The sequence below is a fragment of the Pinus tabuliformis genome, chromosome Q (assembly GCF_031772625.1).
Source record: "Pinus tabuliformis cultivar Carrire ecotype Pingquan chromosome Q, CPIR1, whole genome shotgun sequence".
Taxonomy (NCBI): Eukaryota; Viridiplantae; Streptophyta; class Pinopsida; order Pinales; family Pinaceae; genus Pinus; species Pinus tabuliformis.
The window spans coordinates 959,778,101-959,850,189 of NC_142296.1; positions in this window are offsets into that span (position 1 = coordinate 959,778,101).

Genomic DNA, 72,089 nt, shown 5'->3' on the forward strand with positions numbered 1-72,089 from the left:
CTGTAGGGGTAAATTTTGATGATGAAGTTAGGGCTTTGTTATTTATGTGCTCATTGCCAGAAAGTTGGAATGGTTTAGTTATGGCCATTAGTAACTCTATCTATAAATCTAGTACTTTAAAGTTTGATGATGTTGTCGATGCAATCCTTAGCGAGGAAATGCAATGGAAAATATTTGGTGAGACATCAGGTAATGCTTTGACTTCAGAGACTAGGAGAAGAAAAATGGAAAGAGGAAAGAGCTCAGGATATCGGAGTAAGTCAAGGAAAGGGAGATCCAAGTCAAGATCTGGGATAGTGTGCTAGAAATGTGGGAAGAAAGGAGACCTGAAGAAAGACTGTAAGTCTCTGAAGGGAAAGAAGAAGACGTACAACAAGAAAACAATCATGAAGAGAATGTGACAGGTGATGTGTTGCAATATTCTTTGATTATTTCATTAGAAAATATCATTTATGCCTGGGTGGTAGATTCAAGGGCCTCATTCCATGCCACACCTGATAAGAAACATTTTCATGATTATGTTCAAGGAGATTTTGGACAGGTTCGTTTGGGTGATGATAAACCATGTAAAACCATTGGAATGGGTAAGGTTTTCATAAAACAGCATAATGGAAATCAATGGCTATTGAGGGAGGTAAGGCATGTTCAAGATATGAATAAAAATATAATTTCAACAAGGAAGATGAGAGGTGAAGGTTGTGTAGCTAATTTTACAGATAAAACCTAGAAGGCCACTATAGGAGCCTTGGTAATAGAAAAGGGAGAAAATGTTGGTATATTGTATTTATGCAATGGTATTTCTAATTTCGCTAATGCTTTAACCTCTATAGGACCATATATATCATTGTGGCATCATAGGCTTGGGCACATGGGTGGGAAGGGGATGAAGATTCTTCACTCGATAAATTTGTTGTAAGGTTTGAAGCACGTTGATTTGGAATTTTGTGAGAATTGTGTTTATGGAAAACAAAAGAGATTCAGATTCCTCAAAGTTGGGAAAGAAAACAAGAGAGAAAAATTAGAGCTTGTGCATATAGATGTATGGGGACCTGATCAAGTATCATCTCTCGGTGGCTCTCGTTATTATGTTACTTTTATTGATGATGCACCAAGAAAAACCTAGATTTATTGTATTTGAAATAAATATGATGAATTTGATACTTTCAAGAAATGGAAAGCTTTGGTTGAGAATGAAATTGGAAAAGGGTTGAAGTGTCTCATATCAAACAATGGGGGTGAATATTGCAGCAAAGAGTTCGATAAGTACTATTTAGAACATGGAATTTGCAGAGAGAAGACAGTTCTAGGAACACCACAAGAAAATGGTGTGTCAAAAAGGATGAACAGGACAATCATGGAGCGTGCAAGGTGCATGAGATTGCATTCAAGGCTGCCTTTACAATTTTCGGCAAATGTTGTAGATATTGTTGTTTATCTAATAAACAGAGTGCCTTCAAGTTCCTTGAATGGAGGTATTCAAGAGGAGTCATGGACAGGTAAAAAGGAAAACTAATCATTTTTAAATACTTTTGGTTGTGATGCCTTTGTCCACATTAATAAATAAAACAGAACAAAGCTTGAGGCAAAATCAAAGAAATGTACCTTATTGGATATGGTGTTAATGATTTTGGTTTTTGCTTATATGATTATGAAAATCACAAAATCATTAAGAACATAGATGTCATATTCAATGAAAAGGTTTTGTATAAGGATCAAATGCAGGAAAAGAAACAGGGAAAAGAAAATAAAGATTACACAATGCTTGATGAGATCACAGAAAAAGTAAAGGTGCATAAAAATCATAATCATCAACAGCCATAACAAAAACAACAACAGGCACCTCAAAAAACTGAAAGTGGTATTAGAATATATACCAAGATAAGTAAACCCCCTGAATGATACTCTGGGTCATTATATTATGTATTTGTTGACTGATTCTGTTGAACTAGAATGTTATGAAGAAGCAGTGTAGGTAGAAGCCATGAAGAAGTGGGAGCTAGCCATGAAAGAAGAGATGGACTCCTTGGTACATAACCAGACTTAGGACTTAATCAGGTTGCCTGTAGGTAAAACAAAATTGTAGAACAAATGGGTTTATAGGTTGAAGCAAGAAGATGGAGGTAGAAAAATGAATAAATCTAGACTTGTGGTGAAAGGGTTTTCACAGAAGAAAGGTATAGACTTTGATGAAATATTTTCTCCTATTGTTAAATGACTTTAGTTAGAACTATTTTAAGTCTAGTAGTAGCAGAAGATTTGCATCTTGAGTAGTTAGATGTAAAGATGGACTTTCTCCATGGGGATTTGGAGGAAGAGGTCTATATGCAGTGGCCACAAGGATATGAGATCAAAGGGAAGAAGAAATTAGTGTGCATGTTGAAGAAGAGCTTGTATGGCTTAAAATACGCTCCAAGGCAGTGGTATCTAAAATTGACAGTTTTATGTCTGAACAAGGTTATACTAGATGTCACTTTGATCATTGTGTTTATCTCAAAAGGAAAAATGATGGGAGATATATTACATTGTTATTGTATGTACATGACATGCTTGTTGTAGGGTCTAATATGTAGGAAATAAATGTGCTCAAAGGAAAATTGGCAAATTCGTTTGCAATGAAGGATTTGGGCGCTGCAAAACAAATCCTTGGTATGAGAATAACTAGAGATAAGTAAAATCGCAAATTAACATTGTCTTAGAGTGGGTACATACAAAAGGTGTTGGAAAGATTTAATATGCAGAATGCAAAACCAATTACTATACCTCTAGCTATTCATTTAAAACTAAGTAAGGAGATGTGTCCCAAGACTTAGGAGGAGATGGATTATACGTATAAAGATCCACATGAATTAGCAATTGGAAGCTTAATGTATGCAATGGTCTGCACAAGGCCTCATATTGCATATGTAGTGGGAGTTGTGAGTAGGTACATGAACAATCCAGGAAAATAACATTGGATGGCAATGACGTGGATTCTCAGGTATTTTAGCGGTACCACATATCAAGCATTATGATTTAGTGGTTCAAACATTGCTCTACAGGGATATTTTGATGCAAATATGGCAGGTGATAGAGATAACAGGAGGAGCACCACAAGATTTGTGTTTACTGTAGGTGGAACAATTGTCAGTTGGGTTTCAAAATTGCAAAGTGTTGTAGCACTCTCAACAACGGAAGCATAGTATGTTGCTACTATAGAGGCTAGTAAAGAAATTATTTGGTTACAAAGGTTTCTAGATGAATTGAGTAAGAAGAAAGAGTTGGGCAGGTTATACAATGACAACCAAAGTGCCATTAATCTTGCAAATAAATCTTCATTTCATTCCAAGGCTAATCATATACAACGCAAGTAACATTTCATACGGTCAGTGTTGGAAGATGATCAATTAAAGCTGGAAAACTTACACACTAGCTAGAATCATGTCGATATGTAAACAAAAGTTGTAACCAGGGAGAAACTAAGATTATATTCAGTTTCAATTGGTCTTCAAGTATGATGATGAATATTAGAAATATACAGGTCCAAAGTGGAGTCATTGTCCAGGAAATGAAGTAGTGGTGGAGTTTTTATAATCAGTCTCCAAGTGGGAGATTGTTGGGTGTGGAGCCTGATTATCTTCTTTATTCAGAGGTATCGCTGCATTGAACCCCTTTTTGTAATGGGACAACAACCTTGCCCATTTTATCGGTGCCAGGAGGTGCGACAATAATTTTTATGAGCCCCCCCGGCAGGGGTTCGGGGGCAGCTCCCCTCAAGCTAAAAATAGATGTAAAATTTCCTTGTAAAATATTGTAATTTCGTGGCCAATCTAAGTCATTTATTAGGCAGATGATATGACGGTAGAAGTTATGTTTAATTTAGGGTTTTTTTCCCTAGATGGAAACCCCTCATTATAGATGAGGGAATTGTATTACTGTTACGTATATGTGTGTATTCTGAGCAAGAAAGAGAGAGGAGATTGTGTGAGAGCAAAGAGGAAATTTATGTTATCCATGATAACCAATAGAAATAGTTTTTAGTTTTATTAGTCAAGGTTTTCCATCATTGATCTTTGCATCTATCTATTGTTTTTCTAAAAGAGGTTGTTGTGCTTACATTTGGAGATTAAAGAAGGAATGACAAGTCTATTCTCATTTTTTGGAGAAATTCCCATATTCTCTAAAACCCATTTCTCCCATTGATCCCATTTCATTCGCAGATCCATTTCCAACTCTAATCGTAATCCCTTTGTATTTCTAACTCTAGCTACATTTCCACATTTTCGTTTCTAATACTTCAAAACCTTCATAAAACATTCTGCAGTCCTTTTACAAGGCTTAGAACCTTTAAACATATCATTGTCGACCCTTTTCCCTTTTGCAATATGTTAGGGTCCTATAATAATAGGATTCATAATTTTGAATTGACTATGGTCAGTGTTGTAATATTATACATACCTTTGCTTTCTACAAATGTTTTCTATATTAGAATTAAAAAATGTAAAGAGGGTATGTCCTAAAAGAATAATCAAGGTTGTAGGAGAATTAATTGATGTTTTAATGTTTTGGGGTAGAATTTGTTGTCTGTAAGGTGGTAAAACATTTCAAGCCTTACGAGTTGAAATCCAAAATTAAATTTATTATTCCTTACCCAGTAGTTAGAAATAAGCTAGCATAGAAAAAGCTAGGTGAGAAAAGGGCACATTGGATGATATCCCTTATGAGTGTCATCTTCAAATAAAACCTACAGATATTGTTAAAGGTAAAGATCTATCTAAACTTGTCATTGAATCTGTTAATTCACCTTATCAAGATCCTTGTTCTAATGATGAAGTATCTTTATTGCAAAATGAAGTTTTATGTCTACTTGATAGCCCAAAGTCATGGTATGCTGACATCAATTTTTTTTTGTAGAATGATATAGCTCCTCCTCATCTTGAGGAAAGAAAAGAAGAGAATTTAGGCTTAAAATTTAGTTGTAAAATTTATGATGTGGTAATACTTCGTTGCTTGGAACAAGAAGATTCTCAAAAAATCCTGTAAGAACACCATTTTGATCCCATTATTGGCTATTTTGGTGGGGATACCACCTATCATAAGCTACTAAGAATTGGGTACTATTGGATCACTTTATTCAAGGATGCCCGCAATGTAACAACTTGGTCTAAATTCCATGTAATAAAGTTAATAAAGGAAAAATAATAACCAAGGTCATGGGACACATATTCCAAGTTGAATGTTGGGCAAAACATCCTAGTGTGGGTGTTCATTTGGTTTATTATGGCTAAAGGAAATTGGAAAAGGCTTTGGAAAAGCATGAGCCATTAATTGGCATTTTATTTATGAAAATAATGGAAATTAGGAGAAAAGGAAGGTGAAGGGTCACAGATTGCATGTTAGGAGGAAAATGAAGGAAAATAAAGGAAAATTGAAGAAAATAGAGGCCTCGTTAATAAAAAGGCTTCTGAGAATCAGTTGGTATCTTTTTGTCGGTTAATTTTTGGATCTCTCTCTTTATACTCTTTCTCTTTCTCACTCTTGGACACTTAGAGCATTCTGTGAGCATTCTAGTAAGCCAAGGAAGGACAAATAAGGAAAACAGAAGCAAAAGATCAAGCAAGGAAGAGCATGATCAAGCAGCTATATTGAGATTACTTGCACGTATGGATTTGCATGTGTGTTGCTAGATGTGGCATGAATGGTACATGCATGGTGTGTTATTGGTTGTCCTTCTGTCATTAGCATGGGTTTTTCCAAGTGTGATAGTGTTCTTCAGCGTTTCCTTTCCATTTCCAGATAGCCATGGTGTGGTGGGTTCTCTTATATTTGGTTGCGCTAGACTGCCAGATGGATTTGAAGTTGAGTGGGGTGGTCTCAGGATTATTCACAAGGCCTAGGAATTTTGGGATGGGATACATAGTAAAGCCTAAATGTGAATAGTTCTATTTGTTGGGTGTGGAGCCTGATTATCTTCCTTATTCAGAGGTATCATCGCATTGGACCTCAGTTCGTAATGGGGTGGCAACACTGCCCGTTTGATCGCCGCCACGAGGGTCCAAGGGGCTGACCCCGAAGCTAGAAATAGATGTAAAATTTCCATGTAAAATATTCTAATTTCGTAGTCAATTTGAGCCATTCATTAGGCGGATGATCTAATGGTAGAATTTATGTTTAATTTAGGGTTTTTTTTCCTAGAAGGCAACCCTCGCTATATATGAGGGAATTGTATTGTGGCTATGTATATGTGCGTATTCTGAGTGAGAAATAGAAAGGAGATTGTGTGAGAGCGAAGAGGAATTAAAACAGATTTCTTGTAGGCTGTATCTCTTCATTTTCATGGATAATATAAGGGAAGAACCGGTTGTTTCTCCGTGGACCTAGCCCAAATTGGGTGAACCATGTATATCTGTGTCTCTCTTATTTTATGTGTTTTATATTTTTATGTTTCTGCAATATTTTATGTGTTCCATTACTCTGTAATATATAATTTCTAACAAATGGTATTAGAGCTGAAGATCTATTTGCCTGATAAACTCGCAGGAGAAAAGGGTTCCTAGTTTGAGTGGGAGCAATGGCAGAAGATGGTAGGTTTAGGGTTGAGAAATTTAACGACCAAAACTACCAATTGTAGAAGATGTAGATGAAAGATTATTTGTATCAGAAATATCTGTACCTGCCATTAAGTAGAAAGACAAAGAAGACGATGAATATGTCAGACACAGAATGGGATATTCTTGACAGAAAGGCACTTGGAACAATATGGTTGTGCCTAGCAGCATTGGTAGCCTTTAATATTTCAAAGGAAACGATGACAGAGGTTTTAATGTCGGTATTGGCCAAACTATATTAAAAACCCTTGGCCTCAAATAAGGTATTTCTTATGAAGCATTTAATTAATATGAAGATGTCAGAAGATGGATTTGTTGCTGATCATTTAAATGAATTTAATACGGTTACTAGTCAGGTAAGTTCTGTAGGGGTAAATTTTGATGATGAAGTTAGGGCTTTGTTATTTATGTGCTCATTGCCAGAAAGTTGGAATGGTTTAGTTATGGCCATTAGTAACTCTATCTATAAATCTAGTACTTTAAAGTTTGATGATGTTGTCGATGCAATCCTTAGCGAGGAAATGCAATGGAAAATATTTGGTGAGACATTAGGTAATGCTTTGACTTCAGAGACTAGGAGAAGAAAAATGGAAAGAGGAAAGAGCTCAGGATATCGGAGTAAGTCAAGGAAAGGGAGATCCAAGTCAAGATCTGGGATAGTGTGCTAGAAATGTGGGAAGAAAGGAGACCTGAAGAAAGACTGTAAGTCTCTGAAGGGAAAGAAGAAGACGTACAACAAGAAAACAATCATGAAGAGAATGTGACAGGTGATGTGTTGCAATATTCTTTGATTATTTCATTAGAAAATATCATTTATGCCTGGGTGGTAGATTCAAGGGCCTCATTCCATGCCACACCTGATAAGAAACATTTTCATGATTATGTTCAAGGAGATTTTGGACAGGTTCGTTTGGGTGATGATAAACCATGTAAAACCATTGGAATGGGTAAGGTTTTCATAAAACAGCATAATGGAAATCAATGGCTATTGAGGGAGGTAAGGCATGTTCAAGATATGAATAAAAATATAATTTCAACAAGGAAGATGAGAGGTGAAGGTTGTGTAGCTAATTTTACAGATAAAACCTAGAAGGCCACTATAGGAGCCTTGGTAATAGAAAAGGGAGAAAATGTTGGTATATTGTATTTATGCAATGGTATTTCTAATTTCGCTAATGCTTTAACCTCTATAGGACCATATATATCATTGTGGCATCATAGGCTTGGGCACATGGGTGGGAAGGGGATGAAGATTCTTCACTCGATAAATTTGTTGTAAGGTTTGAAGCACGTTGATTTGGAATTTTGTGAGAATTGTGTTTATGGAAAACAAAAGAGATTCAGATTCCTCAAAGTTGGGAAAGAAAACAAGAGAGAAAAATTAGAGCTTGTGCATATAGATGTATGGGGACCTGATCAAGTATCATCTCTCGGTGGCTCTCGTTATTATGTTACTTTTATTGATGATGCACCAAGAAAAACCTAGATTTATTGTATTTGAAATAAATATGATGAATTTGATACTTTCAAGAAATGGAAAGCTTTGGTTGAGAATGAAATTGGAAAAGGGTTGAAGTGTCTCATATCAAACAATGGGGGTGAATATTGCAGCAAAGAGTTCGATAAGTACTATTTAGAACATGGAATTTGCAGAGAGAAGACAGTTCTAGGAACACCACAAGAAAATGGTGTGTCAAAAAGGATGAACAGGACAATCATGGAGCGTGCAAGGTGCATGAGATTGCATTCAAGGCTGCCTTTACAATTTTCGGCAAATGTTGTAGATATTGTTGTTTATCTAATAAACAGAGTGCCTTCAAGTTCCTTGAATGGAGGTATTCAAGAGGAGTCATGGACAGGTAAAAAGGAAAACTAATCATTTTTAAATACTTTTGGTTGTGATGCCTTTGTCCACATTAATAAATAAAACAGAACAAAGCTTGAGGCAAAATCAAAGAAATGTACCTTATTGGATATGGTGTTAATGATTTTGGTTTTTGCTTATATGATTATGAAAATCACAAAATCATTAAGAACATAGATGTCATATTCAATGAAAAGGTTTTGTATAAGGATCAAATGCAGGAAAAGAAACAGGGAAAAGAAAATAAAGATTACACAATGCTTGATGAGATCACAGAAAAAGTAAAGGTGCATAAAAATCATAATCATCAACAGCCATAACAAAAACAACAACAGGCACCTCAAAAAACTGAAAGTGGTATTAGAATATATACCAAGATAAGTAAACCCCCTGAATGATACTCTCCTTCATTATATTATGTATTTGTTGACTGATTCTGTTGAACTAGAATGTTATGAAGAAGCAGTGTAGGTAGAAGCCATGAAGAAGTGGGAGCTAGCCATGAAAGAAGAGATGGACTCCTTGGTACATAACCAGACTTGGGACTTAATCAGGTTGCCTGTAGGTAAAACAAAATTGTAGAACAAATGGGTTTATAGGTTGAAGCAAGAAGATGGAGGTAGAAAAATGAATAAATATAGACTTGTGGTGAAAGGGTTTTCACAGAAGAAAGGTATAGACTTTGATGAAATATTTTCTCCTATTGTTAAATGACTTTAGTTAGAACTATTTTAAGTCTAGTAGTAGCAGAAGATTTGCATCTTGAGTAGTTAGATGTAAAGATGGACTTTCTCCATGGGGATTTGGAGGAAGAGGTCTATATGCAGTGGCCACAAGGATATGAGATCAAAGGGAAGAAGAAATTAGTGTGCATGTTGAAGAAGAGCTTGTATGGCTTAAAATACGCTCCAAGGCAGTGGTATCTAAAATTGACAGTTTTATGTCTGAACAAGGTTATACTAGATGTCACTTTGATCATTGTGTTTATCTCAAAAGGAAAAATGATGGGAGCTATATTACATTGTTATTGTATGTACATGACATGCTTGTTGTAGGGTCTAATATGTAGGAAATAAATGTGCTCAAAGGAAAATTGGCAAATTCGTTTGCAATGAAGGATTTGGGCGCTGCAAAACAAATCCTTGGTATGAGAATAACTAGAGATAAGTAAAATCGCAAATTAACATTGTCTTAGAGTGGGTACATACAAAAGGTGTTGGAAAGATTTAATATGCAGAATGCAAAACCAATTACTACACCTTTAGCTATTCATTTAAAACTAAGTAAGGAGATGTGTCCCAAGACTTAGGAGGAGATGGATTATATGTATAAAGATCCACATGAATTAGCAATTGGAAGCTTAATGTATGCAATGGTCTGCACAAGGCCTCATATTGCATATGTAGTGGGAGTTGTGAGTAGGTACATGAACAATCCAGGAAAATAACATTGGATGGCAATGACGTGGATTCTCAGGTATTTTAGCGGTACCACATATCAAGCATTATGATTTAGTGGTTCAAACATTGCTCTACAGGGATATTTTGATGCAAATATGGCAGGTGATAGAGATAACAGGAGGAGCACCACAAGATTTGTGTTTACTGTAGGTGTAACAATTGTCAGTTGGGTTTCAAAATTGCAAAGTGTTGTGGCACTCTCAACAACGGAAGCATAGTATGTTGCTACTATAGAGGCTAGTAAAGAAATTATTTGGTTACAAAGGTTTCTAGATGAATTGAGTAAGAAGAAAGAGTTGGGCAGGTTATACAATGACAACCAAAGTGCCATTAATCTTGCAAATAAATCTTCATTTCATTCCAAGGCTAATCATATACAACGGAAGTAACATTTCATACGGCCAGTGTTGGAAGATGATCAATTAAAGCTGGAAAACTTACACACTAGCTAGAATCATGTCGATATGTAAACAAAAGTTGTAACCAGGGAGAAACTAAGATTATATTCAGTTTCAATTGGTCTTCAAGTATGATGATGAATATTAGAAATATACAGGTCCAAAGTGGAGTCATTGTCCAGGAAATGAAGTAGTGGTGGAGTTTTTATAATCAGTCTCCAAGTGGGAGATTGTTGGGTGTGGAGCCTGATTATCTTCTTTATTCAGAGGTATCGCTGCATTGAACCCCTTTTTGTAATGGGACAACAACCTTGCCCATTTTATCGGTGCCAGGAGGTGCGACAATAATTTTTATGAGCCCCCCCGGCAGGGTTTCGGGGCAGCTCCCCTCAAGCTAAAAATAGATGTAAAATTTCCTTGTAAAATATTGTAATTTCGTGGCCAATCTAAGTCGTTTATTAGGCAGATGATATGACGGTAGAAGTTATGTTTAATTTAGGGTTTTTTTCCCTAGATGGAAACCCCTCATTATAGATGAGGGAATTGTATTACTGTTACGTATATGTGTGTATTCTGAGCAAGAAAGAGAGAGGAGATTGTGTGAGAGCAAAGAGGAAATTTATGTTATCCATGATAACCAATAGAAATAGTTTTTAGTTTTATTAGTCAAGGTTTTCCATCATTGATCTTTGCATCTATCTATTGTTTTTCTAAAAGAGGTTGTTGTGCTTACATTTGGAGATTAAAGAAGGAATGACAAGTCTATTCTCATTTTTTGGAGAAATTCCCATATTCTCTAAAACCCATTTCTCCCATTGATCCCATTTCATTCGCAGATCCATTTCCAACTCTAATCGTAATCCCTTTGTATTTCTAACTCTAGCTACATTTCCACATTTTCGTTTCTAATACTTCAAAACCTTCATAAAACATTTTGCAGTCCTTTTACAAGGCTTAGAACCTTTAAACATATCATTGTCGACCCTTTTCCCTTTTGCAATATGTTAGGGTCCTATAATAATAGGATTCATAATTCTGAATTGACTATGGTCAGTGTTGTAATATTATACATACCTTTGCTTTCTACAAATGTTTTCTATATTAGAATAAAAAAAAGAAAAGAGGGTATGTCCTAAAAGAATAATCAAGGTTGTAGGAGAATTAATTGATGTTTTAATGTTTTGGGGTAGAATTTGTTGTCTGTAAGGTGGTAAAACATTTCAAGCCTTACGAGTTGAAATCCAAAATTAAATTTATTATTCCTTACCCAGTAGTTAGAAATAAGCTAGCATAGAAAAAGCTAGGTGAGAAAAGGGCACATTGGATGATATCCCTTATGAGTGTCATCTTCAAATAAAACCTACATATATTGTTAAAGGTAAAGATCTATCTAAACTTGTCATTGAATCTGTTAATTCACCTTATCAAGATCCTTGTTCTAATGATGAAGTATCTTTATTGCAAAATGAAGCTTTATGTCTACTTGATAGCCCAAAGTCATGGTATGCTGACATCAATTTTTTTTTGTAGAATGATATAGCTCCTCCTCATCTTGAGGAAAGAAAAGAAGAGAATTTAGGCTTAAAATTTAGTTGTAAAATTTATGATGTGGTAATACTTCGTTGCTTGGAACAAGAAGATTCTCAAAAAATCCTGTAAGAACACCATTTTGATCCCATTATTGGCTATTTTGGTGGGGATACCACCTATCATAAGCTACTAAGAATTGGGTACTATTGGATCACTTTATTCAAGGATGCCCGCAATGTAACAACCTGGTCTAAATTCCATGTAATAAAGTTAATAAAGGAAAAATAATAACCAAGGTCATGGGACACATATTCCAAGTTGAATGTTGGGCAAAACATCCTAGTGTGGGTGTTCATTTGGTTTATTATGGCTAAAGGAAATTGGAAAAGGCTTTGGAAAAGCATGAGCCATTAATTGGCATTTTATTTATGAAAATAATGGAAATTAGGAGAAAAGGAAGGTGAAGGGTCACAGATTGCATGTTAGGAGGAAAATGAAGGAAAATAAAGGAAAATTGAAGAAAATAGAGGCCTCGTTAATAAAAAGGCTTCTGAGAATCAGTTGGTATCTTTTTGTCGGTTAATTTTTGGATCTCTCTCTTTATACTCTTTCTCTTTCTCACTCTTGGACACTTAGAGCATTCTGTGAGCATTCTAGTAAGCCAAGGAAGGACAAATAAGGAAAACAGAAGCAAAAGATCAAGCAAGGAAGAGCATGATCAAGCAGCTATATTGAGATTACTTGCACGTATGGATTTGCATGTGTGATTTCCTTGCTAGATGTGGCATGAATGGTACATGCATGGTGTGTTATTGGTTGTCCTTCTGTCATTAGCATGGGTTTTTCCAAGTGTGATAGTGTTCTTCAGCGTTTCCTTTCCATTTCCAGATAGCCATGGTGTGGTGGGTTCTCTTATATTTGGTTGCGCTAGACTGCCAGATGGATTTGAAGTTGAGTGGGGTGGTCTCAGGATTATTCACAAGGCCTAGGAATTTTGGGATGGGATACATAGTAAAGCCTGAATGTGAATAGTTCTATTTGTTGGGTGTGGAGCCTGATTATCTTCCTTATTCAGAGGTATCATCGCATTGGACCTCAGCTCGTAATGGGGTGGCAACACTGCCCGTTTGATCGCCGCCACGAGGGTCCAAGGGGCTGACCCCGAAGCTAGAAATAGATGTAAAATTTCCATGTAAAATATTCTAATTTCGTAGTCAATTTGAGCCATTCATTAGGCGGATGATCTAATGGTAGAATTTATGTTTAATTTAGGGTTTTTTTTCCTAGAAGGCAACCCCTCGCTATATATGAGGGAATTGCATTGTGGCTATGTATATGTGCGTATTCTGAGTGAGAAATAGAAAGGAGATTGTGTGAGAGCGAAGAGGAATTAAAACAGATTTCTTGTAGGCTGTATCTCTTCATTTTCATGGATAATATAAGGGAAGAACCGGTTGTTTCTCCGTGGACCTAGCCCAAATTGGGTGAACCATGTATATCTGTGTCTCTCTTATTTTATGTGTTTTATATTTTTATGTTTCTGCAATATTTTATGTGTTCCATTACTCTGTAATATATAATTTCTAACAAATGGTATTAGATCTGAAGATCTATTTGCCTGATAAACTCGCAGGAGAAAAGGGTTCCTAGTTTGAGTGGGAGCAATGGCAGAAGATGGTAGGTTTAGGGTTGAGAAATTTAACGACCAAAACTACCAATTGTAGAAGATGTAGATGAAAGATTATTTGTATCAGAAATATCTGTACCTGCCATTAAGTAGAAAGACAAAGAAGACGATGAATATGTCAGACACAGAATGGGATATTCTTGACAGAAAGGCACTTGGAACAATATGGTTGTGCCTAGCAGCATTGGTAGCCTTTAATATTTCAAAGGAAACGATGACAGAGGTTTTAATGTCGGTATTGGCCAAACTATATTAAAAACCCTTGGCCTCAAATAAGGTATTTCTTATGAAGCATTTAATTAATATGAAGATGTCAGAAGATGGATTTGTTGTTGATCATTTAAATGAATTTAATACGGTTACTAGTCAGGTAAGTTCTGTAGGGGTAATTTTTGATGATGAAGTTAGGGCTTTGTTATTTATGTGCTCATTGCCAGAAAGTTGGAATGGTTTAGTTATGGCCATTAGTAACTCTATCTATAAATCTAGTACTTTAAAGTTTGATGATGTTGTCGATGCAATCCTTAGCGAGGAAATGCAATGGAAAATATTTGGTGAGACATCAGGTAATGCTTTGACTTCAGAGACTAGGAGAAGAAAAATGGAAAGAGGAAAGAGCTCAGGATATCGGAGTAAGTCAAGGAAAGGGAGATCCAAGTCAAGATCTGGGATAGTGTGCTAGAAATGTGGGAAGAAAGGAGACCTGAAGAAAGACTGTAAGTCTCTGAAGGGAAAGAAGAAGACGTACAACAAGAAAACAATCATGAAGAGAATGTGACAGGTGATGTGTTGCAATATTCTTTGATTATTTCATTAGAAAATATCATTTATGCCTGGGTGGTAGATTCAAGGGCCTCATTCCATGCCACACCTGATAAGAAACATTTTCATGATTATGTTCAAGGAGATTTTGGACAGGTTCGTTTGGGTGATGATAAACCATGTAAAACCATTGGAATGGGTAAGGTTTTCATAAAACAGCATAATGGAAATCAATGGCTATTGAGGGAGGTAAGGCATGTTCAAGATATGAATAAAAATATAATTTCAACAAGGAAGATGAGAGGTGAAGGTTGTGTAGCTAATTTTACAGATAAAACCTAGAAGGCCACTATAGGAGCCTTGGTAATAGAAAAGGGAGAAAATGTTGGTATATTGTATTTATGCAATGGTATTTCTAATTTCGCTAATGCTTTAACCTCTATAGGACCATATATATCATTGTGGCATCATAGGCTTGGGCACATGGGTGGGAAGGGGATGAAGATTCTTCACTCGATAAATTTGTTGCCAGGTTTGAAGCACGTTGATTTGGAATTTTGTGAGAATTGTGTTTATGGAAAACAAAAGAGATTCAGATTCCTCAAAGTTGGGAAAGAAAACAAGAGAGAAAAATTAGAGCTTGTGCATATAGATGTATGGGGACCTGATCAAGTATCATCTCTCGGTGGCTCTCGTTATTATGTTACTTTTATTGATGATGCACCAAGAAAAACCTAGATTTATTGTATTTGAAATAAATATGATGAATTTGATACTTTCAAGAAATGGAAAGCTTTGGTTGAGAATGAAATTGGAAAAGGGTTGAAGTGTCTCATATCAAACAATGGGGGTGAATATTGCAGCAAAGAGTTCGATAAGTACCATTTAGAATATGGAATTTGCAGAGAGAAGACAGTTCTAGGAACACCACAAGAAAATGGTGTGTCAAAAAGGATGAACAGGACAATCATGGAGCGTGCAAGGTGCATGAGATTGCATTCAAGGTTGCCTTTACAATTTTCGGCAAATGTTGTAGATATTGTTGTTTATCTAATAAACAGAGTGCCTTCAAGTTCCTTGAATGGAGGTATTCAAGAGGAGTCATGGACAGGTAAAAAGGAAAACTAATCATTTTTAAATACTTTTGGTTGTGATGCCTTTGTCCACATTAATAAATAAAACAGAACAAAGCTTGAGGCAAAATCAAAGAAATGTACCTTATTGGATATGGTGTTAATGATTTTGGTTTTTGCTTATATGATTATGAAAATCACAAAATCATTAAGAACATAGATGTCATATTCAATGAAAAGGTTTTGTATAAGGATCAAATGCAGGAAAAGAAACAGGGAAAAGAAAATAAAGATTACACAATGCTTGATGAGATCACAGAAAAAGTAAAGGTGCATAAAAATCATAATCATCAACAGCCATAACAAAAACAACAACAGGCACCTCAAAAAACTGAAAGTGGTATTAGAATATATACCAAGATAAGTAAACCCCCTGAATGATACTCTGCGTCATTATATTATGTATTTGTTGATTGATTCTGTTGAACTAGAATGTTATGAAGAAGCAGTGTAGGTAGAAGCCATGAAGAAGTGGGAGCTAGCCATGAAAGAAGAGATGGACTCCTTGGTACATAACCAGACTTAGGACTTAATCAGGTTGCCTGTAGGTAAAACAAAATTGTAGAACAAATAGGTTTATAGGTTGAAGCAAGAAGATGGAGGTAGAAAAATGAATAAATCTAGACTTGTGGTGAAAGGGTTTTCACAAAAGAAAGGTATAGACTTTGATGAAATATTTTCTCCTATTGTTAAATGACTTTAGTTAGAACTATTTTAAGTCTAGTAGTAGTAGAAGATTTGCATCTTGAGTAGTTAGATGTAAAGATGGAATTTCTCCATGGGGATTTGGAGGAAGAGGTCTATATGCAGTGGCCACAAGGATATGAGATCAAAGGGAAGAAGAAATTAGTGTGCATGTTGAAGAAGAGCTTGTATGGCTTAAAATACGCTCCAAGGCAGTGGTATCTAAAATTGACAGTTTTATGTCTGAACAAGGTTATACTAGATGTCACTTTGATCATTGTGTTTATCTCAAAAGGAAAAATGATGGGAGCTATATTACATTGTTATTGTATGTACATGACATGCTTGTTGTAGGGTCTAATATGTAGGAAATAAATGTGCTCAAAGGAAAATTGGCAAATTCGTTTGCAATGAAGGATTTGGGCGCTGCAAAACAAATCCTTGGTATGAGAATAACTAGAGATAAGTAAAATCGCAAATTAACATTGTCTTAGAGTGGGTACATACAAAAGGTGTTGGAAAGATTTAATATGCAGAATGCAAAACCAATTACTACACCTTTAGCTATTCATTTAAAACTAAGTAAGGAGATGTGTCCCAAGACTTAGGAAGAGATGGATTATACGTATAAAGATCCACATGAATTAGCAATTGGAAGCTTAATGTATGCAATGGTCTGCACAAGGCCTCATATTGCATATGTAGTGGGAGTTGTGAGTAGGTACATGAACAATCCAGGAAAATAACATTGGATGGCAATGACGTGGATTCTCAGGTATTTTAGCGGTACCACATATCAAGCATTATGATTTAGTGGTTCAAACATTGCTCTACAGGGATATTTTGATGCAAATATGGCAGGTGATAGAGATAATAGGAGGAGCACCACAAGATTTGTGTTTACTGTAGGTGGAACAATTGTCAGTTGGGTTTCAAAATTGCAAAGTGTTGTAGCACTCTCAACAACGGAAGCATAGTATGTTGCTACTATAGAGGCTAGTAAAGAAATTATTTGGTTACAAAGGTTTCTAGATGAATTGAGTAAGAAGAAAGAGTTGGGCAGGTTATACAATGACAACCAAAGTGCCATTAATCTTGCAAATAAATCTTCATTTCATTCCAAGGCTAATCATATACAACGCAAGTAACATTTCATACGGTCAGTGTTGGAAGATGATCAATTAAAGCTGGAAAACTTACACACTAGCTAGAATCATGTCGATATGTAAACAAAAGTTGTAACCAGGGAGAAACTAAGATTATATTCAGTTTCAATTGGTCTTCAAGTATGATGATGAATATTAGAAATATACAGGTCCAAAGTGGAGTCATTGTCCAGGAAATGAAGTAGTGGTGGAGTTTTTATAATCAGTCTCCAAGTGGGAGATTGTTGGGTGTGGAGCCTGATTATCTTCTTTATTCAGAGGTATCGCTGCATTGAACCCCTTTTTGTAATGGGACAACAACCTTGCCCATTTTATCGGTGCCAGGAGGTGCGACAATAATTTTTATGAGCCCCCCCGGCAGGGGTTCGGGGCAGCTCCCCTCAAGCTAAAAATAGATGTAAAATTTCCTTGTAAAATATTGTAATTTCGTGGCCAATCTAAGTCGTTTATTAGGCAGATGATATGACGGTAGAAGTTATGTTTAATTTAGGGTTTTTTTCCCTAGATGGAAACCCCTCATTATAGATGAGGGAATTGTATTACTGTTACGTATATGTGTGTATTCTGAGCAAGAAAGAGAGAGGAGATTGTGTGAGAGCAAAGAGGAAATTTATGTTATCCATGATAACCAATAGAAATAGTTTTTAGTTTTATTAGTCAAGGTTTTCCATCATTGATCTTCGCATCTATCTATTGTTTTTCTAAAAGAGGTTGTTGTGCTTACATTTGGAGATTAAAGAAGGAATGACAAGTCTATTCTCATTTTTTGGAGAAATTCCCATATTCTCTAAAACCCATTTCTCCCATTGATCCCATTTCATTCGCAGATCCATTTCCAACTCTAATCGTAATCCCTTTGTATTTCTAACTCTAGCTACATTTCCACATTTTCGTTTCTAATACTTCAAAACCTTCATAAAACATTCTGCAGTCCTTTTACAAGGCTTAGAACCTTTAAACATATCATTGTCGACCCTTTTCCCTTTTGCAATATGTTAGGGTCCTATAATAATAGGATTCATAATTTTGAATTGACTATGGTCAGTGTTGTAATATTATACATACCTTTGCTTTCTACAAATGTTTTCTATATTAGAATTAAAAAATGTAAAGAGGGTATGTCCTAAAAGAATAATCAAAAGACAAAAAAAAAGAAACAAAAGGACAAAAAGAATAGGAAAAGATCAAAAAATGAAAATATATGAACCCCAAATACAAAAACAGATCATGAAAGTGTGCAAGTCTAAATATCACTACTACGTTACTTATTCTGCAAATAATGGTTGTGTGCAGCTTGTCACACATGCCACAACCCATGGTAGTCAAACTGCTTAATCTTGACTATGTCATGCTTTAAATTTTATGTTTATAGTTAGAGAATAAAATCTGACCAAACAACTTAATCTTGGCAGATCAGTAGATAGGTAGAGAAATAAAAGGAGCTCATCACTTTAATCTGAGCCCTTGGATGATATAAGGTTAGAAGTAGATAGTTTGTTTTATAAAAGAAAAAGAAAGAAAAGGGTATGCTTGCATAAATGCACCTAAATAAGTATAAATAAGAATAAAATGTTAGAGTAGGTAATGGGTAAGTAGAAGAAAGTTTGTTGAAATATAAAGTTGATTGGATCAAAACACATTCATCATGCTTAGACATATGTGCTAATATGTATGATCAATTATGAAGGAAAAAGAAAAGGTTTACAAATTAATTTAGTTAACTCCCCCTCAATCATCTCTTCCCCTATACTTACTAATTTCCTATCCACAAGCATGTTCTAGTACTTTTAATCCTTCAAGTCAAAGAGGCTAAGAGAATTTCTCTGACTTTTGGTGGGACCAGACCCTCAGCTTAATGACTTATGGACATCAAATATTAGAATCCCCTTCATAAAAGCCATCCCCCTTCATTTACCTAATAAAACTCTTTTTCCTAAGGTTAAACTCCATTAGCCTATGAAAAGTGAGAAATACCATGTTAAATCCCATTTCATTCAAAAACCAACAAAATCACAATTGTATCCTAAGTTAAGTGTATGTAAAGGAAATGACCTTTACAAATTATATTCATCATTACAAACCGCCTTAATAGCCTATTTTCATCTCCACACCATTCCAATCATCCCCCTTCATCCCCAACCATTAAAAATTTCTAACCCCAATTTAATTAGGTAATAAAGTGACCCCTCCTCAATACCTCTCAGCGGTGCAATGGCCCCTGTTTCTCACCATATATCAAACCCTTACAACCTTGAGCCTCTGAGACATGATTTCACCATATTTATCCCCACCCAGTTCTTCCCAGTTTCAGTACCTCATCAAAACTATAGCAAATTTTTATTTTCAGGTAATTAGCCCCAATTTTGAGTACAAAACTTGTTTACTCCAAGGCTCGAAATGAAATCTGTTTAGAAACCTTCATTCAGAAGAAGAAAACAATTATACACAAAACAGAGAAAGAAATCATTCACACAGAGACATTGATTGTTAAAACAAAGGAACCAGAAAGAGCATACAGTCAAAAGACAAATAGATCAAACATATAGAAAGCTGATCAATATCCATTACCATATGATGATACATATAAAAAACTAAAAAATTTAAAGTCAAAGAGTATCAATGTAAAAGAGTATCAGATGAAAGCCTAAAGTGACTAAAGCCTCTAGCATGAAAGTTCAAACAACATAGAGCATAAAGGGCTAAAACCAAACCATAAAGGCTAGTAGTACCAAAATACAAGGGACATCAGCAAACAGTTCAAAAGTTGTCTCTATCTTCTTGCAAGAAGATATTTTTATTTCCTAGATTAAATATCAAGTTAGTTTGAGATATTTTGTAATAAAAATTTTGTATAAATACTTCACAATTCGAAGTATGTAGTGGTGGATTCTTAGACATTTCTATATATTTTTTTATCAAGAAGACTTCAAAGCTATTGTATCATTGATTGAGCCAGCAGGCTGGATTGATGAATAAAGATCAGATATTTCAAAGGATTCATGTGTTGAGCGAAATTAAGACAAGTGTTTTCTTGTGTTTTTTGTAATCTTCCTTAAGTTATTCACAGTTTTATGTGTATTTCTGAAGCTTAATGTTATAACTGGAAAATTATTTCAGAATTTGTTTAATTACACTATGTTTTAACAGTTATGCATTTCAATGTTTTCTACTGATATATAAGTTAAGGAATTCTTAATTGCTCCTTAGTTTAGGTTGTTTTTTTGAAGATATAGGTTAAAGGATTCTTAGAAGCCCTTGAATTTATATTTCCTCTCCATTCCTCTTTCATATCCCGGTCTAAGAACCCTTAATTTCTCTCTCACCCTGATTGAAACCATTTCACCCCTCTGGCCCAAAGTTCTGAACTTTACTCTGCTAGCTTGCCCTTTGAACATTCCCTTTAGTGATTTGATCCAGTTCTGCTGCCCTTCTGTTGACTCCATAGGCCAATGGTCTGAAGACATCATTCTATCCATCTGTTTTAAGGATTCCACCATCCAATCTTCAATACAAATCAAAAACCTCAAGAACAATCATAACTAGCCTAAAATTCAAACAAACAAAGTTAAATCATACAGAGAGAGCCCTCTCTGAGTATAGGTTGGCTAGAGCCTATGCTCCAAAAGTGGTTTGTGGTTACCTCAGTGATTTATTTCTTTAACCTTGAGAAATTACTGAGTGATAACATAGTGGCGACTCCATTGGAGAAGACTAACATTTTCTTCAGAAATATTTTACAGGTTCAGATCTAATCTATGATGGTGGACAGTGATCAGACACACAAAGGTTAAAATCATCCACCTGGCGACTCCAAATCAATTTCACAATCAAGACTCCACTAGAGGAATGAACCTGAAAGAACAATATGAAAAGATCAGGCTTTTAACTTGGATTGTTATCCAAGACATCATGTTTTTTCTCATCAAGAAGGTTTTTCAATGTATATTGTATTTTAGAGAAGATCTTAGATTAGTTTTTAATTGTTTTACTTTGAAAATCGTAATATAAAATCTCCTTACACATTTGAGCAACATTCTTCTAAATCTTATGATGATCATTTTCCAATCAAGAAATCTCAAATAATCAAGAATGATCTTACAATCCCTGTACATATTCCTGTACCTTGGAAAGTTCCTGATAGGTATAAGCCACTCATATTACCTCCTACACTCCATGCTTTCCCTAACAATTATTACAAGTATCTCCCTAGGTTTGATGGAGAAGATGGTAAAATCACTGCCCAAAAACATATTCAAGGTTTTGAGAATTATCTAGACTTATTTGAGATTGATGAAGATGATGTTAGAATTAGAATTTTTGCTCTCTCTTTGCAAAGTAGAGTAAAGAGTTGGTTCAAGAATTTACCTATTGCAAGCATCTCAAATTTCCAACAGTTTGTCAAATTTTTCCTTGATAGATGGACAATCAAGGTTAATATTTTTGTGATCATAGAAGAATATAATCAGTTAAAAAGACAACCAAATGAAACAATACAACAATTTTCTGACAGATTTAATCAAGTCTATTATTCAATGCCATCAAATATAAGACCTCCTCCTGATTCAGATCTCTTGCATTATCCAAAAGCATTTGATCCAGAGAGAGTTTCAGCTAAGAGAAAGAAACCCTTCAACACTGGAACAGATGCAGAACATTCCAGTAGATGTAGAAGTTAATTTTCAAATTAGAAGAGAAAAGTTGAAAGCAGGAGTGGAGAAGAACAACATTGCAGAGGTAAAAATCGACATTTTGGTAAGAAAAATAGAGGAAAGGATACAAAAGATCACCATGAAAGATAATTTTTTTGCTCAAAATCACCATGACACATTTATTTCACAAAAAGAAGAGGTTGATAGCCATGAACAAATTCTTGCTAATTCCAACTACCATAGTTCAGAAGATAGATTTATAGAGCAATATATGGAGAAGCAATCTGCTGATCTAATGTGTATGTTTGATGACATTACTTCTTTTAATGATTTGCCTAAATATGATCAGTATGATGATAATTATGTTCTTCAAATCCAAACTAACTTTACAGAGCAATCATAAACTAGTTTGGAAAATAAAGAAATTCAGTTTCAGCAGCTTGAAAACAGTGATCATCTTATTCATATCAGCTATGAAAGTGAGGAAGAAAGTGAAGAAAATTTGGAAATAAGTGAAGCTTCCTTGCCTCTTTCTTTTGCTTCATTTCAGTTCATCAAAGAAAAATTTACAGCAATAAAAAATCAACAGTCTTTAGGTATTAATATTGACAACAAAGAAGACAATGAAAATCTTAATCAGGATTATTCAGTTTCACAAGTGTAGTTATCAAATTCTATTGAGATGTCTGATCAGATGACACAGGAAAGTTCTATACCACTATGTTTTGAATCATTTCAGTTTTTAAAGGAAATGTGGTATAAAATCTCTAAAGAAAAGGATGAGCAACTTGTAGAAATCTATGAAGTTCCATTCAAATCTATATGAAATAAGTTGCAGCAATCCTTCCAAGTTTTTTATGATCTAATAGCTGATATGTTGGATAATGAATGCAATCAAAATTTTTCTCTATTAACCAACTATGAGAGTCAAAATCAAGATGATAAAGAATTCACTAGATAGACATTTCAATCAGTAGAAATATCATCACAAAGCTTATCTGAAAATCTGCAGGGTGTTAAAGATAAAAATGACATTTTAGTTTCATGGCATGGAGACCATCCAGAACAATTGTACAATGGCTTAGATCAGTTAAACATTAGTGTATATATCTTGGAACATCCTTTTGTACAGTTTCTAGAGTCAACAAAGGAAATCAAGTATTTCCTTATCTTCTCATTTGTTGACAAGGTTATAATTGGCTTTAGAATCTCAGTTTTAATCACAAACAAGCACAAGTAGCAAAATTCACCAATGTATATGATGCTTGAATGGTTGCATTGGCTATTTCATTTTACCTAACCAGCAGTTGGACAACTGATTAGAGTAAGTAGGTAGGATTTCAGTTTGAATAAATTCAGTTTTTCAGCAACAATTTATTTCAGATCAGATTTCAGTACAGCATGTGTCAGATTTTAGTTTGCAGAAAAGGGTGTATTTTCAGTTCAAGAGTTTCAGTCACAGAGATTATACAACAAAGCATATACATGTTTGGGATTGGCCCAATGGATCAGGCTACTAGTCGACGGTGTTCTTGACATCTCACAAGGAGATGCCATCCCCATGTGAAGCCACTGTTAGGGTCCTATAATAATAGGATTCATAATTTTGAATTGACTATGGTCAATATTGTAATATTATACATACCTTTGCTTTCTGCAAATGTTTTCTATATTAGAATTAAAAAATTTAAAGAGGGTATGTCCTAAAAGAATAATCAAAGGATAGAAAAAAGAAACAAAAGGACAAAAAGAATAAGAAAAGATCAAAAAATGAAAATATATGAACCCAAAAAACAAAAACAGATCATGAAAGTGTGCAAGTCTAAATGCCACTACTATGTTACTTCTTTTGCAAATAATGGTTGTGTGAATCTTGTCACACATGCCACAACCCATGGTAGTCAAACTGCTTAATCTTGACTATGTCATGCTTTAAATTTTATGTTTATAGTTAGATAATAAAATCTGACCAAACATCTTAATCTTGGCAGATCGATAGATAGGTATAGAAATAAAAGGAGCTCATCACTTTAATCTAAGCCCTTAGATGATATAAGGTTAGAAGTAGATAGTTTTTTTATAAAATAAAAGGAAAGAAAAGGGTATGTTAGCCTAAATGCACCCAAATAAGTATAAAGAAGAATAAAATGTTAGAGTAGGTAATGGGTAAGTAGAAGAAAGGTTGTTTAAGTATAAAGTTGATTGGATCAAAACACATTCATCATGCTTAGACATACGTGCTAATATGTATGATCAATTATGAAGGCAAAAGCAAAGGTTTACAAGTTAATTTAATTAACTCCCCCTCAATCATCTCTTCCCCTATACTTACTAATTTCCTATCCACAAGCATGTTATAGTACTTTTAATCCTTCAAGTCAAAGAGGCTCAGAGCATTTCTCTAACTTTTGGTGGAACCAGACCCTCGGCTTAATGACTTATGGACATCAAATGTTAGAATCCCCTTCATAAAAGTCATCCCCCTTCATTTCTCTAATAAAACATTTTTTCCTAAGGTTAAACTCCATTAGCCTATGAAAAGTGAGAAATACCATGTTAAATCCCATTTCATTCAAAAACCCACAAAAGATTTTATCCTAAGTTAAGTGTATGTAAAGGAAATGTACAAATATTACATTACATTTAATACTATTTTCATCTCTGCTCATTTCATTTCATATTAATTTCTAATTTAATTATATAGCTCCCATAATCCCCTGTTTATCCTATATAAATAAATCCCTATGTATTATCCCCACCCATAGTTTAACTATAAACTATAGTTTTATTATATTCCCCCTGATAAAACCCACTTAACCCATCAATTCTTCGCAAAGTTAAGTTAAACCTTCATTAAAACCCATCTGATCACCTAACCCCATGATTAACCCCGCAATAATCACAATTCGCCGTAATTAAAGCCCCCCCCCCCTCCCAAACCTTCGTCCATTTCCTCCATGCTAGTTTGCCACCCAACTACCATCCGATCATCTGCATCCCAAATCAAACGGCGCACAACCATATCGGGCTCACCTGACACTCAACTTTTACCTGCCCGATCAATTAAACCCATGATTAAATCTTAATTGATCACAAACCAGCGAAGATTAAAGTCTTGGGCCCCCTCGAAGCCCATGCTCTTATCATTCACACGCATCCCTCACCCGAATGCCATCTAATCACCATCCCTCTCATCTGACGGTCCAAAGCCATATCAGCCGCACCCGACGGTCGATCGTTACTTACCCGATAAAACGGTTTTCCCCCGAACCCTAAATGCTACGTGTCAGGCACGGAGGTAGATTGGGTGACCCCTCCTCAATACCGCCTTCGCCACCAAAGCAGTGTGATGGCCTTCGATACTGCCTCCTCGCTAAACCCGGCAAGCTACTCATTGTTCATAATATAAAAATTCTGCACCAATTTACCCATTACTCGTTAAAATCCCGAAAAACCTCATTTTCGTGCCTTTTACTTAGTTACACAGTGAAACCTATCAAACCCTTCTGGAACCACCCTGAGCCTCTGAGACATGATTTCACCATTGATTCCCTCCTGAACACCTTCCGGAGTCTGTCCACAGTTCTTCCCAGTTTTTTACGGCCTCTGGTCACCTCCTCGTAGACCTATGTTTTATTAACAAATTGTTGTATTTTGCAGGTAATTAGCAGAAAACTAGAGCTTGGATAAACAATTTTGATACTAGTCGTCAAACTTGTTTACTCCAAGACTCGAAAGAAAATTTGTTTAAAAACTTTCATTCAGAAGAAGAAAACAGTTATACACAGAACAAATAAAGGAATAATTCACACAGAGACATCGACTGTTAAAATAAAGGAACCAGACAAAGCATACAGTCAAAAGACAAACAAATCAAACATACAGAAAGTTGATCAATATCCATTACCATATGTTGATACATATAAAAAACTAAATAATTTACTGTTGAAATACACAGTAAAAAGTAAAATGTACAGTAAAAGTAAAAACACAATAAAGGATATTGACAGGTCATCAAAGTGAAAGAGTATCAATGTCAAAGAGTATCAGATGAAAGCCTAAAGTGACTAAAGACTCCAACGTGAAAGTTCAAACAACAAAGAACATAAAGGGCTAAAACCAAACCGTAAAGGCCAGTAGTACCAAAATACAAGGGACAACAACAAACGGTTCAATAGTTGTCTCTATCTTCTTGCAAGAAGATATTTTTATTTCCTAGATTAAATATCAAGTTAGTTTGAGATATTTTGTAATAAAACTTCTGTATAAATACTTCACAATTTGAAGTATATAGTGGTGGATTCTTAGACATTTATATAGATTTTTTATCAAGAAGACTTCAAAGCTATTGTATCTTTGGTTGAGCCAGCAGGCTGGATTGATGAATAAAGATAAGATATTTCAAAGGATTCATGTGTTGAGCGAAATTAAGACAAGTGCTTTCTTGTGTTTTTTGTAATCTTTCTTAAGTTATTCACAGTCTTATGTGTATTTCTAAAGCTTAATGTTATAACTGGAAAATTATTTTAGAATTTGTTTAATTACACTCTGTTTTAACAATTATGCATTTCAATGTTTTCTATTGATATCTAAGTTAAGGAATTCTTAGTTGCTCCTCAGTTTAGGTTGTTTTCTTGAATATCTAGGTTAAAGGATTCTTATTTTCCCTTTAATTTAGATTTACTCTCCATTCCTCTTTCATATCTCGGTCTGAGAACCCTTAATTGCTCTCTCACCCTGATTGAAACTATTTCACTCCTCTGGCCCAAAGTTCTGAACTTTACTCTACTAGCTTGCCCTTTGAAAATTCCCTTTAATGAGTTGATCCAGTTCTGCTGCCCTTCTGTTGACTCCATAGCTCGATGGTATGAAGACTCACCAATTATTTTTAGGTTGATCAATTTTCCCTTACTAGAAGAAAAATAATCCCAACCAAAACTACTCAAATCTAGCTAAAACATGCTTGAACTTATGTTTGGATGTAGAGTCTTAGCAAAAACCTCTTCTTACTTTTATTTTTTCATTTGTATTCTCTTATGTTTGTAAATCATCTAACATTATTGTTGTCTTGTTTATTTGAGGGGATAAAATTATCAATTAGTAAAATCTTAACAAACACTTCTTACTTTTATTTTTTCATTTGTTTTGAGGGGTAAAATTATCCATTAATAGAATCTTAACAAAAACCTCTTCTTATATTTATTTTTTCATTTGTATTCTCTTTGAAATATGTTTGGAAATCATCTAACGTTATTTTCATCTTTGAAGTATGTTTGTAAATCATCTAACATTATTTTCTTCCTGTTTATTTGAGGGGTAAAATTGTCCATTAAATATTCAATATACTTTTTGAGTAAAAATTTAATTATCATAGTATACTTAATTTATAAAATCAAGTTAGATTTTATTTAAAGCTATATAAAATCCATGGGTCTTGCCTCAAGAAATTTATCCCATGTATTCCCACATTTGTTGGCTATTAGAGAGTTTGAATTTCCCTCCTAAATCACTCTTAACAGGACAAGTGTTTATGCACCTTGACTCTCCTCGCCCCTGTTATCACCTGGATTGAACCTCAGGCTTAAGGAAGGCAATGCCAGGGTAACCAAAAACCACGCTTAGCCAAGTAGCTAGCCCTACTAGGCCAGGAGAGGGATCTCTCCGTAAGGATCTCAGCCAAGATGACTGGATCAAGAAAACGGTATTAGGCTAGGTATAGTAGCACAAGGTTTGATTTGATTTTGAATGTTTTTGCTGGATCAGGAGGAGCCAAACAGTTAGGGCAAGGAAATTAGGTCAAAATTGCAGGGTGTTCGATGGGGCAAGGTAGGCACAAGGCTCAGCACTCTAGGGTTTGATGGGTGAAGTGATTCAAGACAGATGAGGGGTTATAAGAGCATGTAAGCAACATGGATTCTTCCTAAACTCAAGAAAACATAGACTGTGAATATTTTCCCAAAACAGAGCATAAAGATTATGGGTTCTGCCTATCAACTTGAAAACATCCACTTAAAGAGTATGAAATGATGAAATGGAGTCAACAATACATTTTAACACATGAAAACATAAGAAAAACTGAACTGAACATCATACCACATGGATCCCAAAGAAATAGCTGCAACTTTTCATTAATCTCCTGCTAAAAACTGATACAAAATGATGTTTACTCAAAGCCTAAGCATCGTCCAACCGTTTACAATGAGAAAGAAGAAGAAGATATAGACATTGATTCAACCTCCTCCCATCCTCAGGGGTCAAATCCCTAAGATGAGGAGCTAATCTAACCAAAACTGAACAAGAAACTGGAATCTAGGCATCCTAACAACTTGCCTCTAAAAGTGAGGAAACTAATTCATTTGTCCTCAAGGTGACTTTTAATCTAATGAATCTACCTTATAGTACTTATTATCCATCATATTTACATGCCTAATCATCATTTACATCAGTAAAACACCATCTATGAGAGGAAACCCAAAATTACAGTCAAGGCACAGTGAAATGGACACTTAGCACAATTTTTGTCCTATGCGCGGCACTTTTGTAGGTCCATTTTGGAGCCCTTCCTGGTGTCCAAATTGTGCTCATGATAGCTCATTGGAAATATATTCAAGTATTATTTCCATAACATATTTAATTTCTTCATTTGAAGCTCATTTGACCCCTCAAAAACTGATTCTCCCAAGACTGCTTCTGTGTGTCCAAAAAAGGGCAGAAAGGTCAGTGTTTGGGTGTTGTTTGACCTTTTGGTTGACCAGTCCTGCTCTAAAAGCTTAGAAAATTCTTAGGGTGCATGTACTAATAATTTTGAATCCAAAATTTTTTACCATTCCTTCATTGGATGTCCCTAGGAAAAGCGCAACGCCAATGGCATTGCACATAGAGCCAAAATTTCTATGTCAAAAATTGCCAGATTCTTCAAAAGGCGAAAATTATTCAAAACTTGCTCATAATTTGTGGAAAATACCACCATTATGTATCTTGGTCAACCAAGGAAGCTTCAGCAAGCAACCTAAGCCTATCATCCTCATTTTTGCCTTTGAGTGCTTGTTTTAGCCTTGTTTTCATTTGCTTGACCCTTATGTTGCAAATCTTGTTTCGGGTCCTGTAATGGCGAGCCATGTGCCTCATGATTCGATTGTCCCTGTTGGCCTTTTGGAGCAACTTCTCCAAATGAAAATTGACCCTGTCAAGCCAAGTTTCTCTATCCTTCTCAATTTCCTTCTCAATTCTTTGTTTTACAATCAAGGTAGCCGATGTTTCTTCCTCTTGCATTGCTGATTTGCCCTTGTCACTTTGCCTCTTTTCTTTGAAAAGTTCCAGCTCCATGAGGACTTGTTTGTCACTTACTACTTGTTCTCATGCTCAAGGTATGAAATGACATACTTAGCTCTCGCCAAGTTGTCCACCAGTTCTTGGATCTGTGCATCTTTTTCCCTTATGGTGATGTTTTCGTTTGTTGCCTCATCTTGAGCCTCCAAGACAACTATTTCAATGCCATGATGGATGTGTGGCTATTTTGGTTCATCATCTTCCATCAAATCAAAATCCCTTTCCTCCTCATCATCAAGGCTTTCCTTCAGCACCTTTTCTTTCCATTTATGTAGTTGTTGCACCTATTGTACCTATTGTGTTGATGAAGAAGGAAAAGCCCCTTCCACATTTTGTGGAGCAAGCAATTGCCTATGAGTTGATGAAGAAGGCAAGTCCCCTTCCACACCAAGTGGAGTAAACACTTGCCTATTTGTTGCAAACAACTTTCTAGCCCCTCTCTGATAAATCTTGTAGGTTTTTGGCTCCTCAACAGCTTTAGTCTCTTTAACCTTCTCATTTTTCTTTACTTTGGCACTGTTGGAGGAATCTGAGGACCCCTGGAGATGTCATTGGCAATGAATGTCTCCCAGGAGATGTTAAGGAGGTTGAGATGATGTAGCACAATCATCTTGATCAGGGAATAGTGATAGAGACTACTCTTCTGCTGGGTGTATGGATCCTTTTGTCCAATGTAGGTCATCTTCTCAATGTTCCTGAATATGAAATAAGGGATGGTCAACATTTTCACTCTTGTAAAATGCATAAGAAGCATAATGTGATAGGTGTGCAATCTATAAAATTTGCCCTCACATGTGAAATATTTCATAATGATCCTCATCATAGGGGCATATTTGTCTTCAAGGAACCTTAAAGGAAAGGTCCTCTTCTTTTCATTTCTGTACCTAGATTTGATGTATGGCTCATAATAGTGCTCATCCAAATCTTGTGCCTTATACCATTTCTCCCCCACATTTTGAATCTTTGTAGCACAGCAATGATGGAGGATGAAACTGTAAATGTCACCCCGGCAAGACTTACCTTATTATCACGGAGATTGGCTACAAAAAGCCTGGTCAGCTCAGGATGATGTTGAACTATTTCCACCTGCTCACAAAACTCATAACACCCTAGATGCCTGAAACAAGTGACAGTCATATGAGAAGCCTATAACTCTCTGATGTTTGATGGTTCCTCCCTGATAATTCTACCTCCCTTGTGTGGTTTTCTCCGATGCCGAGGTTCATCTCCTAAACTCTCACTTCCACTGTTTTCCTCCTCCTCATAATCTCTACCCTCTTTGTCCATGTTTTTCAAATTTTGAAGTTATGTAACCCTAGAGAAGGTAATGAAGGAGTAAGTATTGGTGATTAGGGATAGGGGAAGGGGAGATGAACTTATGTGGTGTAAGATGGAATATATATAATATGAAAATGAGAGGGAGGGTATTCTTCTTTGATAGGGACTATTTAGTAAATAGGGTTTTAGGATTTTGCTTTGGGGATTAGGGAATAAGGGATATGGAGGGATTAGGGTTTTAAGGATTCGGTGGAGAGATGTATAGGAGGGATTAGGGTTTCAAGGAATGAGTGGAAGGATGTATAGGAGGGATTTGTAGGCAATCTAGGGTTTGATTTTCGGAATAGCAAACCAAGTTCAAACTAATGAATTAAATGACAAGAGGATAGCTTAGAGATTACACTTACTTGTTTATAGGCTATAGAAGGCAAAAAACTCGTTTTAAGTGGCTGACAGAGTGTTTTGGAACTTGTTGCCCCTATGTGCAATGCCACCTACAGGTGCATAGCACTCTGGCTCTATGCACAGCGCCGTTCAAATTTGCACTGGAGAAACTGCCCTATACGTAGCGCTCCACTCCTATGCGCAGCGCCTCCTCCAACCGCTCTATGCGCAGCGCTATGTCTCCTATGTGCATCGCCTCTTCTCCTTAGCCACCAATTGGCCTCAATTCCCCTCTCTCCTTCAATGCTTTTCTTTCTCTTTGTCAAATGAGAGTGATGAATTTGGAAAAGGAGTGTGACATCTTATATAGAGATTGATTTTGATTTTCCATTAGAAAAACCCACTTTCTAATGTTTTGGAACCTTTTCTTCTTTCCTCCAAATCTATGTTTAATACCTTTCTCTCATTGTCTCTTTTCAGGTGGATGATGCTCGGATTGAACTGATTTTTTTAGTGGTTTCATTTTCTTGCAGCAAGGAGAAATGTTTGGGGCAGCTAGGAACACTTATTACACAAAATGGATTGAATTACATCAAAAAAATATAAATCAACTAAAAATACTATGTTTTAATCTCAAAAACATGTTTTTGAGATGAAAATTACATCAGTGACGAAAGATCTATCGTCATGACTTATTGGAAATTACTCTTTGTTTATTGGCCATCCTCATACCTTTGTTTCCCTTTATTTGCACTTGAAATCATGCTTTTTGACCTTGGTAATGAACCCTAAGACCTAATGGAATTACCTTGGAAATGAACCCTAAAACCTAATGGAAAGACAACTGCCTTGACAGCTAAAGTAACATATTTGAAACCTTAACTAAATACAACATGGAAATGGGTCAGAAAATGTAGCTCATGAGGGAAGATTTGATTTTCTAAGAAAAAGACAACCATCAGTGGACCATTTTAACATGACCTAATGGAATGATCCAAAATTCAGTATGAGACACCTAAAATGAAAATGCAAAGAGCAGATTTGATCCCTGATGGAAGTATGCATATACTAACACTAACATTGGCCTTATTGGGGATGGCAGCTCCTTGGAGGTGTCAAGAACACCGTAGACCAAGTGCCTAGCTGATTGGGCCAATACGGTCAAACAAATGAAAGCCTGAAAATTGACTCACAATCGACTCCAAACTTACTCAAAAACCAATAAACGCAACACAAATCATTTAAGCTTTATAGCCTTCACTTTGGGCCCCAAGCTCAAATGACATTGTACTTCAAATCTTGCAAGGAAAGAAAATTGGTATATACAATGACAGTGAAGCAACTTCAGCAAACTGCATCAGAAATAGTAGTGTTTCAGGAGCCTACCATTCACTGGTCCTCCTCAACATTCTTGACCATCCATTTCCTTTAATAAATATGCATTCTGTCCTTGATAAGTTGAGATTTTATACGGTCCCTTCCATAGATTGTCAAACTTACCATGCTTTCCTTTTTCTTCATTTCGTGCATCCCATCACAGCACTACATCTTCCAGTTGAAACTTTTCTGCCTTGGTTTTGCGGTCATAAATATTCTTTATCTTCTCTTGCAGCTGGAAAGTGTTTCGAGAAACCTCTTCTCTTGTTTGTTGAAGGTGAATCATTTGATTAATCCAACGCTGAATATCATCTTCTTCACTGTCGGCTTCCTGCAATAATCTCATGACCGAGATTGCAAGGGATGTGGGAAACACTGTATCAGTACCATAAACCAACTCAAAAGGCGACATACCTATTGATTTCTTACTGCTCACTCTATCGGCCCACAAAGCATTGACAAGCTTCCGATGCCAATTCTTTTTGTTTGCTTCCAACATCTTCTTAATAATATTTACCAAGGATTTATTTGAAGACTCAGCTAGTCCATTGCCCTACAGGTAGTATGTCGTGGAATGACCCAATGTGATATTGTATTTGTTGCAAAACTAAATCATTCTCTTTGACTTAAATTCTACTGCATTATCTGTAATAATCTTGTGAGGGTAGCCAAAATGAGACAAGATATTGAACTCTAAAAACTAAATCATTACCGTGTCCGTAGCTTGCCTTGTCGGAATGGCTTCAATCCACTTGGTGAAGTAATCGGTAGCAATCAAAATCCATCTGTGTCGTGATGATGATGTAGGATGAATTTCTCCTATGAAATCAAGCCCCCACTGCTGGAAAGGTGCGTTTACTTCAACCAGCTTCAGATGAAGAGAAAGAAGCTTCCTTTTTCCCTGAAAAACTTGACATTCGTGGCAGCACATGACTACCTTATATAAATCTAAAAACAAATATGGCCAATAATATCCTGCTCTCAAAACTTTATTAGTTTTTGTTTTCCAAAACAAGTGACCACCACAATCTCCTCTATGGAAATCATTCATTACCTTCTCAGCTTCGTCTTCAACCAAACAATTAAGGAGAACCCCTCCTGGATATTTCCAACAGAGAGCACTATCTAAAATGCAAAATTTTGCAGTATTTAGTTTTAGTAATCTAACTTTACTTCTTGACATTCCGGGAGGAGGAGAAAGATGTTGAAGAACATATACTATATCAGAATACCAAGGTGAGTTGAGAAACATATCTGATACCTGAATGAGTGTGCCACCATCTTCGTCATCTGACATTGTTACCATGAGATTTATGTCTAGAGCATGAAGATTTGACTCAACCATGAGTTTTTCCGAGCCTTGACCTTTGATCAATTTGGTAGGCTTAATCTCAAGATCATACTCTAACATTGTTGTTATCCACTTACCTCTTCTTCCCTCCGAATCAGTTTGTATGAGGACATTTTTGATAGCTGAGTTAGGAACATATGCTATGGTATGTGAATGCAGAATATAAACACAAAAATACTTCAATGCCTTTATAAGAGCCAAAGCTTGCTTTTCAATGATGTTATAGTGCAAAGCAGCATCTCTAATAGTCCGACTAAAAAATGTAATGGGTTTTTCCACCTGATCCTTATTTTGCATCAACATCGTAGCCAAATTGTGCTCAGATGAAAATGAAAATATAATAAAATCATGAGTATAATCAGGACTGATCAAAACCGGGGTTGTGGTCAAAGAAAGTTTTACCAAGTTGAAATATTTCATGGCATCCTCGGTGCATTTCACAGTGTTGTCCTTCTTCAACATATTAGTTAACTCACGTAAATGCTCAGCTAAATTTGGTACAAATCTGCATAAGAAGTTCATCTTACCTTTAAAAGCTTGAATTTCCTTTTTGTTGTGCAAAAAGTCTATTTGCTGGATTGCCTCCACCCTTGAAGGATCAATGTGAATACCATATTTAAAAATTATATGACCAAGAAGTTTATCTTCCTCCATGGCAAAAAGACTCTTCTTTGGATTTAAAGATCTCAAACTTCCTGCATTTTTGAAAAACAATCCTTAGGTGGTGTAAATGCTCATCATCAGAACCAGAAAATATTGTCAAGTCATCTAAATAAACTACCAAGAATACATCCTTCTTGTTAGCAAAAGCTATATCCATTGCCCGTTGAAAAGTGGCTCTAACATTCTTCAATCCAAATGGCATCTTGGCATACTGAAAAGTTCCCCATGGTGTTGTGAAGGCATTTTTGTCTTGGTCTTTTTCGTGCACCAAGATCTGATTGTAACCTGAGTAGCCATCTAGTAGTGACATCTGTGATGCTCCAACTACTCTTTGCAGAATATGGTCCATCTTAGGAAGAGGGTAATTATATTTCAAGGATACTTTATTCAGGTTCCGAAAATCAATGCACAACCTTATCTCTCCAGTCTTTCTTCGTCCCAGGACCAAATTTGAAATCCAATCAGAGAATATAATTGGAACGATGATACTAGCTTTAAACAATCTAATTACCTCTTTCTCGATGGATGGCAGCAGCTTTGGATTGATTCTCCTCAACTTTTGTCTAAAATGTTTTTGATCCGACTTGATAGGAATAGTATGTTGAATGATGTTTTTGTCATATACTTTCAAATCTGAGTAATCCCACACAAAAACATCAGAAAATTCAGAAAGCAACTTAACATACTTAACCTTTGATTTAGGAGATAATGTTTTTGATAACTTTACAAGCTTGGGCTGGTCTACTGTCCCAAGGTTTACATCTTCAACTCCCTTTTTAGTAGGAACCAAGGTTGGTTTTCTCGCCACATCATCTTGATCAAACAACTCCTCTAAAGGTATAAGACCTCTAGGAATAACATTATCCTTCAGCTGTAAAACATCCATCTGATTTACCTCAATGTCTTGTTCATCAGAATCACAAACACCATCAATGAAAGCATTCTCAAATTTCCCTTCATTCTGCAAAAAGGAATTAATTTCATTTTCATCCTAGACAACTTGCCTATAACTCAGGTTATCAAGAACAATAGGCCTATGCTTGACATGAATTTCAAATTTATTGCTAGAATTCGTTGGAATTTTCAGATTGCTTGCTGCTGTAGCAAGTGAATCAGCAATGATATTTTGATTTCTCGGCGTCGTTGTCAAGGTGTATTCTGGAAACATTTTCAAGATGTCTAGGACTGTGTTCCTATAAGCTCTCATCCGAGGATTCTTCGCTTGATATTCTCCTTTTACTTGTTTAATCACTAGCTCTGAATCACCATAAACAGAAATCCTTTTCGCACCCAGCTTCTTCAAAAATTTTAGACCTGTAATCAATGCCTCGTATTCCGCTTCATTATGAGAGAAATCAAAAGTTAATTTATAGGAACACACTCTAAAACTACTTGGGACTTTGTCTGGCTGAAAATAGGACTTCAAATCCAAATTCCAATACCTGCACCATCTTTACCCAAAGCACCATCGAAGTCCATGCTCCAAAGGCCGGCTTCATCTTCCAGATGTTGGAATTCTGCTTTAGTTTCGATCTTACCTTTGCTAGTTACTTCACTTTTCTGCTTTTCACTGACTTTCTACTCCTATGGAGGCTGCTCAGAAGGAATTGCCATTTTTTCCTTTTCTTGATTAAGAATTGCTCTAAAACTCTCGGAATTTTTTTGTACATCATCTACCTCTACAAGCTAAATGTCCACATCATTCAATCCACTATCATTGTACAAAACAAAAGACTCTAAATATGTATGTACAACATTTATCGGATGATTTATGGGCTTCTCTTTACTGGTGATCATATACTTCATCTTCTTTTCCCAGTACAACTTCCTCAATTGACCGAAAATATGGATTGTAGCATAAGAGAAGTCAAGTTGTAAAGTGCCTTTGAGTTTGGCTCCCCACGATCTAGACAATAGCATACCAAATCGAGGTGGTATATCAGCTACTACCACATCCATCAAGACATTCTTCGTTGGGATTTGATCTAAAGAAACCACCAAATCTTTGATGAGACCAATGCAGCGAACTCTACCAGAATCAAATGAGTACAAATCATGATATTTTCGAGTGATATCCAGGCCCAGCTTTTCCATGATGGCCTTGGGCATCAAATTGTGGGAAGCTTCGGAATCAAGCATAACATTATGAAGAATATACTCATGCAGTCTAAGACTTAAATAAAAGGGCGAGACTTCGCTATTTTCTAGCTGACCTTCTATAGCTAGACCAAAAATAAGTTCAGGGTGATCATCCTCAACATTCACCATGTCAGACAAAGGATCAATTTGCAGTATTCTAGATACATGATGTTTGTAATGGCTATTCTTAACAAGCTCAGTCAAAGGAATGGACACTTTCAATTTAGAAATTTCACTTTCTAAATTAAAAGACGTGACTTTTTCTACCTCTTTGACACTGATGTCTCTCTTATCTGTTTGGTCCTTCGTTACACTATCCTTGTGCTGATTGTCCTTCTCTTTTGCAATTGTACTTGTTGATGGTTGATTTACCTTGCTGGAATTCTAATCGGAAAGCCCCTTTTTTTGATTGTTTGGGGGATCATTCTTCGATTGAACATCCTTCCTCTTCTAAATAGGATTGACCGATACATCTCTGCTCCTCAAAGGATATTTCCTCTGCTGTGCACTCAAAGCATTCATGTAACCACGTTGATAATCATCAGATTCGGCCTCTAAAACAACATCATTTTCGAAGATGTAGTCCTCATCCTTTTGAATGTCGTAACTTTCTGCATACTCTTCATCTTGGTCAGAAATATAGGCCTACCATCAACAGTGAAAAAGTGATTCGTTTCAATTACCGAATCTTCCTCGTCTTCTTCTTCCACTCCTTGAACATAATTTTGTTGTAAGGGAGTTCTGATCTGCTATTGTTGTTGTGCTGGTTGTTCTGGTGCTTTTTGTTCTCTTTGCTTGATTCAGAATTGGGGTTGTTGCTGCCCTCTAAAGTTTGGATTCCGAATCTGAGGTTTAGGTCTCTCTGTGATGGATAACTGGTCAACCATCCTTTCCATTATTCGAATCAATGTATCCATTTTAACATCTGAAGTAGATGCTTCTTCTTTTACGGTCATTCTTTTCTCTGATCTCATCCTCACTCGTTTGGCCAGCAAGTTCGCTTCTACGCTCACAACATTCTTTTGCATGTCTTCTAGAGTTGTAGGGTCACGTTCACACAACTGATATGTCATATCAACATCAAATCCATCTAGAAACTTAAGCAAAGCCAATCCCTCTGGTGGTTTGATGTTTGTAGGGATAGCATTGTACACTGCATTAAATCTTACACAATAGTCTTCCACACTCTCGCCACCATTTCGTTTGATTTTCTCATATTCGAACAGAATCTGAAGGGGATTTTTCTTCACCTCCCACCGTTCTAGGAACTACATATGGAGGATGGGTAAAGTAGTGATAGAAGCCACTGGTAGGGCTCTGAACCATTTCTGAACTTCTCCTCCAAAACTTTGTACAAACAGCCTCATCGTCACATCTTCAATTTCAACTTCATGGAGGTCAAAGAAATCATTCATCTTATCTACGTGTTGTTGAGATGTAATGGTTTAGGTGTCGTCAAAGAAAGTTATTTTGGTTTGATAATCAGTGGGCATGACACCAGGATTTTGAGGTAAAACAAGGGGTGCATATCGAGCAGCCATAACTGGAGGTGGAGGAGGTGGTGGATTTAAAGCAAGGATTGGGGTAATCGGTATACTCAAACGGGGATTAACAATAGCTTGAGTAGTGTGAACAATCTGTAAAGAAGAAGGCAGTGGGTAAGGGATTGTTTGGGTGGAAGTAGACGCAAAGGAGATATTTCGAAAATCAAAAGATGGCCTATGAGTCTTATTTTGCACCCAAGTGTTTAAGTTTGAAGAGATTTTGCAACTGATCAAGAGTATGAAAAAGTTGTGACCCTGATTTACTTTGTGGAAACAAGTCTTCAACAGGGTTATCAAAAGATATAGAGGAATCAACAACTATTTGATCAATCCAACTTAAATATTTACTGTGAAATAAACTTTGCTCAAAATTAACATCAAACTCAATGTCTTGCAAAGTGTCTAACCTTCCCGAGAGTGAATTAACACAAGGAATGAAATCCTCACTTGATTATTCTTCGGCTAAACTGAATTCTCTACAACTTTCTTATATTTTCACCCAATTTTATGAGGATAATTGACAATTGTTGGAGGATTCGGATCTGGATTGGATCTAGTGTACTTTCAAGAAGCCAGTATGTCTAAGTTTGAAATTTTATATATTGCTTTACAACTTTCCAATTAAGCCTAGTAAATTCTAAAACTCATCATCCACAAGCTTGAGAATTCAAATGTAACATCTTACTGGGGTGATTAATCTTTCATTCCCCAGTATGGTTGCCACTATGTTATCACCTGGATTGAACCTGAGGCTAAGGAAGGCAATGCCAGGGTAACCACAAACCACGCTTAGCCAAGTAGCTAGCCCTACTAGGCCAAGAGAGGGCTCTCTCCGTAAGGATCTCAGCCAAGATGACTGGATCAAGAAAATGATATTAGGCTAGGTATAATAGCACAAGGTTTGATTTGATTTTGAAGGGTTTTGTTGGATCGGGAGGAGCTAAACAGTTAGGGAAAGGAAATTAGGTCAAAATTGCAGGGTGTTCGATGGGGCAAGGTAGGCACAAGGCTCAACACTCTAGGGTTTGATGCCTGAAGTGAGTCAAGAAAGGTGAGGGGCTATAAAGAGAATGTAAGCAACGTGGATTCTTCCTAAACTGAAGAAAACATAGACTGTTAATATTTTCCCAAAACAGAGCATAAAGATTATGGGTTATGCCTATCAAATTGAAAAAACATCCACTTAAAGAGTATGAAATGATGAAATGGAGTCAACAATACATTTTAACACATGAAAACAAAATAAAAACTGAATTGAACATCATACCACATGGAACCCAAAGAAATAGCTACAACTTTTCGTTAATCTCCTGCTGAAAACTGATACAAAATGATGTTTACTCAAATCCTAAGCATCCAACTGAGTCCAACCCTTTTACAATGAGAAAGAAGAAGAAGATATAGACATTGATTCAACCTCCTCCAATCTCTAGGGGTCGAATCCCTAAGATGAGGAGCTAATCTAACCAAAACTGAACAACAAACTGGAATCTAGGCATCCTAACAACTTGCCTCTAAAAGTGAGGAAATTGATTCATTTGTCCTCAAGATGATTTTTAATCTAATGAATCTACCTTCTAGTACTTATTATCCATAATATTTACATGCCTAGTCATCATTTACATCAGTAAAACACCATCTATGAGAGGAAACCCAAAATTACAGTCAAGGCACAGTGAAATGGACACTCAACACAATTTTTGTCCTATGCGCAGCACCCAAGCCCTATGCGCAACGGTTTTTGGAGGCCTTCCCAGTGTCCAAATTGAGCTCATGATAGCACATCGAAAAGATCTTCAAGTCTTATTTCCATAACATCTTGAATTTCTTCATTTGAAACTCATTTTACCCCTCAAAAACAGATTATCCCAATACTGCTTCTGTGTGTCCAAAAAAGGGCAGAAAGGTCATTTTTGGGTGTTCTTTGACCTTTTGGTTGACTAGTTATGCTCTAAAAGCTTAGAAAATGCTCAGGGTGCATGTACTAATAATCTTGAATCCAAAACGTTGACAATTCCTTCATTAGATGTCCCTAGGAAAAGCGCAGCGCCAGTGACGTTGCGCATAGAGCAAAAATTTTTGTGTCAAAAATTGCCAAATTCTTCAAAAGGCGAAAATTCTTCAAAACTTGATCAAAATTTGTGGAAATACCACCATTAGGTATCTTGGCCATCCAAGGAAGATTAAAAAAGCAACCTAAGCCTATCATCCTTCTTTTTGCCTTTGAGTGCTTGTTTTAGCCTTGTTTTCATTCGCTTGACCCTTATGTTGCAATTCTTGTTCCGGGTCCTGTAATGGTGAGCCATGTGCCTCATGATTCGATTGTCCCTATTGGCCTTTTGGAGCAGCTTCTCCAAATGCAAATTGACCCTGTTAAGCGAAGTTTCTCTATCCTCCTCATTTTCCTTCTCAATTCTTTGTTTTGCAGTCAAGGTAGCCGGTGTTTCCTCCTCTTGCATTGTTGATTTTCCCTTGTCACTTTGCCTCTTTGCTTTGATAAGCTCTAGCTCCATGAGGACTTGTTTGTCACTTAGCTGCTTATTCTCTTGCTCAAGGTATGAAATGACATAATTAGCTCTCGCCAAGTTTTCCATCAGGGTTTGGATCTGTGCATATTTTTCCCTTATGGTGATGTTTTCGTTTGTTGCCTCATCTTGAGCCTCCAGGTCAACTATCTCAATGCCATGATGGATGTGCGACTGTTCTAGTTCAGCATCTTCCATCAAATAAAAATCCCTTTCCTCCTCATCATCAAGGCTTTCCTCCAGCACCTTTTCTTTCCATTTATGCAGCTGCTGCACCTGTTGTACCTATTGTGTTGATGAAGAAGGAAAAGCCCCTTCCACATTTTGTGGAGCAAGCATTTTCCTATGAGTTGATGATGAAGGCAAGGCCCCCTCCACACCAAGTGGAGTAAACACTCACCTATCTGTTGCAAACAAATTTCTAGCCCCTCTGATAAATCTTGTAGGTTTCTGGCTCCTCAATAGCTTTAGTCTCTTTAACCTTCTCATCTTTCTTTACTTTGGCACTGCTAGAAGGTCTTTCTACTTCTTGAGGTACCGGTGGAGGAATCTGAGGACCCCTGAATATGTCATTGGAAATCAATGTCTCCTAAGAGATGTTAAGGAGGTTGAGATGATGTAGCACAATCATCTTGATTAGGGAATAATGATATAGACTACTCATATGTTGAGGGTATGGATTCTTTTGTACAATGTAGGCCATCTTCTCAATGTTCCTGAATATGAAATAAGGGATGCTCAACATTTTCACTCTTGTAAAATGCATAAGAGGCCTAATGTGATAGGTGTACAATCTATAAAATCTTCCCTCACATGTGAAATATTTCATAATGATCCTCATCATAGGGACATATTTGTCTTCAAGGAAATTGAAAGGAAAGGTGCTCTTCTTTTCATTTCTGTACCTAGATTTGATGTATGGCTCATAATAGCGCTCATACAAATCTTGTGCCTTATACCATTTCTCCTCCACATTTGGAATCCTTGTAGCATCAGCAATGAAGGAGGATGAAATTGTAAATGTCACCCCGACAAGAGTTACCTTGTTATCACAGAGATTGGCTACAAAAAGCCTGGTCAGCTCAGGATGATGTTGAACTCTTTCCACCTGCTCACAAAATTCATAACGCCCTAGATGCCTAAAACAAGTGATAGTCATATGAGAAGCCTGTAACTCTTTGATGTTTTATGGTTCCTACCTGATAATTCTGCCTCCCTTGTGTGGTTTTCTCTAATGCTGAGGTTCATCTCCCAAACTCTCACTGCCACTGTTTTCCTCCTCCTCATAATCTCTATCCTCTTTGTCCATGTTTGTCAAATTTTGAAGCTGTGTAACCCTAGAGAAGGTAATGAAGGAGTAAGTATTGGTGATTAGGGATAGGGGAAGGGGAGATGAAATTATGTGGTGTAGGATGGAATATATATAATATGAAAATGACAGGGAGGGTATTCTTCTTTGATAAGGACTGTTTAGTAAATAGGGTTTTAGGATTTTGCTTTTGGGATAGGGAATAAGGGATATGGAGGGATTAGGGTTTTAAGGACTGGGTGGAGAGATATATAGGAGGGATTAGGGTTTCAAGGAATGAGTGAAGGGATGTATAGGAGGTATTTGTAGGCAATCTAGGGTTTTATTTTCGAAATAGAAAACCAACTTCAAACTAATGAATTGAATTCCAAGAGGATAGCCTAGAAATTACACTTACTTGTTTATAGGCTATAGAAGGCAAACAACACGTTTTGAGTGGCTGACAGAGTGTTTTGGCACTTGCTGGCCCTATGTGCAGTGTCACCTACAAGTGCGCAGTTCTCTGGCTCTATGCGCAGCGCCGTTCAAATTTGCACTGGAGAAACTGCCCTCTGCGCAGCGCTCCAGCCTCTCTGTGCATCGCCTCCTCCAACTGCTCTATACGCAACGCTCTGTCCTATGCACATCACCTCTTCTCCTTAGCCACCAATTGGCCACAATTCCCCTCTCTCCTTCAATGCTTTTCTTTCTCTTTGTCAAATGAGAGTGACGAGTTTGGAAAAGGACTGTGACATCTTATATAGAGATTGATTTTGAGTTTTCATTAGAAAAACCCACTTTCTAATGTTTTGGAACCTTTTCTTCTTTCCTCCAAATCTCAGTTTGATACCTTTCTCTCATTGTCTCTTTTCAGGTGGATGATGCTCGGATTGAACTGATTTTTTCAGTGGTTTCATTTTCCTGCAGCAAGGAGAAATGTTTGGGGTAGCTAGGAACACTTATTACACAAAATGTATTGAATTACATCAAAAAAATATAAACCAACTAAAAATACTCTGTATTAGTGACAAAATATATTTATACATTCATCATGACTTATTGGCAATTACTATTTGTTTATTGGTCATCCTCATACCTTTGCTGCCCTTTATTCACACTTGAAATCATGCTTTTTGACCTTGGAAATGAACCCTGAGACCTAATGGAAATACCTTGCAAATTAACCCTAAAACCTAATGGAAAGAAAATTTCCTTGACACCTAAAGTAACGTATTTGAAACCTTAACTGAATACAACATGGAAATGGGTCAGCAAATGTACCTCATGAGGGAAGATTTGATTTTCTAAGAAAAAGACAACCATCAGTGGACCATTTTAACATGACCTAGTGGAATGATCCAAAATTCAATATGAGACACCTAAAATGAAAATGCAAAGAGCAGATTTGATACATGATGGAAGTATGCATATACTGACACTAACAATGCCCACACATATGAGTAAGTTGTATATATATAAAGGAGTTGTCTTTAGTGTGACTTTTTGGACTTTCCGGTGCCGAAATCTGGTGGAAACATTTGAGGTGAAATCTTGATTTGTGTTATTTAAACTAGCTTTTTGACTGTATATATGGATTCAGCACCCTAGAAAACCTCTAGGGCACTTCGATTGCACAAGATTACCCATCAAGCTTGTGATTTCAATAAATTCGTGTCGAATTTTAGAGAAATTACACCGGAAAAACCCACCATAAAAGCTTCCAAAAAGTCGCACTAAGGACAACTCCATATATAAATAATAATGGTTCCTCTATGTGATATATATGTGTGTGGGAAGTCACGTCCTTCGTAAGGAATTGGGTGAAGACCCTATCTCTTGTGTCCATATCTCAAATCCAATCGTCGTAATATTCTTGTAGAGCAAGCTTACCGTGGGAATATTTATGATCGATTATTTATTTTTGCACGAGCAGTGTTCATTCTAGTGAACATATATAATATGATCAACTACTTGTTATTCTTAATGATCTAAATGCTATGGGCCACACCCATCTGAGTGAACAATTCCACTTGCATAAAGTTTTTTCTCATCGAGAGATAGCCCCCAAAATTATGGATGGTTTGCAATCTCAATATGTTCATGGGATTAGAACTTGGTTGCCTCGTGGTCCTTTGGGTTGACTCTAGCTTCACCAAATCGATGATTGTTTTAAATGCAAGCTTGTGAAATTCTACAGCTTCCATTTTTTTAAGGGGAGTCTTAATTCATACATTTTTATTTAGATTCTATTCAACGTTGAGGGATATATTATAGGTTGTAATTTTCAATAAAATTTGAAGGTGGCTTATAATAAAAAAAGGTTTGGACAAAATTGGAGAATGGGACTTTGTGGAGATATATTAGATATTTTTTCATCAAAGCTTCTTGCAGATATTTTGATTACTCGGGCCTCAATTTAGGATTTTGCTTTAAAATATATTCTCTAATTTTCATCATTAGCATAATACTCATTGGCAATGAGAATTACCAAGAATGGTCCAAAAAAATTATGCACACCCTTATCTGGTGAAGGAGATGGTGACAATGCACTTGTCAAGCCCACATTAGATAAAGAGTTATCCATTTAGGAGAATAAGGATAACAAATCTTATGTCTTGATTGTTGCTTCATTAAGTGAAGATGTGAGTTGTCATATTATTCCAATTACAAATTCTTATGATGCATTGAAGAAGTTGAAATATTTGTATGACTCACACACTGAATTGGAAGTAGTGCAATCGATGATTAAACTCTTCAAACTAGAGTTGAACGATGATGACCCCTGCCCCTAGCCTTAAATATTAGAGCCATCATACATGATGTTGAAGATACTAGAGTTAAAATGAAAATCCCTCTCACAAACTTTGTCAAGGCACTCTATACTACATACTCTCACTATCTTGAATCACTAGAAGCTAGTGTCCAACTCAAGGACACTACTTTTAACACTCTTGTGGAGAATTTTGCGGGATGGGATAAGGCCTTTGAAAATAGTAAGATGTTAGAGGTTTTGGCATTGATGTCTTGTATTGCATTGATCTCAAAGGTGTTGATGAGGAAGTTTAATGATTGATGGAAAAGGTATTGGTATGAATTCATGTGTCATATGAAGGATTCCTGCACTCACAATTTAATTCCTGCTACCTGAGATCACTTACAGATCAAGTGTTTAATGTTTAGCATGTTTCCATATCATGTGGCATAGACTGAGCACATGGGTTTTGAGGATCAAAGGCCTAAAATGGTGGTGTGTTGCTCAATTCACGCCCAATTCGTTCTGAGGCAGCTTGAATCATCAGTCAAATGCATGGTCAAACTATTTCATAGCACACAGAAAGTTCAACAAATGAGGCACTTATAGCAATGCAAAGAGAAGAAAATTATTGGGAGAGAAAATCCAAATCCAAATCCAAATGCCAAGAGAATCAAGATTCGGATCTGAGAAATTTCTCACCTAGGCAAGGAAATACTTACATACTTTAAAGGCATTAAGCATGTAGCATTTCAGTTCTTATTGAATTTGTACATTGAACAAGGGAATGTTAACCAAGTTTGTGAAGAAATGCTACATCAAATTCCTAAATTATTAGCTTGAATTTTTGGTGCTCTCCAATACTTTTTTTCTGGAAACTCATTCTTTTGAAGATGCAATGCCTTGGTCTTCCTTGATAAATTGAAAACCATGCTTTATGCTGAAGCAATACATTTTGACAGGAATTCAAGATGGACTACATGAATCATTTATTGTGGATTATGTGGAATTGTAGTTATTCATATTGAGACACTTTCAAGAGAAGACTTTGCATCTCGTTTCACTCTTAATACAATAATTGCTTACATTTGCAAATTACTACTTCAATACTTTGCAATTACTATCATGGATACAAATGACTATTGTGCCATCCTGAACTACCAGTTAGGTGAATGATACCCAGGTGTCAGAGGTTTTTTAAAAGACAATGTAGTGTGTCTCAAGTTTCAAATGATAGTGATTTCAGACAGATTTCACTAATGGCATAGCGTAACAAATGGAGATCCAATAGAAAAACTTGTGCATGGGCTATTTTAGATGCTATGAAAGCACGTAGTTTGATGTGAAGCTAGGGTATGTTGATGAATGGGGAATTCTTTAAAGTTATCACACAAAATGAAGAGGAACCATATTTGTGTGATCAACATTGATACATCTACAAGTGCATGTCAATGCATTCTTATTGCATAGATTACAACTATGGTTAATGGTCGAATGACAATGATGATTTAAGTAGGCATCATTCTTGCAAGTTTTTATCACTCAGTTCATTGGAAACTATTGGGACTCAGGAGTTAGAGGTGGGAGGTTTAACAACTATAAATGTCTTTGCAGTTGAGTGAATTGAGACTTTGATGTGATTGCACTAGCACATACGCAAGTCATGAGCCAACTTTTTAAAAGGGAATGCCCGTGAAGCTTGAAACTGTGAGGGATTCATAAATTACGAAATGAGATGGAGCATGACTTCCACAGATCTAGAAATTGAGGTTGTAATCTAATGAGTCTATGCCAAATATGTTTATGGAAAAACAACAATTTGATTAGTTTATGCCAACGAGTTTGATAAAGTACTTGTCATTTGTGTATTTCTATAGTAATTCTGCAAACAACTCATTTATGAGTTGCCCATAGGTACATGGATACCAGACATTGGAAATCGAGGTGGACATAGTTTTTCTCTATATCATCTACCTGAATTTGTAGTGCAATCCCAATAGTTGATGTCAGTAGCAAAAGAATATTCAACAAGCATTACAATGAGAGCAAGATAGAAGTATGTCTGGTGGTTCTTATGGTAGAGTGAGATACCTAGTGTCCTGGTGTTCTCTTTTATGAGAGCATATCGATCCTTCACTCAACCATATTGCTTTATTTCAATGGGAATATTAATATGACTATAGCTTCCAAATATACATTGGAGGAGGAGTTTTGAAATTGCATTGACATATTTTTTGTGTATGATCAAATAGGAGGTAATGATTTACATAGCATGAAAATCATTAATGTAAAATTCTTATCCCTAACTCCAAAGGTTGAATACTATTCATTTTTGTGCTAGGAATTTAGAATACAAACTTTCATTTGGAATGTTATGCATTTGGAAGACTTTTCATTCGCTTGCTAGGAATTTGGTTATGCAAATGTTGATTTAAACTCTGAGAAGAATGCGAAATGAATGAGTAGGCCACCTTCTTACTTCAAATCCTTGCACTAGAATGCCAATAGAAAACAAGTTATCTATAAATATGTATGTTTAGAATGCAAAGAAGCTAGTTGATTGAATGTTATGAGACCTAGTTTGTGAATTGTTCAACAAAAAAAGAAGTACAAAAAGACCTAAGGAAGTGGAGTAGGAGATAAGAAGTTGTAAAGGGAGTAGAGATAGAGTATAGAGAAGAGATAAGGAGGAATTACAAATTTAAATACCAGGTAATCCAACAAAATAAATGTTTAATCTATCAGGAGATGGATGTCTCATTTCAAGTAGTAGCGTGAATAAGAATAGGTTGGAGCCTATAAGAAGAGGGAGTGGGTGCTCCCATCAAGTTGTCACTTGTAAAAGAAAAGTGAAGTAGAAGCCCCCCGTAGGTAGAAGCCTAAAAAAATCATGTAAAAGAGGGAGTGGGTGTTTGCCTTTACATCACTACAAAATTTGTGGTTTTTCCCTTTATGGGTTTCCACTTATATCTAGCGTCTACATGTGTTGTAAAAGTTTCTTGTGTGTTTTCCCTTGAATTCATGGTTAATTGTTGAACACTTATATACATCTGCTAATTGTTAAAGAAGAATTTAAAAGGATATTAAAATATTTTGAAATTGGTTACTGTTAAAGACACAATTACTGATTCACCCCACCCCCCTTCTTAGTAATTGCCTAGTTTCCAACAATTGGTATCAGAGCAGGTTCCTTCTGCATCAGCCTAACAGTTGGAAGAAAAATATAACTGACATAAATGGCCAATCATGTAGGGTGTTCTAGAAACACTCCTTTTTTTAATGGTATTGATTATGCTTTTTGGAAAGTTAGAATGAAGACATATTTAATGTCCCTTGGAGTACATGTTTGGGATGCAATGGAGCATGGATATGAGAAAGCACCAATCTTGTTGATAAAGATGATAAATTTGAATTTTATTGCAATGCCAAAGCCATGAATGCTATCCATAGTGGGTTACCTAAGTCAGAATTTGTAAAAGTAATGTAATGTAATACTACAAAGGAAATGTGGGATAAGCTAAATAATATTCATGAAAGTGATAGTAAAGTAAAAATGATTAAATTACAAGTTTACATAACGCAATTTGTGATCTGATTTAGAATATTCCTTTGCAGTGCTAAGATCTTCCTCAGATTATAAACAAAATGCTTTCATTTTGCTTAAGGATTCATCAATTTTTGCAAGTAAAGTGAAGAGTTTTTATGTTAATTTTATGAGAAATTTAACATAAACTAGAAATTGAACAACAACATAAACATATAAAGAACATCATCAAAAACGCATTACAACAAGCACATGATAAAGGAGTTCACCCCTCCTGGGCTATGTTTCTTTGGTCCAGCTTCCAATGGCTTGGGCCTCTCTATTATGCTCAAAAGTATAAAAAATTATATTTACAATGCTCAAATGCTTCTGAAACCTACTCCAATCAGTTCAGAATACTAAAAAATGCCTATCTAGCCTCTTTTTGCAACCAATTTGTGTTGGAAATAATACTGAGAGGGGGGGGGGGGGGGGGTGAATCAGTATTATCAGATCATTAAAACTTTTTCAATGCTCAAAAACATATATGCTACTTCAGTTAAGTGAACCCGCGTGTACACGCTGCTATGTCTAAAGCAACTAGCGTATATCCAGAAATCTTATGATTCAGTTAGCTTATCTTCAGTAAATGCATCAGAACATTATTAACCATATTCATAGTAAACAGGTGCAGTATAACAGAACAGATCATCACACAAAAGCCACACACATGAACACAAAGATATAAGGTGGAAACCCAATGTGGGTGAAAACCACCTGCTGCAAGTCATCTCAATCTTCTTCTTAATAAGAAAATCCTTTTACAATATTTGTAGTCTTATACCAGTACGGGAGCTACAACCCCCTTTGCTCTTGTACTAGCCGATCCATTTACTAGTACACAGGCTGCTACCTGCTACAATGCTCCAAAGATCTCCCTTAGCTTTTGTACTAGCTTAGATACTAGTACGTAGGTGCTTGCCTACAATCTTCTCTCCTCCAGGTACCACGTTTCATCAATTTTCAGACTGGATACACTGAAGCACAACATATAATCTGAAAGGCCACTTTTCATTCAATTTTCATACTGGACCCATAACTATCATTGAAGCTCAAAACAATCATCAAACTCTGAATCACTGAAACCCTGTTAACAACACCGTCACCAGAACACAGAGCAGACACAAAACTCTGTAATAACCATCAGACCCATCTGCAACTTCAAATATCAAGCTTTACAATGTATACGCTACTTCGATGAATCAAACCCGCGTGTATACGCGCTTTTTCCAAAGACAACCCGCGTACAGATCTAAAAATAATTTCTCATAACTTGCAGCTGTATCAGACATCACTCATACTCATAACACTTATAGAACAATACATGCATCAGTATGTAGATCTAGAATAAGCATCATAAAGATAGTTCATTTCAAACCATTTGATCCCGATCTCTCCTTAGATCTTGTTCTCAATCAGCCGGTGAGATCCCTCCTTAGCTCAAATCAAGCAATGCATCCTCAACCCATAACCTGCATACTGGATCTCATACTTCTTCAGATATTCAAGACATTTCAGATACACTTGCCTAATGATTTCCTTCTCCTTATATAGCCTTAGGCCTTGTTCAATACCAAGAGCCAAAGCCATAGAAATCCAATACCATCATCTTCAAAACTAGGGATCAACACGTCCGTCGAGACACCAAGGTCCAAAACCATAGGCACAACTTCCAAGGAATAACTGTCGTGGACCAAAGATAAGTTTTCCACATACACGCACTTTTACTGAAGCCAACCTGCGTGTACACGCGACTTGGGCTTAATGAACCTGTGTGTATGAACTTTCTCTTCTTCTTATAGTCTGATCATCAATTCCTTGCTGCTGACCTTCTGTACTATGATTTGTCATCAGTGTGGTTTGCCATCAAGGACAACACTTATCTCATAATGCCAACAATCTCCCCCTTTGGACTTGATGGCAAAGCTAACTTGTCACACTTAGAACTATCATCTGATTCCTTTGAGCTGTCCTCCATCAGTCACATCTGATATCTCTTCTGAAGATTCATCCAGTTATACATAAGTGACATATTCTTCTATGAGAGGGTTGCCATCAAGTACAACACATGCATCATAATGCCAACAATTTGGTGGAAAACTGAAGAAGTTATGACTTCTCCTAGTTTTCCCACTATTTGTTACACAAAATGCTCCACATCCAACAGGAACCTACAATTTCACTCCAAAAATCCGCTAACTGAGCGAGAATTTTGCCACGCGGCGCACCATAATCCATTGACATCGACTGTCTTATCACAAATCACAATTGGCGGAGTTCTGCGGGCTTATGGTCTGTGAACAAGGTGGCAATATGTGATTGCGATGTGGTAGACCCGATGGGAGTATTAACCAAAATTCATAACTTATCGCATCCAGGATATCGCAATCAGCGGAAAACTGGGGTCTTTTATATATGAGACTTTGCACCATGTTGTGATTCGCGATTGTGATATCGCATCACAACCCAAACCTGTTGGGGTCGATTCTGTAACGCTGACTCGCTTCCCTATTGCGATGTGCGATATGTGATTATCACATCACAACCCTAATCTTGTCGGGGGCAGATTCTATAACACCTCCCTTTACCGAAATGCAATTTTCGAAATGTGGGAACCAATAGCGGTTTTCCACTTTGCACCTCCCGATTCACTAATGGAGCCTACAACGTCATCCAATATTGTCATGTGAGCAAGTCAAACCTGAAATTTTACTTGCTATAACATCTGCATACGAGCTTGGATTTGAGTGTCATTCATGTTAGCAGTCAAAATGAACCTCAAGGCTGAGAAGAGGCAATTCCGAGGTAACCACAGACCAAGCTTTTGATCTAGCATCTAGCCCTGCCAGACCAGAGAGGGCTCTCTCTTTGCCAACAAAACGTGGCTGCGATAACTGAATCTTAGGCTAGCTATGAAGAATAAGGATTTGGTTGAAAATTGTGGGTTGAAAACAACAAGAGAAGGTACTATTGGGCTATGGATTTGGGGCTAGTTTCTACAAGCAAACTTGGGGAAAAGTAAGCGCAATGTACAACCAGATTAAAGATATAATGAGAGAAGAAAAGAGGGAAAAGACCGCTGCCCTGCAAGCATCAATCAGGGGATGGATCTACAGTGGCAACTTTAGAAGAAAGAGAAGCATAGGGTTACTCAACAAAGCATCTAACAGAGGATGGATTCTGAAAAGATAACCACTACATCAAACAACATAATCATTGTGAAAGGAGCATCGTGCATGGATGGATTCCTAACACTTCCCTTAGAGAATTTTCTAACCAAATTAACAGAAAAAACAAAGCATGGAAATGAATTTACAAGAAAAACATGCTGCACATTAAACACCATGATGAATCCCAAATTTAAAGAGTAGAAAAAGCTTCATTAAATTAATATTCAAGGAAAACTTTACACAGTCCAATGGCAACCTCACTCTGCTGCAAAAACTCTGTTGAGCCTCAGACCTGCACTTCTTTACACATCCTCTCAGCCTCCTTTTCCTATTCATTTCCTTCCTTTGTCACTCATTCCCTCCATCAAATTGCTTAAAGCATTGTATTTTAGGACTTTTTACATGGTTTGCTAATTATACTAATGACTTGTTGTTGGTTTAGAATTTTGGTTCAAAGTGTTGCGTTTCCGCAGCTCACACAGCGTTTCCGCAACCAACTCCAGATTCCGCAGCTGTTTTCTTAAATAGTATGTTCCAGGTGTCCTCCAGGAAGAAGAGCCACATGGGCAAGTTCGTGGAACCAAGGACATGGTGTGTGTCCCTCCAGCTCACCCAAACTGGTCATGAAAACCTGTAGTCAACGCAGAGGCAAATCCGGTCAACCAGAGGTCATTGGCGGTGGCACGGCTCTGCATGTTCTGTTTTGGAGCACATGGTACCTTCCTCAGCCACGAAGACAGTGGGAGACACGAATCCAACAGCGGATTGAATGCCCACAATGACCGTTGCCTAAATCCGAGGACGCAGCTAGATTACGTGTTTTGACACAGCTGCTTGAATAGCTGAAGTTTCGTTAAAACAGTTTGATTTCCTCTGTATAAATAAAGCGTCTTTGAACGCTGGATAGTTAGCCTTTTGATAGTTGTTTTTTTGTAATCGTTTTGAGCTCCCCACTGTATTTTCAAACTTGCAACTTAATACATGAGAAGACTGTTCTGTTTCTAAGCGTGTAACTGTTCTTTGGATTGGCTGAAGTGGGCAGAGGGCCCCTGTTTACTACAGCCACTGTACAGTAGTTTAATTCCTTGCATTTCGTTTTCTGATTTCATGTATAATAGTTGTATATATGTCTTTTCATTTGCTGCAATGTTATTTCTTTCCAAACATGTATAATAGCTGTACATAAACTTTGAATTCTGCTAATTTACATTTCTGCACTTTTGTTCATGACTGATCAGTGTGTTTTTGCAGATTTCTTAGGAGCCCGGGACAGTTTTCTTTCTTCTCTTTTTACAACTAGTGGCATTTGTGATCATCTTATCTAGACTGCTGATCTTTACTTTTGATTTTCATTAGTATCATTACTTTAGTTTGCACTTTACTTTCTGCTCATAGCTTATCAAGTTGTTCATCTTTTGATGGCTCTTTTTGTCATAATCAACTAACTTTAAGTGGAGCCAAAATATCACTTAGTGCAGCTTGGTTTATTTTGTTTTAAGACTCACATTGCTAACTTGCTCATAACTCTTTCTTACATGATCAATCCAGCTGAAGGCAGAAAGGTTAAGGGAAAATTAAGTGGTGTGATTTGTCACCAAGATTTTACATTACTTAAGATTTAATTGCAGAGTTAAAGTAGTTGTTCTTGTTTTTAATTGAGTTAATATAGATGTCATTTTCATTTTCATTTTCATCAGCAGTAAAGGTACTGGGCCAATGCCATTGGTCTTTTATTTGATGCCTTGACTTTCCTTTAAAGCTTTGATTTCATTTCAGTTATTGTTCAAGCTTTCTTTAGAATACTCTTTAAGTTTCAAGAAATCATTTAGAAGTCGCCACAAACACACACATTCACTCACTTCATTACATCTCCATCACATTACATTAGGAAAAATACAATAAAAAACAAACTAAAAAGATAAAAACGACAAAAGATCTAGAAAAGGTTATCTAAGTACATATAGTACACCTCACTTCATCAGCTTACGAGCCCTGGGTTGACAATTAAAAGTAGCAATTTAGACAACACTAAATTGACCAAAAATTTTGGCGCCGTTGCCGGGGAAGTGAAATTAGGTAGCCAATTTCTAAAAAAAATTAAGAAAATTTCAAGAAAGGGAAATTAATAACCTCTCAAAGTATGCTCTCCTCTTGCACCTAGAGTGATCTGGAGGATCAGAAAAGAGAAAGTTATTGGTTTAAAGTTTCTTGAGTATGCTCTCTTCTTGCACCTAGAGTGACCTAGAAGATCAGAAAGAGAATTATTAGCCTGACTTGAAGAAAAAATAAAAAAATGACATGCATAGAGCAAGAGATTCTAGGGGAAGGTTTTTAGCTAGAGCCAAGAGTTCGATTTTTGCAAGTCCATCTACTTCAAGGAATAGACAAGAGACACCTCCCTCATCTCCAACTGACACTCCTAGCCCTAGGATTCCTGGAATTCAAGAGGCAAGAATTGACTCTCCCACACCTTCTATTGAATTTGAATCAGAAAGAGATCCTTTCCTTCCTTCTACAGAAAGACAAATTGTAATTGAAGAAGTAGAATCATCTGAAGAAGAGGGAGAAATTCCTTCTCATTCACCCTTTGTAGAAGAACCAGAAGACTCTGAAGTCTCTAGGGAAACTACTATGATAGAGGAAGGAGCTGGTAGAGGTAGAGGTAGAGGAGGAGGAGGAAACAATGGAGGAGGTAGAGGTAACATTGGAGGAAATAGGGATGGAGATAACTCATTTGGATTTCCTATAGTTGATGAGGACTCCCGAGCCACCATGAAAAACATCTCACCATCTGTCCTCCCAAACTTCCATGGGTTAAGGAATGAGGACCCTGAAACATTTCTATTTGAGTTTGAAGTCGTATGTCGAACTTATGATTATCTGGATGACTCTCGAAAACTCAAATTGTTTCCTTCAACATTGAAAGGACAAGCTTTGAAATGGTTCATGGGATTACTCACTCAATCCATTAGGTCTTGGAATGATATGAAAAAAACATTTTTGGATAGGTACCTGGACTATTGTATGCCCACCAATCACAAGGATGAGGTATTCAAAATGGTGCAAAGAGAAGATGAAAACTTGGAGGATTTACTTGAAAGATTTCAATACAACCTGAAAAGAGCAAAAATGAGTAACTTAGATGAGGAGACCTTGAAAGCCCTCCTATTAAAAGCCATTAGAGATGAATGGATAGATATTCTAAACATGATGGGGAAAGGAGATATATCTCAACTTTCACTCAATGATATAGCAGAGCTATGTGTCCATCTCTCAAGGGGGAAATCAAAAACTCAAAAAGGGCCTAGAGATCCTTCTCTCATCAGAGAAAATAAATCTGCAACTGGATCAGTAAGTAGGGCTGAGATTGGCAACATGCTTGATGAATTCAAAACTGACATCTTAGGGAGTCTTAGTGAACAATTAGACACCCTTAAGATTCACAATAAACAGAAAGCAGAAGTTGAGGCTTTGGCCATCTTTTGCCCAAAATGTAGGAAGAAACATGCTCTAAGGGAATGTCCCTTGGATGCAAAAGTTGTAGAGACATGTGTAATTTGTTCAGAGAACCATGAGACCAAGGATTGTCCTTCAATTCCTGGGCTCAAAGCTGTCTTTCAAGAAGATCCAAATACACTCGAATCTCTCTGTTTTGTTGCAAGGAGACCTTGGCAAGGGCAACAAAATCAAGGGTTTAACAACTCTATGAATTTTCAACCCCCACCAAATTGGAATCCTTGGCAACAACCTTGGTCCCAACCTCAAAATCCTTTTCAATCATGGATACAAGGTATGCAAAATCCTTATGGGAGATTTGCTCAATTCTACCAATATCCTCCATCTTTTCAAAACCAACAAGCTCCACAACTTCCAAATCAAAGTCCACAACTATCATTGCCATTTCCACAACAACAACAACCTTCTCAACAGAATCAAAATTCTCAACTCTTGCTTCCATTCCAACAGAAGTCAAATCAACTTCCTTCTCAGCCATTTCCAAACCCCAATAATAAAAACCCTCAAAATGCTTACATGATGGAAGGTCAACCATTCCCTACCTATATGATTGTTCCCCTCAATGAAGTACAACTCAGATCAGGTAGAGTTCTAGATAAACCTTCTATAAATGCTCAACAGCCAAGCATTTCTGAGGAAGAGTCTCTTGAAGCCAATAAGGGTTCTGAAGCATCTCTTCAAAACCCAAACACTAAAAAAGAAAAAGGAAAAGAATCAACCCCCACAACTCCCATAGTTGAGAAACCTACATCTTTGTCCACACCTCCTTTTCCTGAAAGATTACAAATTGACAAAGGAGTGGAAAAACAAATTTGGTTGCCTGACTATAATTTTCTAGATGAATTGAAGAATGTCTGTATCAAGATTCCCTTGTTACAAGCCATTAAAGAGATTCCTATTCTAGAAAAAACAATAAAGGAGTTGAGTCTTAAAAGACTAGGAAGGAAACCAATAGATACCAGAAGGATCCACCTAGTAGGGAAAATTGCAGATATCATGATGGGAAAAATTACTATGCAGAAATATGTAGATCCCGGTAGTCCAATTGTGAAAACACATATCAATGGGGTAGAAACACCAAATACTTTGATTGATTTAGGGGCTGCTATCAACATTATCAGTAGACAGACTATGGAACAGCTAAAACTTCCTAATCTTCTTTTTACACCTACCTTGTTGCAACTAGCAGATCGATCCATTATTAAACCAGATGGTGTATTGGAAGACATTCCAGTCTCCTTAGACTCTTGGTAATATCCAGTGGATTTCATGATTTTAACTCCCAAGAGTAATCTAGGAGGACATCCTCTTATTTTAGGAAGACCTTGGCTAGCCACAGCTGATGCTTTCATAAGTTGTAGGTCTGGGGATATGTATATTTCTGATGGTAATTCGACAAAGAAGTTCAATTTGTATCCTCCAGCAAAAGCAATTACAGAAATAGGAGATAATGAGTGGGTTGATGATGAAGATACTATACAACCTGTCTTTACCATTTCTGAGATTAGTGAAGATAGTCAAATTCTGAACACATTAGAAAACTTTGAACCATCTTCAGAATATGACCACACACAATTTCAGTTGGATTCTGACATTGAGTATCTATCATATAGACAAATGTCTCTTTTCTCCATGGAAGAATTTGGTAGTTCTGCCATTGAGATCTTTCCAGGAAAAACATTGAATATCAACAGAAATATCACAACAGGAGGAGCTAAACAAAATCTTGCAAAAACATTCTACTGCATTTGCATGGGAGTATACTGATATGAAAGGTATTGACCCTAAGACTTGCATTCATCACATCTACATTGAGGAAAATAGTAGACCAATCAGACAACCTCAAAGAAGGATGAATCCAAACCTTAGGGAGATAGTGAAAGAAGAACTCCAAAAGTTACTTAATGTAAACTTCATTTACCCCATTTCAGATAGCCGATGGGTTTCTCCTTTGGTTATAGTACCTAAAAAGAACGGTAAATGGAGGGTTTGCATTGATTACAGGGAATTGAACAAAGCAACCTTGAAGGATCACTTTCCTTTGCCCTTTATTGATCAAGTATTAGATACTTTAGCAGGCAAAAAGTATTTCTCATTTTTGGATGGTTTTAGTGGTTACAATCAAATTCAGGTAGCACCTGAAGATCAGGACAAGACCACATTTACCTGTCCATGGGGAACTTTTGCTTACCGAGTACTCCCTTTTGGATTATGTAATGCACCCGCAACATTTCAAAGGGAAGTACTAGGAATCTTTTCTGATCTAATTCATGATTGTGTAGAGGTCTATATGGATGATTTTACAGTTTATGCTAATTCATTTGAAGAGGCATTAGAAAATTTGGAAAAAGTCCTTATAAGATGTAAAGAAACAAATCTTTCATTAAGTCATGAAAAATGTTTTATGATGTTTACTGAAGGGATTGTTTTAGGACATCATATTTCAGGAGATGGAATTAAAGTTGATAGATCAAAAGTTGAAGTCATCTCCAAGTTACCTATTCCAAATTGTCAAAAAGATGTTAGAAGTTTTCTTGGATTTACTGGATATTATAGAAGATTTATTGAAAACTTCACCAAGATAGCATCTCCGCTCTTCAAATTACTTACAAAAGACTGTGAATTCAATTGGGATCCTGACTGTCAATCTGCATTTGAAACTTTGAAAACCAGAATATCTGAAGCACCCATTTTGAGAGGGCCAAATTGGAAACTTCCTTTCCATATTTCTATAGATGCTTCAGATACAGCTCTAGGAGCTGTGTTGGGTCAAAAGGATTTAGTTCCTTATGCCATTTACTACACCAGTAAAAATTTGACTCCTACTGAGCTAAATTATACTGTGACTGAAAAAGAGTTCTTAGTCGTTGTTCATGCAATCAACAAGTTTAGACACTATATAACTGGCTATGAAACTTTTGTCCATACTGATCATTCTGCAATTAGATATCTTATGAACAAACCTGTTACTAATGGCAGAGTTACAATATGGCTTTTACTTTTACAAGAATTCAATATTACTGTGTTAGATAGACCAGGGAAACAAAATACAGTAGCTGATTTCTTGTCTAGAATCCAAAATACTAACGAAGATTCTCCTGTAGAGGATAAGTTTCCAGATGAATACTTGTTTGCAGTAACTACTAAAGCTCCTTGGTATGTAGATATTGCTAACTATTTGGTTACAGGGAAGCTACCTCCACACTTATTTCCTAATGAGAAAAGGAAAATTATTCAGGAGAGTTCACATTATTCATGGATTTCTAATGAATTGTTCAAAACAGGGCTAGATTGTGTGATCAGAAGATGTGTTCAGGAAGATGAAATGCCTGACATCCTTAAGGCATGTCATGATGAACCATGCGGCAGACACTTTGCTGACAAGAGGACGGCCTATAAAATCCTTTCTTTGGGATATTATTGGCCTTCTCTCTTCAAAGATGCAAAACAATATGTCAAAAGGTGTGACAGCTGCCAAAGAGTTGGGAGACCAACTCCTTCAAATGAAATGCCATTACAGCCACAGGTATGCATCGAACCCTTTGAAAAATGGGCTTTAGATTTCATTGGACCCATTAATCCACCATCTAAGCAAAAGAAGTATATATTGGTTTGTACTGATTATGTTACTAAATGGGTAGAAGCAAAGGCATTGCCTTCTGCCACTGAAAATTCAGTTGTTCAATTTCTTTTTGAGGATATTTTCACTCGTTTTGGCGTCCCAAGAGAAATTCTGACAGATCAGGGAAGTCAATTTACATCTAACTTGATGGAGAAGCTGATGGAAGAATACAAAATCAAGCACAGAACATCTACTCCATACCATCCGCAAGCAAATGGTCAAGTGGAATCTACAAACAAAGTTCTTGAGAGCATCATCACCAAAACTGTTCATCTCCACATAAGAGATTGGGCAGAAAGGCTTCCTGAAGCCTTATGGGCCTATAGAACTACATGGAGGAACACAACAGGACATTCTCCCTATGAACTTGCTTATGGGAAAGAAGTCCTGCTCCCCATTGAATTTCAAGTCAAGACCTTCAAGATGGCAGTTCAATTGGGGATGAATCTATCAGAAGCCCAAAAGCACAGAATGGAGCAGCTGAATGAGCTAGATGAAATAAGACAAGATGCAATTTTAAGGACCGATCTAGTTCAGCACCAAAGAGCTAAGTGGCATGACAGATATATCAAAGAGAAAAAGTTTCAAAAGGGAGATTGGGCATTACTGTTTGATTCCAAGTTTAAAGACTTCAAAGGAAAATTTCAAACTCATTGGCTTGGACCATATGAGATTGATGAAGTCTTTAGCAATGGAGCAGTTCGAGTCAAGACTATTGATGAGCTTCAAACTCCTCTCATTGTGAATGGCCACTGATTGAAAATTTACCATAAGCCACTCTCAAAAGAGGACTCTGTCAAAGTATTTCAAGAAAATTCTGCAATGAGGCTGGTGGAGAAGAATCCTTCTCCTCCATCAGCCTAATCTTTGTTTCTTTCAGTTGAAAAAAAAAAAAAAAAACTTTTGTATAAGCCTGAAAACCAACCTTGAATTGGCAGTCTTATACAGAAAATATAAGGTGAAAATCAGGGGCACCTGACACTTTATATTTTCCAAAAAAAAAAAATCTCTCTCTCTTTCCATCTCATTCGCCATTTCAGTTCATCCACTTCACTTCCATCTCCATCTCCATTCCACTTCATTTCCATTCCATTTCATTCATCTCATTTCATTTTCGTCAGTAAAAGTCCCTCTCAGGACTCTTTCATTTAGTTAAGTCTTCTCTAACTACTTTTTGTATAGACAGAAGGGTGTTGTTTCAGTTTCTGCAGCTGGGAACTGTTTCCGCAGCTCGCACCAGTTTCCGCAGCTCACACCAGTTTCCGCAGCCAGCACACTCTGTCTCTACAGCAGCAGTACTCTATTTTCAAAAATCACAGTCAGAGGTATCAACATCACCAAGGGCAGCAAGGATGGAAGGCACCTGCAAGATAAGAAAGCAATAAGGGGTCAGCAACCTTAATCAACAAATGGCAAATCTATGAAGGTATGATCAAAATTTTTTTCCCAACAACAATTTAATGTCATTTTACGTATAGTTATTAAATCGTGGAAAGAGCCACTAAATGCAATGATTCGGCAAGATCATCCCACTCCTTCTCCACGATCATGCCTCATCCACCTCATACCTTTCTAACGGTTCCCTCATCATCATTAATTCAAAACTCGAGTTGGGGCTGCTCCTCCATTACTGGTCGTACCTCTGTGACGTAACCCAATGTACCACGGCTCTCCTTACCGTCATTTCCGCAGCCAATGTTTAAACGTGTGCGTAAGCCACCCGACTCTCAAGGATTCGGCCGTTAATCCGTTCACTTATCACTCCATCTCCGCATGCATCTAACTCATTTCTCGTGTTTGTCTTCTACTCTCTCGTATTCACACCATTTCCACTCTCATTTACGCTGCAAACTCCACAGCTCTGTTCTCTGTTTCAAACCCCGACTACTGTTCTTCAATACGCCTCGCATTACATTACGGTTGCTCCACTTATAGCCGTAATCCAAGTGTTTTTCCTGTGAACATCATCCTTGACCATTCTCACGCAGTCAAAGCTTCAGCTGAAGTTGAAAAGCCGAAGATGGGGAAGCTGCTTAGAGCTGAACCTGAGGGTCCGAAGTATTTAGAAGGGTGTCCACAGACGAAGGAAGCATTAAAGAAAGCACAATGGCTTAAGTTTATTCAGAAATTCAGAGGGTATAATAAGGAGGTAACGAAGGCATTTGCTCGATCATTCAATGGAAATACCGTGGAAGTAGGGGACCTGAAGTTCACAGTAACAGAGAACACCATAGCCACAACAACCAGTCTACCTCAAAAAGGAGAAAGATGGTCTAAGAACAGAACGGTGGAAGACCAAAGATGGAAAGACATGCTTAAGAACCCAGGTATGGACACTTCAATATTCACTAAGGGAATTCCTGTACATGTAATTAAGGAAGAATGGACTGCATTGTTGTTACTGGTTCAAAAGTTTATCACATGTGAGGGCCGCTTTGGCACTATGTATATGTACCATGCAAGAATTATGATGGATTTCATGGATGGCCATGCCCTCAATTTACCCTATTTTCTGCTAGCAAGCCTAAAGAAAATGAGTTTCACTATCCAAAAGCATGTAGGCCATATTGAATCTCACTTGTATCATCACGGGTTAATTAGAATTCTCATAGAAGAGCAGTTAAAGAGTAACAAGGATACATGGGAAAAGTTTCTAACCAGAAACCATTTCCAAGAGATAATTGAAACCTCTAGTAGTTCCCCTAGAGTGCCAAAAAGAAGTAGAAGAAGAGAAAGAGGTGCTGCAGCCCAAGATCCTCCTACAGAAGAAACTGAAGAAACTGCTCAAGAAGAAGAGGAACAAGGAGTTAAAACTAAGAAACAGAAAAAGGATAAAGGGAAAACAATTGTTCAAGAATCATATCCATCACCTGAACCTTCAATAGAAGAAGACTATCAAACCTTGGCTGATAGACTAGTACAACTCCAAGCTACTGCCCTCTCAAAGAAGAAACAAAAAGAAAAACAAAGTAGTCAGCAAAAGAGTACTAGTGTACAAGTGAGAAGAAGCGGTAGACTTAAAGAAAAAATGAGTGTGACTAAAGAAAAACAGTCACATTTCATTGATTTGGGAGAAGGCACACCTGAAAAGATTCCAACTCAGCTAGTTATTGAGCCAAGTCCTCCACGAGAGGAAAGTCCCTTCCAGCAAGAAAGAGAAAACAGTCCTCAAGAATTCAAGTTCAGGCCGAGAAGAACACCTGAAACTGACCCTGACCAGCAGGAGGCATACAATTATTTGGAGACCTTGGAGCAATCAGTTGCAGGTCCAAGCACTATATTGCCTCTTGAGGAACAAGTCCAATCTTTAAAACAGGAGGTGTTTGAGCTGGAAGTCCTGAACTGGCATATTAAACAAGAAAACGAAGCATTGAAAGAACAAAGCAAGGTGGACAAGATTGTCCATGACAATACCATGCTTCACTTAGGACTGTGGCAGAAGAAGAATAGAAAGTTGAACAAAAAGTGCAAGAAGCTGAGCAGGGCACTGATCAATTTGAAATTCAGGTGTTTAGTCAAGAAACCGAGGACCATTTTGGCATCAAGGAGAAAGAGAAGAAGGCTGGATGTTTTGGCAGAAGCATCTGAGCACATGGATTGAAAAACAATGACAAAGTTTTGGTTGCATGAGGACATGCAACACCCTCACAGTGGGGGTATGTTGAGCCTCAGACCTGCACTTCTTTACACTTCCTCTCAGCCTCCTTTTCCTATTCATTTCCTTCCTTTGTCACTCATTCCCTCCATCAAATTGCTTAAATCATTGTATTTTAGTACTTTTTACATGGTTTGCTAATTATACTAATGACTTGTTGTTGGTTTAGAATTTTGGTTCAAAGTGCTACGTTTCCGCAGCTCACACAGGGTTTCCGCAGCCAACTCCGGATTCTGCAGCTATTTTCTTAAATAGTATGTTCCAGGTGTCCTCCAGGAAGAAGAGCCACATGGGCAAGTTCGTGGAACCAAGGACATGGTGTGTGTCCCTCCAGCTCACCCAAACTGGTCATGAAAACCCGTAGTCAACGCAGATGCAAATCCGGTCAACCAGAGGTCATTGGCGGTGGCACAACTCTGTGTGTTCTGTTTTGGAGCATGTGGTACCTTCCTCAGCCACGAAGACAGTGGGAGACACGAATCCAACAGCGGATTGAATGCCCACAATGGCCATTGCCTAAATCTGAGGACGTAGCTAGATTACGTGTTTTGACACAGCTGCTTGAATAGCTGAAGTTTCGTTAAAACAGTTTGATTTCCTCTATATAAATAAAGCGTCTTTGAACACTGGATAGTTAGCCTTTTGATAGTTATTTTTTTTGTAAGCGTTTTGAGCTCCCCACTGTATTTTCAAACTTGCAACTTAATACATGAGAAGACTATTCTGTTTCTAAGCGTGTAATTGTTCTTTGGATTGGCTGAAGTGGGCAGAGGGCCCCTGTTTACTACAGCCACTGTACAGTAGTTTAATTCCTTGCATTTCGTTTTTTGATTTCATGTATAATAGCTGTATATATGTCTTTTCATTTGCTGCAATGTTATTTCTTTCCAAACATGTATAATAGCTGTACATAAACTTTGAATTCTGTTGATTTATATTTCTGCATTTGTTCATGACTGATTAGTGCGTTTTTGCAGATTTCTTAGGAGCCCGGGACAGCTTTCTTTCTTCTCTTTTTACAACTAGTGGCATTTGTGATCATCTTATCTAGACTGCTGATCTTTACTTTTGATTTTCATTAGTATCATTACTTTAGTTTTCACTTTACTTTCTGCTCATAGCTTATCAAGTTGTTCATCTTTTGATGGCTCTTTTTGTCATAATCAACTAACTTTAAGTGGACCCAAATATCACTTAGTGCAGCTTGGTTTATTTTTTTTTAAGACTCACATTGCTAACTTGCTCATAACTCTTTATTACATGATCAATCCAGCTGAAGGCAGAAAGGTTAAGGGAAAATTAAGTGGTGTGATTTGTCACCAAGATTTTACATTACTTAAGATTTAATTGCAGAGTTAAAGTAGTTGTTCTTGTTTTTAATTGAGTTAATATAGATGTCATTTTCATTTTCATTTTCATCAGCAGTAAAGGTACTGGGCCAATGCCATTGGTCTTTTATTTGATGCCTTGACTTTCCTTTAAAGCTTTGATTTCATTTCAGTTATTGTTCAAGCTTTCTTTAGAATACTCTTTAAGTTTCAAGAAATCATTTAGAAGTCGCCACAAACACACACATTCACTCACTTCATTACATCTCCATCACATTACATTAGGAAAAATACAATAAAAAACAAACTAAAAAGATAAAAACGACAAAAGATCTAGAAAAGGTTATCTAAGTACATATAGTACACCTCACTTCATCAGCTTACGAGCCCCGGGTTGACAATTAAAAGTAGCAATTTAGACAACACTAAATTGAAAAAACAAACTCCAACCATTACACTCTGAAATTCATCAAATATATACAATTAGCTCATCCCTGTACTAAGGGAGTTGAGCTTAACCATCTCTCTCAAGATAGAATCAGTTACATTAAATTTGGACTGAATTTCTGAAAATAAGGCTCAAAGATGAACCCATATCTCTTGAACCATAACACCTGTTACAAAATAGAAAGAGGTTTTTGTAGATAAGGTCATGTTTGAGAAAAACCTCTCTCAAATTATGGAAATTTGTTTCCAATTTCTCGGAATCTATGCCACAAAATAATCTCTAAACAGGAAATCACTAAATATTTAAATCTGTAAAAATAAGTTGTAAAGATCTAGTCAGATATTCTAATTCACGACACCTGTGAATAAACTGAAAGACGTTTTTGTTATATGGCTCGTGGTTGATAAAAATGTCCCTGGGTTTCTCAAAATTACTTTCCATCTGTGGTAAAATGGTGTCGTACTACAATGACTAAAACAGCAAAACAAATGCAAAATTTGTTTTGTTTTAATGTAGGCTTCAAATATCACCGCATATCTCCCTCATAGTAACACCTGTGCATAAACTGAAGGATGTTTTTGTTATTTGGTATGTGATTAACAAAAACCTATTTCACTTTTATAAAATGCATGTCCATTACTTCAGAAACTGATTTTGTAGTAAACGTGTTCCTGTGTGTAGCAATGACCTCAAAACATGCATAACCAAGAATCAATCATTCATTTCGATGATATCTTATGATCCGGGAGCCAGTTTTGGGAGTGTGACATACCATTGGAAATATTTTTCCGAGCTTCTTCTGATGAACATTATTAGGATATGGTTTTCACTGAAACTCATGTGCAAAACATCTCTGAAAACTAGACATAGTAAGAGCCCATTTTGATCCCTAGTGACAGGTTGCGAAGACTGGAACTAACATTGGCCTTATTAGGGATGGAAGCTCCTTGGAGGTGTCAAGAACACCATAGACCAAGTGCCTCATCCATTGGGAAATATGGTCACAAACAACTGCAAACCTGAACAACTTATTCCAACAAAAAAACACACATACTGCAACCTGTACATTAGGAAACTAAAACAAATGCCGAAAACTGAAATGTTGCTTTGGGAAACTTATTTATGTACAACCCTACCCTACTTTGCTGCAAATTACTAGATCAAGTGATGTTGTAATGCCAAATTAACCAATCAAGCAATTGTAGCAATGATGATGCTTGGCAATGCTTGAAACAGAACATAAATATAAATGTTGATAACCATACATGCACAAAATGAGTGTGGCTGTGTAAAAGGAAATCTGGCTTGTTATTCAAACTAAATTTTTTTCCATATATGCCGCAACATGATCAAAGAAACCAGACTTTGTTTGCTGCCCCAACTCCTCAATACATGCTTCCAGCTGCAAATTATTGATGCAAACATCCAAGGGCAGACTTACCTTTCCTTCCTTCTGCTGGAAAAGGTCCCCAAAGAATGGGACTTGACAGTCTAGAGACTGTATTTGGGCCTCCAATTCAGTTAAACCTTCTTCAATTTTGATGGCAAACTCTTGCAAAAAGTTGAGCTTAACTTCATGGCTACATCAACAAGACTTCAAATAAGAAGAAAGAGATGAAGCAAAGTTCTCATCTACCTCATCATCCGTGCACATATCTTCCCATTCACTAAACCCTTGAATAGAGGCCGCCTCTATTTTGAATTCTTCCTCTTTCTCCATCCATGTTTCAAGAAATATGCCAAAAATCTGCAGATGACTTAATAGATCTTATAGGAAAACTTTTGATTCATTGTCTACATGTCCCTTGAAACGAATCATAGAACAATCTGATAAAAATATCCTCTTTTTTTACTCTAAGAGATTCTATAAATGTTTTGAAATTTGCTACATGTTCAGGAGTCAAAGTTAGATCTTCCCCATTGAATTTAGGGCCATTGCTCAAAAAATATGCATCTTTTGGTAATTGATTAGGAAAACCATGAAGATTAGAAAAATCGATACATGAATACCTTGAACAAATAGAAACAACATCTAAGTCCTTCATTTAGCCAATAGAGCCACCATCAATATTTTGAAACTCGGGATTTCGAACAATGGAGTCGTCAGGTAAATGATTCCAGCCTTCATATGTGTTTGATTGTTGTCCACCATCAGTAATCAGATTTGCAACTTGAACGATCTTTCTCAAAGAAGATCTATCACCTCGTCCCCGACAAAAGCGCCAATATGTTAGCACTCATAATGAACCTCAAGGCTGAGAAGAGGCAATTCCGAGATAACCACAAACCAAGATTTTGATCTGGCATCTATCCCTGCCAAACCAGAGAGGGCTCTCTCTTTGCCAACAAAACGTGGCACTGAATCTTAGACTAGCTATGAAGAATAAGGATTTGGTTGAAAATTGTGGGTTGAAAATGGCAAGAGAAGGGACTATTGGGCTATGGATTTGGGGTTAGTTTGTGCCGACAAACTTGGGGCAAAGTAAGTGCAATGTACAGCTAGATTAAAGATATATGTTGGGTGCAGGAATTACACTTAAGCAAACTCCTCAACACAAATTGTCAACCTGGGGGATTCGTAAACTTAGAGACGAAGCATAGGCAATGCCAGAGATGGTATGAATATTTCTAATACAAATCCCTTCTTTCTTTCAAGGAAATATTGCAAATGAAACTAAAAAGAGAAAAAGGCAACTTGAACCATCAAAATAATCTAATACCGGAACAAGGAAGAATGCATTTGCAAAAGGGATTTAGAAATAAAGGGGCAATCACTCTAGCTAACTATTGATTAACTACTAAGTCTGTGTTTTTCTTTAGCAAAGACACTTAGCGGTCTCATCAGATGGGTCCTTTAAACTTATTCCTTCAGATATTTCCTTCTTGCACTAATCTGTCTTGCACTATCGCAGTCTGCTTGCACTAGTGCAGGAACAGAGATTTATGCAGTAGGTATAAATGGTGTATTTACTAAAGGCGTTTTACTTCTTGCAAGGGGCTTGAAATTTTTCAGGTTCAAGGCACTCAGATCCCATGGAAAGAAACCAGTTCTTGCACCAGATCAGAGCTTCTTGCACTTAGCATTTAATTCTTAAAATAAGTGCTTAGTTACTGCAAGTGCTATTATATTGTGAAATCAAATTGCACACATAAAAATGAATGTTTTTTATTTTGACAGAGTGCAGAAATAAAGAAACAATCCATATACATGTATCCTATCATAAAGTCTTTAATGAAAAAAAGAAAATTGCGGGAAGTAAACTAGAAAGGCTTGCTGCATCACACCAACGTGCACTAGTGCAGGTTCATTTCTCCTGCTTGGACCAGGCAGGGAAAACCAACCAAACAAAACTGTAGAAAAGGAATAGCACACCAATGTGCACTGGTGCAGGTTTATTTCTCCTGCTTGGACCAAGCGAGAAAACCAATCTGAAATCAGGTGCAGGAAAAGGAAATTTAGCTACTTCACATAGCGGATCCGCTTTCACTCAGACAGGAATGCATGTGCTTGAAATTAAATCACACTTGACAACATAAACACAAATTACAAGAAACACGAAATAGGGTAAACGTGTTGGGTTGGCTGGGCCCTAGCCAACCAACGCATTTCCCTTTCAAATAGAAACGTTGCTCAGTACTTTAATCAATTCATCAGCTTTCAAACACAGAAATGCAATTTATAAAACATGAGGTGGAGCTCCCTTTTTATTAATTCACTGAGGCAAATACATGCGTGAATACATAGTCCAGCCCAGATTCAGGCGATAACAAAATACAACAACCTGTTACCGCCTCTCTGGCTGTATCTCTGTTCTATACAAAACTTCTATCAAAAACTATCTCGTCCTATTTACATTCTTCATTATATAGATCTTTGGCCGAAGGCCAAAAAGATCGTTTAACCAATTACATAACCAAATGTAGAATTTAGCTTTTCAGCCTTCAAAATTAGACAGTTCAACAAAACTGGCCGTAGCCAATCTCCAGCTGTTCGTTCTTCATAAATTCGATCTCAGCTGCCTTTGGATCAACCTTGCTGTCGTGGCTGGAGCTTGGCTACCTTTAGATCTATCTTGTTGTTGTGGTTGAAGCTGCTCAAAACGAGGCGGTGATCAAGGAGGTTCGGATCTACTGCAAGGATTTTTTCTGCTCGCACTGGTGCAAGATCTGATCCTACACTAGGATCAGCGGTCACAGTAAGTACTTGACTACCAAATAAACATTGGAGATATCGATAAGTTAAAAAGAGTGATTATAAGCAAGAAATCATGTAATAAATAAATAATTAATGCTAAGTTAAGTTAAAGATATGAAAAATAAAGTTCATACGAAATATGTCACCGTTCTTGGACTAGAACAAGATGAGGGTGTATAAGAGAGGTAAAACAACGGTAAATGGTTATGATTTAGGAAGGGAAAAATGGCAGAAAGAGAGCAAATTAGGGGGCTAACGATATGATGAGAGAAGAAAAGAGAGAAAAGACCAGTGACCTGCAGGCATCAATCAGGGGATGGATCTACAGTGGCAACTTTAGAAGAAATAGAAGCACAGGGTTACTCAATAGAGCATCTAACAGAGGATGGATTCTGAAAATATAACCACTGCATCAAACAACATAATCATTCTGAAAGGAGAATTGTGCATGGATGGATTCCTAACACTTCCCTTAGAGAATGTTGTAACAAAATTAGCAGAAAAACAAAGCATGGAAATGAATTTACAAGAAAAACATGTTGCACATTAAACACCGTGATGAATCCCAAATTTAAAGAGCAGAAAAAGCTTCATTAAAATAATATTCAAGGAAAACTTTACACAGTCCAATGGCAACCTCACTTTGCTGCAAAAAATCCAACCATTACACTCTGAAATTCATCAAATGTATACAATTAGCTCATCCCTGTACTAAGGGAGTTGAGCTCAACCATCTCTCTCAAGATAGAATCAGTTACTTTAAATTTGGACCGAATTTATGAAAATAGGGCTCAAAGATGAACTCTTATCTCTTGAACCATAACACTATTACAAAAATGGAAAGAGGTTTTTGTAGATAAGGTCATGCTTGAGAAAAACCTCTCTCAAATTTTGGAAATTCGTTTCCAGTTGCTCAAAATCTATGCCACAAAATAATCTCTAAACAGGAAATCACTAAATATTTAAATCTGTAAAAATAGGTTGTAAATATCTAGTCATATATTCCAATTCACGACACCTGTGAATAAAATGAAAGAGGTTTTTGTTAAATGGCTCGTATTTGACAAAAACCTCCTTGAGTTTCTCAAAATTACTTTCCATATGTTGTAAAATGGTGTCGTACTACAATGACTAAAACAGTAAAACAAATGCAAAATTTGTTTTGTTTTAATGTAGGCTTCAAATATCATCGCATATCTCCCACATAGTAACACCTGTGCATAAAATGAAGGAGGTTTTTGTTATTTGGTATGTGACTGACAAAAACCTCTTTCACTTTTATAAAATTCATGTCCATTACTTCAGAAACAAATTTTGTAGTAAACTTGTCCCTGTGTGTAGCAAATGACCTCAAAACATGCATAACCAAGAATCAATCATTCATTTCGATCATATCTTCTGATCTGGGAGCCGGTCTTGGGAGTGTGATATACCGTTGGAAATATTTTTCCGAGTTTCTTTTGGTGAACATGCTTATGATATGATTTGCACTGAAACTCATGTGCAAAACATCTCTGAAAACCATACATAGTAAGAGCCCATTTTGATCCCTGGTGACAGGCTGCGAAGATTGGAACTAACAATTCACACTGTTGGAATCAAAATGACAAGCTCTTTGATCTAAATATAAGTTTATCAAGATTGTGACACTTTGATTTTTGAGCCTAATTTTGAGCACCTGATCAATTTGAGTCTTTAAGAATGAGCAATGACGAAGATATAGCAACACTGTTTCTTTGAGTTGATGAAATAGTAAATGTCATGAGATGTCTAGATGAAACTATTAATTAATCCACCATAGTCCAAAAAGTGTCCAGGTCTCTTCCTTCCAAGTTAACCCTAAAGTATCAATTATTAAAGAAATGTCTAACATTGGAACTTTAACAATGGATCAATTGATTCAGTCTCTAATAGCATATGAAATGATAATTACAAAAGGAAAGTTAGCCACAAGGGATACAAAATTCAAAGCAAGTAAGAAATCTATAGAATACCAAGAGTGTTCATGTTTAGGCGCAAATGAAGGAGAAGCAAAATTTGTGAGAAGAATGAAGAAAGGGACAAGTAAGTATAAAGGAAAACTTCCATTTAAATGCTTCAATTGTGGAAGGCTAGGGAATTATGCCTCAAAATGTCCATTTTAGAAGGAAGATAATAGGCTTAAAGGTAAAGAAAATAATAAATATAATAGAGTGAAGAAAGATAAAAGATTTAAAAAGAAAAACTTGTATACACAAGAAGATATCAACTCCTCTGAAAACACAAATGAATCTTCTGATGAAGAGGGAACTAGTGAGTTCGTGCTTATGGCCCTAGAGACTCATTAAACATAATGAGTGTGAGTTAAGTGAAGAAGAAGAAGGTGAAGTTGATCTTGAAGGGGAGTTAATTAATGCTCTAGAAGAAATTGACAAACTCAAGCAAAAGAACAAGAAACAAAAGGGATTTTTGATGAAATATGTTAAAGAAGAGTGTAAGTCCGAAGAGTTTCTCCAGTAAAACTTGAATTAGAAGAGGTTAAAAAGGTTGAAGACATATTATTAGAAAATTTAAAAGAGAAAAACAAAGAATGTGAAAAGGTGGAAGAAGAAGTAGTTTCTCTAAGAAAGAAGCTAGAGAAAAAATAGGTCAAGCTAAATGTGAACCTTAAACACATGATAGGGTCTAAAACATTGGGTAAGATATTAAATGCTCAGAGATCTTGTCTTATAGAATATGGTTTGGACTATGAAGGAGAAACCAGTGAGAAGAAGAAAAAGGACAAAAAAGCCATCAATATTGTCAAAGTTGTCATAGGATATAATGACAACAATCAACAACTAAAGAATAAGGATGCCGATAGCACACCTCAACAACAGCAAAGTAGCAATGCACCTCAATAGTAGCAAAGGAACAACACCATTCCACAACAATAGACAAGAAGATTTGACAACCAAATAATAAGCTACTAGAAACCTTATTCCTTCAAAAGACAAGATTATAAGAGGATAAGGAGAACATATGCACAAGCACCATCTTTCCCCAGGTATGAGCACCATCTTTCCCCAGGTATGAAAATTTCTTGCATAAATATTGTTATTTATGAAAAAAAATTGGTCATAAGGTTGTGAAATACAAAGCATATATAAGAAGGAATAAAAAAAGAAATGAAGTCAATAACAAATGTGCAAGAAACATCAACACAAAGAAAATATTCTCCCCCCTTTCTGATGTCACGAAATGCTTCTATTGCCACAACTTCAGACATAGATCTCATGAATGTCAACTCGGAAACTTCAAACCACAGTCCAAAGTAATCATAAGACAAAGGAATCCACGATGTGGAAAAAGAAAAAGGAAGATAATAAAACCAATAGTTGTGGCCTTGTTCTTTATGCTTATAACCAAAATAATCAATGGTATGTTGGTAATGGTTGCTCCAGACATATGACTCGAGATAAGAGTAAGTCCCTATCTCTAAATGAAAATAAATGTATAAATATCACCTTTAGCAATGATGCACTAGGGAAACTGATTGTAAAAGGTACAATAAGCTTGAATAATTGTAGAGGCAAGGCACATGATGCATTGTTTGTGAATGGATTAAAACATAACTTGTTGAGTATGATCCAGATGTGCGACAGAGGATATGATGTCATCGTTAGGGCTCATAATTGTGAAATAAAGTCAGCTACAACAGGAAATATATTAGCCAAGGGAATCCATACAAATCTTGATTGATCATGATCTGGTTCATTGAGGGATATACATAATTTTCAAAGAATTATAATTATATTTTCTTTTCTTTTCTAGTTGCAATGGAATCTTTGGACTTGGCTTCCCATGGTAAAATACGGAATTGTGCCAATCAATTATGCATCTCTTTGCCAAGTCGTGTCTGGAATTTGTCCAAAAATTAGGGTTTTCATTCTAATTATACCATTTCCCCCAAATTCAATGCAAATTAGAACTTTGTAGTAATGAATTTTCTAAATTCATGGTGTTACCTATCCCACACGGGTCTAGTGTTAAAACCATAGCTTTGA